The sequence below is a fragment of the Achroia grisella genome, unplaced genomic scaffold (assembly GCF_030625045.1).
Source record: "Achroia grisella isolate CSIRO2021 unplaced genomic scaffold, CSIRO_AGI_Agris_v1 utg779, whole genome shotgun sequence".
Classification (NCBI taxonomy): Eukaryota; Metazoa; Arthropoda; class Insecta; order Lepidoptera; family Pyralidae; genus Achroia; species Achroia grisella.
In genome coordinates this window covers 2,322,720-2,383,667 of record NW_026713019.1, presented here as the reverse complement: position 1 = coordinate 2,383,667, position 60,948 = coordinate 2,322,720, and the positions used below count along the sequence as shown (strand labels likewise).

At 31.0% G+C, this 60,948-nt stretch overlaps 6 protein-coding genes across 9 annotated transcripts; 4 read left to right on the top strand and 2 right to left on the bottom strand.

Annotated features, from left to right (window-relative positions):
• Positions 1 to 367: 367 nt before the first annotated feature.
• Positions 368 to 12,435, bottom strand: LOC131850654 (telomere-associated protein RIF1). 2 transcript variants are annotated; one of them, XM_059200954.1, is made up of 12 exons: positions 12,315 to 12,435; positions 11,745 to 11,995; positions 11,164 to 11,400; positions 10,268 to 10,509; positions 8,957 to 9,740; positions 8,523 to 8,719; positions 7,702 to 7,945; positions 7,321 to 7,504; positions 6,113 to 6,345; positions 1,898 to 4,894; positions 1,016 to 1,816; positions 368 to 839 (listed from the first exon to the last, which is right to left on the bottom strand). In XM_059200954.1, exons 2-12 carry the CDS (start codon positions 11,991 to 11,993, stop codon positions 546 to 548), a joined length of 6,462 nt encoding a protein of 2,153 aa, XP_059056937.1. In that variant the 5' UTR covers positions 11,994 to 11,995; positions 12,315 to 12,435; the 3' UTR covers positions 368 to 545. The 2 variants fall into 2 exon arrangements, with proteins under 2 accessions (XP_059056937.1, XP_059056938.1); XM_059200955.1 differs by having other exon boundaries at positions 6,113 to 6,342.
• Positions 12,436 to 14,178: 1,743 nt separating this feature from the next.
• On the top strand, positions 14,179 to 21,347 carry LOC131850769 (uncharacterized). Its single transcript, XM_059201125.1, has 3 exons — positions 14,179 to 14,815; positions 17,092 to 17,290; positions 21,053 to 21,347. The coding sequence occupies exons 1-3, from the start codon at positions 14,428 to 14,430 to the stop codon at positions 21,228 to 21,230; spliced, it is 765 nt and encodes a 254-aa protein (XP_059057108.1). The 5' UTR covers positions 14,179 to 14,427; the 3' UTR covers positions 21,231 to 21,347.
• A 2,088-nt stretch (positions 21,348 to 23,435) lies between these two features.
• On the bottom strand, positions 23,436 to 28,344 carry LOC131850785 (spindle assembly abnormal protein 7-like). Of its 2 annotated transcripts, none has more exons than XM_059201146.1 (6): positions 28,091 to 28,344; positions 27,748 to 27,987; positions 27,538 to 27,640; positions 26,221 to 26,360; positions 25,416 to 25,541; positions 23,436 to 24,131 (listed from the first exon to the last, which is right to left on the bottom strand). In XM_059201146.1, the coding sequence occupies exons 1-6, from the start codon at positions 28,169 to 28,171 to the stop codon at positions 23,763 to 23,765; spliced, it is 1,059 nt and encodes a 352-aa protein (XP_059057129.1). In that variant the 5' UTR covers positions 28,172 to 28,344; the 3' UTR covers positions 23,436 to 23,762. The 2 variants fall into 2 exon arrangements, with proteins under 2 accessions (XP_059057129.1, XP_059057130.1); XM_059201147.1 differs by having other exon boundaries at positions 23,441 to 24,131; positions 26,221 to 26,327.
• Positions 28,345 to 28,769: 425 nt separating this feature from the next.
• Positions 28,770 to 30,462, top strand: LOC131850664 (heat shock 70 kDa protein 14). Its single transcript, XM_059200965.1, has one exon. It carries the CDS (start codon positions 28,989 to 28,991, stop codon positions 30,408 to 30,410), a length of 1,422 nt encoding a protein of 473 aa, XP_059056948.1. The 5' UTR covers positions 28,770 to 28,988; the 3' UTR covers positions 30,411 to 30,462.
• A 1,059-nt stretch (positions 30,463 to 31,521) lies between these two features.
• Positions 31,522 to 36,522, top strand: LOC131850752 (multiple inositol polyphosphate phosphatase 1). Its single transcript, XM_059201105.1, has 9 exons — positions 31,522 to 31,727; positions 32,074 to 32,208; positions 32,343 to 32,518; positions 32,914 to 33,039; positions 33,133 to 33,283; positions 34,230 to 34,330; positions 34,454 to 34,563; positions 35,374 to 35,559; positions 36,110 to 36,522. The coding sequence occupies exons 1-9, from the start codon at positions 31,574 to 31,576 to the stop codon at positions 36,288 to 36,290; spliced, it is 1,320 nt and encodes a 439-aa protein (XP_059057088.1). The 5' UTR covers positions 31,522 to 31,573; the 3' UTR covers positions 36,291 to 36,522.
• Positions 36,523 to 40,509: 3,987 nt separating this feature from the next.
• On the top strand, positions 40,510 to 60,153 carry LOC131850764 (uncharacterized). Of its 2 annotated transcripts, none has more exons than XM_059201119.1 (3): positions 40,510 to 40,787; positions 49,381 to 49,563; positions 58,760 to 60,153. In XM_059201119.1, exons 1-3 carry the CDS (start codon positions 40,776 to 40,778, stop codon positions 59,168 to 59,170), a joined length of 606 nt encoding a protein of 201 aa, XP_059057102.1. In that variant the 5' UTR covers positions 40,510 to 40,775; the 3' UTR covers positions 59,171 to 60,153. The 2 variants fall into 2 exon arrangements, with proteins under 2 accessions (XP_059057102.1, XP_059057101.1); XM_059201118.1 differs by having other exon boundaries at positions 40,510 to 40,983.
• Positions 60,154 to 60,948: the final 795 nt, after the last annotated feature.

Sequence of the window (60,948 nt, the reverse complement as noted above, 5' to 3'; positions counted from 1 at the left end):
AATATAAATAAATATGACACAAAGTTTGTAAAGATTTTCCCTTAAGTGGGTAAAATAAAATATGGGATGAATGTATATAGGGCAATTCGTAATGTTTAAATCTAGAACGATGAGTCTTCTGTCTTTGGCTTTTTTGTGAGATCATCAAATATATTTTTTCTTTATTTATTTGTGTCATTGAATCCTGAATTTACTTGTATGAATTTGATAATTGGGACATTTAAATACTTCAAAGATTTAAAATGATTCCTAATTATCGAATTCATGCAAGTAAATCTTGTTGGAAGCGTTAATAGGAACATACTAATTAAAATAATACCCTGCATTTTGATTCATCAGTCAGGTAAAATTAAAGCCAAACTTTTAACATAAATACTGGTTTATTTACTAAGTATTCGTCATTTTTGCTACGAACCGATAAATACATTGTCAATAGAACTACTAAGTTAATCATTGAATTAATGTAAGAAAAAATTGTTGACATAATTTTTATAACAGTTAAAATTATACCTTATAATAAAACTATGCAGTTTTTGTACTATCTGTTATAAGGGCTTATTGTGTATGTTCTGTAATAATTTACTACAGAACAAAATAAGATCACTAGTTTGGAACTTGTCACATAAATATGACATTAAAAATGTTAACTCTCTGTTTTCAGTTGATCCGCTTGTCTCCGATACTCTTTCTAAAACCTTGCTAATAACTGTTTGAGCATTAAAATCAGTCACTTGATTCAAAAGAGAATCAGTAAGAGCTGTCAATGGTAAACTTTCAGCAATACATTTCTTAGAATCCTGTTTTAGTTGTACTTTAAGTTTTTGTATGAAATCCGGACGCTGAAATAAATATTAAAATATTACTACCCAATAAATATTAAATTAATAATCATTTTAAAAGTTAGATTAATATTTTTATTACATTAATTAATTCACGTTATAAGTAAATCATATCATCGATTAATTAAAAAAAATAACAAATGAGAAAATAAAAATATCAAAATTAAATTACTCACTTCTAACAAACATGATGCAATTACTTCATTAGTAGGTTGACGACCAGATTCGTTAGTTTGAACAGCAATATCAGATATTGCCTTTTCAGTCTGAGTATAGGCATATTTTAATGAAGTAGGTACAGTTTGCATCTCGACGTCTAATGTGACAGTGGCATCAGTCTGCACATCTACATCAGTACTCTTAACCTGAAGCACTGGCTCCAGAGTAACTGTCTCAAGGTCCTGTTTTCCTATTTGTTGTTCTTTGAGTGGAACAGCTTGCTTTAAAGCATATTCAGTCAACACTTTTCTAGCAATCTTGACTTTTGGAGCCTTTATACATAATCGATTTATTTCAAGTTCTGTCATCTTCGCTAAATCACCAATAGTGACAATTTTTTCTTCCAATTCTTTTAGGAACATTAATTTCATTGTTGATGATGATAAATCACCAGCAATAATATCTATTGGATCTGTGCAATCTATTAAATCTGGACAAATTGGGTCAACATTATTAAGATCACTGGTCTTTACAACTTCGACAGAAGGAGTTTCATCCAAAGAAGTTACTGGAGTGTCATCAGTGCTCATGTTTTGATCAATTTCGTTAAACCTTTCCACAGCTTTAGTTAGCACAGTCTCGAGTTTGAACACATTGTCAAGTCTTTTTGGTGATTTCATATTAGTTTGGGACCTCGTCTGTCTCTCTTGTCTTTTAAGCCCCGAGCTTTGTGGAGATCGAATTCCACTAGGTTCAATATATTTTTGTACTGATATAGTTGTGGAGACCGGTGGATCGTGAAAGCTAACTCGTTTTCTCTGTAATAAAATGTTATAATAAAAATCGAGCAGAGATACTTAACTACGCTAGTAAATAATTTATTAGTTGTTAATATTTACCTTGCTCACTGGAGATACTGTAGCGTCATCTGCAATTTCAGCCAATTTTCTCTTCAATATTGGGCCAGAGGGACTTTTGTCAGAAGTTGGTAAAGTTCGTTTTAACTTTAGAAAACATTTATTATCTTCATTTTCCTCTAAATGTTCATTATTATCACTGACAGAATTATATAAAATTCTTAAGTTCCTCCTAGCTTGAGTATTATTTATATTACATTTTTTAGAATCCTCAGGTTCGGATTTCTCTAAATTTGTAATTGTTTGCAATCTGTTTGTAACAGGCATACACAGTCCTAACATTTGAGCTGCACGGCCCCCAGTGCGTACTTGGGGTTTATTTTTCTTTAAAGATAATGATGAACTTGGGCTTGTATTATTATTTACATTAATTTCTTGACGAGGTGGTGACTGATCCCTTTTATCAGGCGAAATTTTATCATCTGTGAAAATTTCTGGTGATTCACATTTATCAAAAGGCTCACCATTGCTCTGTACAGGTGATGTTAGTTTTATAACCACAAAGTCACTACTAGTTTCAGGCGATGGTGATTTTTTGTCTCTCACAGGACTCATTGTTTTTATTGGAGATATCTCTAATGTGTTATCTAAAAAGTCTTTTTTCCTTTGTACCTCATTTTTCAAAGGTGAAGACGCTCCATTGTCGTCTATACTTACATTGATATCTTTATCTGGTTTAGATAATGAAATATCACCATAAGTAGTTATACATGAATGTTCCCCAATCATTAAATTATTTACAGTACTATCCAAAGTATTACTCCTACTTTCAACATATTCGGAAACTTGTGGAAAATCGTTATTATTTGTAGGCTGGGTATTAGCGTCTGCTAATTCTTGTGTTTCTGTTCCTATAAAACTGTTTTCCATATCAATGACTATTGGTTGCATTTCGTAACTAGTCATTATAACTTTACCAGATTTATCATTATGGATAGGTTCTGTATCCATATTTTCAGTTAAATCAGCTTCAAACCGAGAATCCAATGCAGTTTTGTTTTGTAAAAAATTTGTATCGTCGTTACATTCTTGATCAATTGGTAGTGTTTCCAATGATTGGCTATTTATATTAAGCAAATTTTGGGTTTCAGAAACAGACTTAGAATTATGATTGTGTTCCGTAACAGGATCTTTTGCAATAGATAATCTTCGATTGACCTGTCTTGTCGATTTTGTTGAGACCGTTGTAATAGAAGAATCCTGAGAACTTTCAATAACATCTTCTGAACAGGGTAGATCTTCTGGCGTATCAACATTCTTAATTTCGTTTTTACTCTGTGACCTACTTGTACTACTGGTACCTCGTGATGATTCGATTTCAGTATTTTCTTTCTCTTTAGTCTTTTTAGGAATTTTTGTGTTCAGTCTCAAATCTGTTTTAGATTTGTTTAATTTGTCTGTTAAATTTTTTCTCCTTCCACTATTTATGCAATTGTTTATATTTTTCCTAGTCAATCTCTTCTCAGACTGTACCTTCAAAAATGGATGTCCTTCAACCATGTCTATAGCCAGTTCTTTCTCAATTCTAGATTTTCTAACTCTCTTCTTTTGCGTCGACTGTTGTAGATCCATTGTTTTGTTCTCTTTTGGTGTAATAATATCTATAGCGTCATCATCATCTAATGAATCCAGAGACTTTTTTCCAACACTTATATTTTGTTTATCAGTTATATCGGGTTCCGACAATATAGATTTCTCAATTTGTGCTTGAAGGTTATTAACAGCTGAATTCTGTAATTGAATTTGACAGTCTTGGGCACTATCACAAGAACTATTTATAAGTCTGTCACTGGAAATACCCTTTTCTTCAAATATTGTAACTTTATTGACAGCATCTTTCATTTTCTCATGTGGTGAACTACATTCATTTGGGATTATTGCATTTTTTTGTATTAAGTTAACGTCTTTTGTTAATTTATCTTCAATAGTATTAGTTCCTTCAATATCCGTTAACTGTGAATCTATTTGAATAGAATGGCGCCTTCCTTTTTTCACATTTAAAAATAGCTCTGAATCGTCAAATTTTCTAGGTTTTCTTTTAACGCGTGATGGTCGTTCGGTATTTATTTTCGAAGGTGCAGAATGAATCAGATTGGTATTATTGCCGTCATTTAAGGTAGTTTTGGGTATACTTTCAATAGGATGTGAACATTCAGGCAGACTATCTTTGCCTTCATTTTGTAACGAAGATTTTTCTATGAGAATCTTAACATTTCTGAAAACTCTATCTTTAAGAGTAATTCGGGGTGTCTTTACATCTTTAACGAGTGGTGATATGGGTTTTAGTTTATTTGAGTTAGTATCTTCAATTTCCTTTTTTCTGTTATCTGACATTATATTTTCTATTATTGTAGGTACAACATCAGAGCTGGGTATGTCCATTAGTAATGATGAAACTTCTTCACGTATATTAGACGACTTGCTATTAGAAGTTGATGTATCCTGTGAATCAGTTTTCCAATTTGTTAATTTAAAGTCATCTTGCGATTGAGATAAATCTTGATATAACGCAGGAATATCTTCTCTTTTTCTTTGTAACTTTTCTTTTTGAACTTCTGTCAATTTTTTAGGATTGAACTTCCAATTTGACTTAACAACCACATATTCTTCACCATTTTCAACAACAGTGTTAAGAATTTTCGTATCCCTTTTTATGCTTTTATTCATTTTCTTTAATTTAGGAGAAGTAAAATCCTTTTTATCAATTTCTTTATCAACTTTTACCGTTGAAGTGTTTCCATTATATTCAATGGCGTTTAGGACTGTTTTTACTACTATACTGTCTTCTTTTGTCTCATATAACCATGATTTTAGTATGTCAACGACGACAGATTTCAGTGATGGGTTTTTCGAAATAGTACACAAACTCTTCATTAGCTTTTCTTTTTCAGGAATGTCTAGTTGTGGATACATTTTACTCTTAAGTATTTTTTTAACTGGATTAAGAAGTGTTTCAAGAAAAACTAAAATCTGAATAGGCTGAAATACAAAATGTAAATAATGTTTGAAAATAGTAAGAGAGAATATTTTAGAAAAAGATTAATAGAAAGTATATTTGTTTAGCATAAATTAATATTTATAATTAAATCTGTCCTAAATAGATCTTGAATTTGTTTATTACCCCTGTCCAAAGTTGGGATGCGTTTGCACTAATACACCAGATGACCGCGGGGTAAAAATTGTTTTTTTTTTTAGTTTTTATTAATGATCTCCTTTAACTATCCATTAAAATTACAACTGCCCATGATGAACGTTAATATATGTATATTGATTATGTTTAATTGTTCTATATTTGCTATAGAATAATATTCTATTCTGATAAAAAATGAGAGATTCTTTCGGAATATATTAGATAGAAAATACACTATTTCTTCCTAAAAACCACAGTCTTTCAATAAATATTTACCTGCATAATAATAATAATAATAATGTCCCTTCGATATCAAAAGGGGTTGCACTATTTTTTAAATAATTGTTCTGATTCAGAACATTATCTATTACTCACATAAATAAAACCCAGAAATAATATATATTTTTGTAATATTATTAATATTTATTACAGTATTTACCATATTTCCTCCAAAACTCTTCAAAATTACTCAGTTCTAATAGGACATATATTTAGAAAACTAGAGAGGAATCAGCCTAAACATTAAAATCAACCGTCCGATTCGCAGATGACATTGTCCTTTCATAATAAATAAACATATAATAAATAAAAAATAAATAACATCCCAAGAAACTAGAATATATGATAGAAGTCCTATCAGACAAAAATTGATATGTAGAATTAGAAATGAACCCAAAAAATCAAAGGTGATGACTAAATCCACAAAAGTTAACATAGAAGTCAAAGAAGTTAATCCTTACTACTATAATATTACAAATGCGACAGTAATTCTGTGTCCGTCAGTGTGTCTGTTTTGCTTTCACGCTAAAACTACTGAACTGATTTAAATGAAATTTGGTACACAGATACTACAAAGAACGGACATAGGCTACTTTTTAATGCGAAAATGGGTTGAAAGGAGTGACATAGAGTGCATAATGTACATGGCACCTTCAGTCATTTTATATTTTATTTTGTGTATTAAAGATTAAATTATTAAAAAACCTGAAGTAAATAAAAATGTTACTGAATTTACCCTAACTTTGGAAAAAGTCTTTAAGATGAAATAAAAATATTAAAATACTTACGCTATTTACTGAGTTTTCTGAAAAAGCAGCAAGTAGGTTAATAACTTCAATGATAACTGTCATAACACGTAACATTAATGATTCATTTTCAATTTGCCGCCGTTTGTCCATCAAGAGAACAAGGACGTCCACCAGTATTGGAAATTCTTCTTCAATACTTTCATAATTTTCCACTGTATTGACAATATCTATCAATATTTCAATTTCTTTTTGACATTCCATTTGTAAGCCTGCTATAAGAAAATATATGTCTTTAAATTGTTTCTTGTATCTTTTTTTATATAATTAGAATAACAATCTGACGGACTCATGAGAATAAGAAAAACAGTAAATAGAAAATTAAAGGCGGTCTTATAGCTATAAACAATTTCTTACAGACAAAAGAGACATCAATATATATGAACAGCACTATGAACATCTTGTTACCATTTAACCCGTGACTTCCGACATGTGGCAAGTGGCAAGAGCTCTACCGACAAGAGCGTAGTATGATGAGCGTAGTAGAGCGTAAATTATTTATTTATTTATTTATTTATTTTTTATGCTTGGCGACTGTAATAGGTGAGACAACTAACCACGCAATCCACTTTTTACAAAGTATACTCCATAATAACTCATTTACATGATTATAAACAGATTTGTGATGTCCCATAGTAACTCAAACTAGAAATCTAATATACGACATTGAATGTTTCGTTTTTTTTTATTGAATCAATTGTATAATTTATTTTCAAGTGAAAATAATGGCAGTTTGGCGGTTGACAATTATTCCAAATGAATATTACAAAATTTGTAGTTAGAATAGAGATAAACTATTTCTTTTAACATATTTTATTCAATTACATCTTATTTAATTGCCTAATACATTTATATTATTTTGTTTGATTCACTACCATCAGCATATGTGAGATCACAATTATTCAATTTTTAGTGAGAATCCTGACCACCACTACTGAAAGGGTTACGACTTTCACTAACGGTGATCAAATTCCAACCGTCATAGGTTCTACATCCATATTGCGACAAGTGTTTCGATGTGAGTATTATCTCAGTTTCGACTGATCTGCGAGCAGACTTCGGCTCGAACACTCAACACTAGGCATCCAAGCCTTATACGAACTACTGCTTGATCAAATCTCATTTAGAAGCGAAATACGTATTTCAATATGTGATTAAAAAGTCCTTTTATTACTTAGGATTTTACTTACTATTTGTATTTAGTAACTTATGCTTCACCAGCGCGAGAGTTACAGACAGAAGAAAATATTTATTTGTTTTAGTCATAATGACAGATGACAGTATTTTTGAAATTTCCTTAGTTGCATTTGTAGTCTTGATTTTGGAATATACAGTATCGTATAAACCGTACCATTTTAAACCGGAAAATCTTATCTAAAAAATAAAGTGTTGTTTGTTAATTTTTCTATCCTTGTTTGTGTGTCATTTGATAAATTTTAATGACATGGATTATTTTATTTTATCCAAAACTTTCTATTTTTATACTATCTATTAATCTACGTACAATAGTCACATATTTTATAATAGAAATTGAATATTTTTATTCTAAACAGAAAGTAAGTGAAACGTACCTCAGAGAATTTATTAACAGACTGCACTGGCCACATCAGTAGTTCGTGTAAATTCTTTTCAGACAGTGGCATGTTACTTTCATATACTGATTCAGATAGAGCTATCCATATAATAAAAGTATTATCATTTGGATGCATATTCTTTAAGATCCATTCCACTAAGTCATTAGGACAACATAATATTCCATTCATAACAAAATTTGTCACAGGTTTCAATCTGTCAATAGATCCTTGAATATTGTCACTGTAAAATTAAAATATATATGAAATTTAATTACATACTTACAGATACATCCATAAGGTATACCTTTGTTAAAAAGAGGTAATACGGATAAATTTTTCAGCAACTATAAATATTTATAATAACAAACAGAATAGTTTTATGCCTTGCATCTGACATTAGTAGTGTTGGCAAATCACATATTTCTTACATAAAATTTAATGTTACGCACCAGGCCAATCCTTTTCACATTTTTATGAAAGACTATGGGGACAAAATTTTAAATGTAAAAAATAGATACCCATTAGTATTTCGTCGACAATTTAAGTCTTATATGTTTTTTTATAAGTTAATAATAACTTAAAAGCAGAATGTAAGAAGTATACTTGCCATTTTAATTTATTAGTAAATGTTGCAAATAAACAAAAAGTTCAATTGTATACATAGACCAACATCATAACAAAACCTCATTAGTATTTGTTCAAAAGTGCCAAAAGGTTCAGTATTCATGGTACATATTACTACAGAACCCTTTGACATATGTTATCTCAATTCAAATCGACTTATCTTTTGAGTATGATGTAATAATTTACCAACAAACCTTTTGTAAATAAAATTTGATGCTGGACCTAATATAATTTGAATAATTTTATACATTGGCCCATCATTATCATCCTTAGGCAGCTTTGTTTTGAGAAGCATGTCAACGGTGTCATTGCCATGTTCAAATAATGAGTAAACCAAACTCAATACCATGTCTGACATTTTACCCAAAGCAAGATAATTTTTCTCACAATCCTGTAATTTCATAACAGATATTAAATTAAAAATTGAAATATTTCAAAATTAGGTAAAATCTTCAAATATAAATAATTTAATTGTATAATAAAATATTTTTATTAATTAATATTTATATATATACTTACAAGGAGATCTCAGCCCCAGCTTAAGAAAATATATAAATAAGATTAAAATACTAATGTTGAAATGTAACACTAAAGTAAAACAATTTGGTTAATGAAATAAATTATATACCTGTATGAGTTTTACTAAAACTGTCAGCAGTTCAGTAAAAATATCTTTCCTAATATTATTTTCAGGCAATTCACCAATGGTCAAAACAAATGAATTCCATAAGCATAAAACTTGAGCCGCTGTAATTCCAATTGATTCATTGACTGCTACTTGAATAGATTTTTGCAAGAAATATGCAAGATGATTCCAATAACTCACTAAATGCTTTGTGCTTATAATTCTTGTATTAAGTTTTGGCAACTTCCCGCAACCATGACACTTTAAATGACCTGCAATTTCTGTTAATGCTTCTATACCAAAATTTTTAGTTTTCTTAGACAATAGCCCAGGTACAAGGATAGTTTTATCAGATACAACGTTTTTCCCAAAACAGAAATTTAGAAATGATATTATTACTTTTTCTATAAATTTATCAATCTTATTTTGACTCTGCCTTATTAAATGCCACCATGTGTTAAATTTTGCAATCACAATATCTTCAGATTTGGCATTATTTGAATGTAAGGGTATTAATAACAATTTCAGTCTTTTAGTTAAGTAAACTTCATTTGGCTCTGGTAGAAAATTATCAATCAACACCTCCCAACATTGAAATGCACGACATCGATTTTCAGCATCCATCTTGAAAGCCTTTTCAACCACTGGTAGCAGTGAATTGATAGGACTGCCTACATTTGTATTGTTGCGTGTTATTTGATTTTTGAGAAGCTTTATAGCAGCAATCCATAATCTGTGCCAGGTAGGACATCCATTCTCCAATAACTTCTCCATACTTGCAGGCAATCTAAAACAATTACTTTTTGTAAACTATTGTATAATTATACAGGGTGAAGGGGACTGTTAGGTCAGGCCTGCCTGTAAATTTAAAATCACACATCCTTAAAGGAATAATTTATAATAAATTTCGCATCAGTGAACTTTGCATTAGTGAACTTTCGCATCAGTGAAATTCGCATCGGTCCACCACAAGTGGCTTGGTCTATGTCACTTAACATAATACCACCATCCTAGCATGTTTTGATTATTTATAATCAAAAGGTATTAAAATGTGTGCAATAAAACAAATACAACATTAAAGAAAGATATGTAAAAATTTATTAATATTTTTCTAATTTTTGCCTAACCTCCACATGGTCACCCTGGAAAACATCATATATCAAGAATAATTCTTTGAGTTAGTAATGATGAATTAATTCATATGACAGGATGATTTCAAAGCTTACACTATCATCCTCCACTACTGCACATTTACATTATTATTCAATACATATCTCTATAAAAATACAGAGATTCATAGATAAATGAACTTACTTTTTTGGATTATAAATTGATTCAAAAAGTATTTCCCATTCTGGATTATTGGTATAATCAATAGTCTTAAGTTCCTCTGTTAATACTTCCAAGGTTTCTATAATATTTGTTGAACCATCCAAATGAGCACACTCAAATATAGTGGGTATCAATTTGAAACAAACACTTAAGAAATTATGGATAAATATTGTTTTTTGTTCTTGCGGTAAAACCTTTGTCAATTTTAATACTACATCACATAGCTGAAATATTTAATATATTAGTATTCTTAATAGGTATATTGTATAATATTGTTGTATAACAAATTTGATTGCATTATTATATAACACACAAATAAAACTTGACAACTGAGCCCGCAACTTGATGATAATATAACTTTTTTACCAGAAAATTGTGAGAAAACTTACCACAATACATTAGTTAAAAAAGTACCTAAATTGATTAAACCACTTCTGAGAATAGCAAGCACAAATGTACCAGATAATGTTATAAAGTACCCCAATAATAGTTTCTCTCAAATATTTTTATGTACAGACAGATATTAGTGATATTTTGATCACATGTATGATGTTCGAGACAAAAGCAGCTAGCTAGCATTCCTGTGAAATTATCACAATATAAATGTGAAGATGACTTTAGTGTTTTGTCTGAAATACATAATGACATCCAAAGCAGACATAAACACAATAGACATAAAGTCAAATATATGATTTTTATCAACTACCTTGATTGTGTAGCATTTTAGCCACACCTATTTCTTGGTAATAGTCACAGGTTTGATACCTGCACAATACATACATATTATTATGCATTCATAAATGTATTTGTTTGTATTAGTCAGGATAAGTTAAAATAATATTTAAACTACATACTTTTAAATGTATAAATATACTTACCATTCTTCTAATTGCTATTGTATTTCTTGAATGGATATATAAATTAAAAATCTCAATCAATTCTGAAGTGTGTGAAGTGGCTATTGATATGAAAACACTATCAGGATACGCCAAAAATGTCTCCCAGCATATAATTTGCATTGACTCCACTTTATGTAGAAGCGCTGTTGTTTTCATAACATGTACAATTGCTAAGGCAGATGACAGTAGTTGCTGTGGTGGTGATAGTTCTCCTACCTGTTTAGTAAATTGAGTTATTATTAGTTTTTAAGTATATCCTCTGAAATGGCAACACACAAGAGGTACCTACAATATCATTGTTGAACTTTGAAAAAGGGTAAGCACAATAGATCTTGGCCTCTGACAACAGCTTAAACCCCCCATTAAAAAAATACATACCATTCTCACATCCAAAATAAAATAGAAAAAATGATTTTCTAGAAAAGTTAAAGCCAAATTAAGAACCTACAGAATTTTATTGAGAAACTAGGCATATTATTATTATATATGTTTTACATTAGGTTCTCATTTTAGGCCCTTGTGTAAGTAGGCTTTTATAGAATATTAATTGTTGACATTACCTCTACTTTTTTTAAGATGATATTGATGATCTTTAGTATATTGATACAGTGTTTCTTTTCATCCTTTAAATCCTTCTCACACACTGACAAGATCCTGTCCACTATGGAACCGCTCAGGACAACTCCATTTTCTAGTGCACTTACGAGCAATTTAAAATTGTGATTCCTTGTTATATATGTATTAAAATTATTGTCTTCTAGAATATCTAGAACGTTGTTCAGGTCAACGCTTAACATTTCTTCTGGCATGGCTGTAATAAAATAAATATTAGCTCACTGAAAACACTTAGTAACTAAATTGCAAATGTCATAATAATGAAACGGTCAGTTACAGAATTGAGATATAAATTACACATTGTAAAATATTATTCTGATCTAAATATGCATTATTAGCAGTTACCACTCGTTTTCAATGCAAATGAAACTAAATTAGTAGGAATTTAGAGGCTTATATTAACGAAAAATAGAGATAATTTCACTGTGGGCATAGCGGCCTATAATGATGTGGTGTTTAATAACATTTAGATTTTAGAAATGTTGAAGAAATATGTAAATAAGAAAGCACAATACTTGGTTATCCGTATTTCAATAGTAATTATTGATTAAAACGTTGTTATTTTATTCGATATGAATTGAATATCAACATTTTTGTACATTTATGGCGCGAAAACCATTGACAACTATTATTATATCGCCGTCGTCAAGATTTACAGAATAAGATATCGCTAGATGATTGTCTGTGGAATCAACAATAAAGTACCATAGAGTTAGTATTTAGGATATTGGTGTACTGTGGTTAGTATACCCTATGAAAAGTACCAAATTAAGATAATCAAAGTATTTATAATCTATGATCATGTAGTAAATGGAAGGTAAAGAGAAACTTAGAAAAATTACACTATAATATTAAAGCAATAGGATGCACTGTTATTGTATAGGCCGTTTAAAGAATTCACCGTTTGCCAATATAAAATTATAAACAAAAAGAAACTTCCTCTTTATAATATTCATTTTAGTCAGACTGTAATTTAATATATCTACATTATTCATACTACATATGGTACTGTGCTTGTACGCAAGGAATCTATCTACAAGTAATCGACACTTGATATATTCGCATATTCCTGTGCAAATTTAGATTCAACGTGGTTGAGAAGCGTGTCTTCAATCTCTCTTCGAATGAATTAATAAATCTGAAATTGTATTGTAGGTAGTTGATATATTCCTACAATGCTTTCGAGAGAAAGACTTTCAAAATCAAGGTATTTAGAATTTACAAGAGTAATAAATAACCTGCCACGAGATGATCATTAATAAATCGAGGATTTCCTAGTTTTATTTAAAACGGGGGTAGGTATCAATTTATTATGTAATATTTTATCTTGGACTAGCTATTCCCGCGACATCGTCTACGTGGAATTTAACTTTATTTTTCTAAAATAAAGAATTTTTTCTAAAATAAAAGTAGTCTAAGTTACTTCTTATTACATCAGATATCTACCAAAAAATCCAGTCAAAATCGGTCCAGCCATTTCCGAGATTACCCGGAACAAACAGACAGACAGACAAAAATTAAAAAAAAAATATTTTGGTGTATGTACCTTATCTTATACCTTATATTCATATGCATGTAGTAAAAATAAATTATTTCAATATTACAAACAGACACTCCAATTTTATTTATATGTATAGATTACATTCGCGTATTCTTAGCTGTGATAGGTGTTTAGTGAAATATGTAATATTTTGTTTAGCCATGAATAACTAACTGACCCAGCAGTATTTTTTTTGTCATACATTATTTCTAGTAAAGAAATATATCTGGATAAGCACATCTTTATCTAATAAGACGATAAAAAATGTCCTACGATTCAGTCTCATACCTACCAAATAGATATAGATACCTACATCAAAATTTCATGACGGTCCAGCCATTTCGGAGGAGTAGATGTTTCATCATCTACTCTTCCTGCACTAATGCTAAACAAGAATAGAATGATATTCTTTCGCTTGGACTGTCATAAGGAATTTATCAAAAATTATCCAAGATATTTTTAATGACGAATGACGGAACTCTGCTCTGATCAACATACAAAATTAAAAACTACTTATTTTATATCTATTGCTACCTATATATCCAATAGAGACTATTACTAAAACTCCCCTCTCCGCCCTCTGTAATATATTACGTACATACACTATGTTATGTCTAACAGTCGCTTTTTAAACTTTATATTAAACCGTATCGTTACCGTATGCCAAGTTCGCCAGATACATTTTAGCTATCCAAGGTACCTAAGAAAAATTTCCTTTCGAAGTTCGCGTGCAAACATTTCTTTGAATTTAAGTAATCTGTTGCATCTTCTCGAGCGGTCGCTAGTACCTAAGTACGTTACGCTACGCACACACTCCTTCGAATCACAGGTGCCACAGCGTGCACTCGCGCATGTTGGCTCATAACTCTTCCGTTGATTGCATCGTTCACTTGTCGATGTCCGCACGATCCGTGCGAAGCATAACAAGCAGCCTGTGCCAACCGAAACACATAATACAACTCCTTTTGTGGATGAGACGTGCAAACGAGTGGTAATGTTAGATATGTGGCCCATGGACAGTATTTCAATACGCGAAGTATCGTTCTACCGTGACAATACAGTTTAAAAAGTGTACAAACTATTCCTAAATGTTAGTGATGCCGGGTCAAGCAGGAAGCTCATACTGGGCCGCTGTGGATTTTGACAGTGAAGGAGACGATGGGCAAACACCACCTCCAAACCATCGAGTCTACCTTGATCCATGGGATAACGAAGCTTATGGGATCATGCAAGCAGAGACAACGGAAGAGGAGAATTTAAATTCGTTCGTTGGAGAACCTGTCAGTGCCAGCTTTTATTATGTTCCAACGAAAAACTATGACTCTGCCGAAGAAGCACCTACTCCAGCGAGAAGAAATATAATACCACCAGAAGAAATTATTGCCCCCGAATATCCATGTTATGGCAGGAAAATATCCAGGCCTGTACTACACGATGTTCACCCCGATTTCGCAATTTATGGAGAGAGACCAATCCGTAAGTTTTTTTTGTAATTAGTTAATATATGTATTATGTTTTACACACAGTAGATGCCCGTTTGTTACATTATCTTTTATTACAGAAAAATAATACGTTTAAGATCCCTATCCTAGCTATCAAAAAGAAGTGACGACTTTGAAACGTTTTAATACCCATGTCAATTACTTCAACTTTCAAATAAAATTGAACTTATCATAATTGGTATTTTCGTTGAAGATTAATAGCTCCGATATCATAGACAGACACACTAAGATGTCAAAGTTATAACATACCTTTTCTACGTGGGATATTAAAAATATCTGACAGTAATAAATATTTATACTTTTGCATAGCAAGAATGTTATATCTGGGTAGTGCTTTAACTAATAGTACCTGTCCTGCCTTTATATTTACTACCCAATGCCTTCGGTATCACAATTTTAATTAGGTACTAATGTGGAAAATACACTAACTTCACATCGAAACGTTTACGAGATGGACAGAGGCACCAACTACCATACTTTGTACCAATAAAGTATGTAGATACTCTACTCTTATTTCATTTTCTTTTATAACTCAATTATCATGATTCAGAGATTCTATATCTATTACATAGCACACAATTCATCAGATTATGATAGATTTGTCTATGTCTTTCATGGTATCTCGTATAAAAGTGAGAATATGCCACTTTTATATCTCTGTATACCTACATACCTCCATATATCCTCTATATCCACATCCCTTCTTTTCAATAATTCATTTAAATTCTATACATATTTCAGTGCATCATTGTTTGATATTGTATCTATATATAGAACATCGAAGCAAACAAGAGTAACTACAAACTATCTATATTATACTATAAATACGTATATTATTAATAAATATTGATCAAAAAGTAAATAAAATACTACTTCATTTAGTGCCAGGAAGGAACTGCCTCATGAATTTTGTAGTAGGTAGATAGATAAGGTACCATGTCACTGTGACCATTTTTATATGGTTATTTAACCATTTTATATTTTTATATGTTTGGAAATACAAAGCATAGATACGTATCTAGTATATACATAGATAGATACTAGATACTAGATACGTCTAAGTAGGTAGATATATGTTAGAGGTATTTAGCAACGATGTACCTACGATGTTCAAATCAATAACTGTTAACAAAATATATAAAAATGTGGATTTCATAAATTATTTATCTTATAAAAGTAGACCAAAAATACATTTCAATTCCATCTACCAGTATAGGAATAGGAAGTAAAAAATAATTATCTAATATATTATTAACCTAGAACGTTTTATATCATTTTCGAATGCCTAACTGGATATGATGAAAGTAATATTTTGCATATATCTAAATACGAATTTGTTACCAAAATTTGTTCAAACGTTATAGAACATGTTGATCTCAAATAATTTAACTTCCTAATTTCATATGTAAATGAGACAAATGAATTTCTTTAAAATCATATTAATGAATCGGTGAGTGAAACGACAGATACGTCATTTATGACTTCTTGTAATAAATTATAATTAATAACATTTTATAATCAATAATTACATAATAGTATAATTAGTTTTGTTTAGGCCAAATTACGCAGCATAATACATACTTAATCAAGATGTCATTTCGCTAAATTACATGATTTGATATCAAGAATAAATTTATTAAATTTTAAGAATTACATATATAATAATGGTTCTACTGAATGATACAAATTCAATCCCGAATACAAAATATACATATATGCCTATTGTTATTAATAGTTTGTTAATTTTGAATTCCTCCTAAATACTTCCTACGATGGTACCTAAACATCTTGTAAAGTGGTAGAATAGGGCCTTATTCTGTATTACTTAAATAATATACAAATTATCGCGTTAAATTTATCGTTATTACCAATGATCGTTTATGTATTTCCTTTGTATATTGCGCTTTATTTCTTTATAATAAAAATTATTGTAAGTACTGTGAGTACTTGACTACAATACATAATATGTCATAATGAAAAGCGACAATGAAATAAAGTCACTTCGGTCGTCTTCACTCATCCCCTAAGAAATACAAACGGTAATTTCCAATTGGAACCCCGCGATAATCTATCTCTTTTGATCGTTGTAGCTGTCATTATTCATTTAACTGGGAGATATATGATTATTATTAATAGGGACTAGAGACCCCATTACTGGTTGTTATACTATAAAGGTAGTGAATTCGCTACAGTGTGCTAACTGACCTGACTTTATCAATTCAATTCATCATGATCACCTTCTTGTTTCAGGTGATCGCCGAAGGTCTATGTATGTAGATGAGTCAATATATTCACCTCACCCCATTCTGTATGAGCCATTGTACGGTCCCATACCTGTACCACCACCTGTATACATACCTCCGCCACCAAGATCTCGGTTGTCTTTACCACACCACCCTGAATACATGATGGCGAACCTCGGATACAACAAACAAAGAAGACATTCCAGGTATTTGTATATTTATTGTGTACAGGTTTTATTATAGGCATATTAAGAGATAAAAACTGTTACATTGTGTAACTAAGTACATATACTATTTCGATTACTCATAACTTAATATATGCCCAGTTGAATCATAATATATGCGAATTTATTGTACCTATGCATACAGTAACTTCAATATAAATATTTAAGTAGGTACCTTTGAAACAACTTCAAAATTCATTACATTCTTCAGAATATATGTAATAGTGTCCGCATCCACAAGGAAGATATTTTGATTTCTATTTTAGACTTCTATCAACGCTAATACCATTGTCTACATAAATTACAATAAATATTTTCAACTGAAATAGAAGAACTAGATTTGAAGTAGGTATATCTAAGTATAGGCACGTACTAGTTATTTACATCGAATTGTGTTTTCCGTCATAATCATATTATGGTATTTTGTATAGATAGTAGACAGTTCTGTTTATGCTAAAATGTTTACAAACACTTGGTTGTATACTATTTTATTGTGAAAACTGCTCACAAGTTACGTATGTATGTCGTATAATGTAATGTGTACTTATCTATTACTAGAGTGACATAACTGTATCATTATACCTCACTCACAGGGTTAAGCACTAATAAAACACCAGTGAAATTTACATTTAGAGTAGATATTCGTACTTAAACAAAAGTGAAACAGCATATCCTTATTCTTACATATTTAAATATCTAGTTTCCGAAGCATATATACCAAAAAAATATAAGCAAACACCTAACTACTTAATTGGGTGATATTCATAGAAAAATGTGTCCACTCGGTCTCAAAATTCGTCTTGCTTAATAGAAATCAATTTCAAAAACCGGTGGATTTTAATTTGTATTGTGTGACTGGATTTTTATATTATATTCGTTTATGTTTTAACCAAATAAACGTTGAATAATCTTATTAATCTAATAAACTTAGAAGTATTTGAACTCTTATCAAATAAATATAATTGTTATGTTTGCTGTGTTTCCATACAATTGGTGGTAATAATATTGAAGTGGATACTTGAATTCTTAATATTTAGGTGCTTACGGCAAAAAATATTACTTTATTTTACTAAGTGCTTAGCTATTTATACGACTATAAGCATAAAAATATCATCGTCACGCATCTTGGGCACGGCGCCCAGGTAAGCCCAACAAAACAAACATTTTTCTAATAATGAGATGAACATCGTGCACAGAAAACACTTGTTGCGATTTCTACATTTGTCACAGCAGACTCACAGCAAAGCAGCATAATTACATAGAACCATTATGTGGTATAGACACGCTTAAACTTTCATTCAAGACAAACACCTGATCATTAACTGAGTATAACTTGAAAACCATGAAAAAGTCAATGCTGTAATTTCAATAATAGTCTATTGTTACTCTGTATTTGCCTTTTTTTTTTAATTTTAACAAAGAAATGCAATCAGTAAGTACTTAGATGACTTAGCATGTTGGATTATAGATGCATTTCTTAGTGTGTTTTGCGTCCGTACAAATTAGCATTTTTAGTTGTATGTCGTTTCTCATTCCCATCACAAAAGCGTATTATGTTAAAACCCACAAAAACTATGAACGCGTTGTCTGGATGTGCTTCAAGAGTTATTTGTATTATAATAACATCGTGCATCCACCGTGTGAATAACACCACTTTTTGTCTCTAAATAATGAAAGTTCCACCTGTGAGAATATAGCTCGCTTCTTGTGTTTAGAGAAACTTGTTCAAATGTTCATAACATTGACCCTTGCGGCTGTTGCATCTGCGTTTTCTCATAATAACTATGTAAGTACCTTTAATACTTTATGTAGGTAAGTAGGTGTGATTAGTTGTACCTATTTTATTAATTGAAACAATAAGAAAAAGCGTGAGATCACCGTGCTCTACTAGTTGAGTGACCAGAACTCATCTCACTGATATGGGAAATTCGATTTTGGTGATACAAAAATAAATGTTTTTCTTAAGTATGCTATATATTCTTATGGTACTTCAATATATACAGCAAAACCTTATTGATGTGACCACATCAGTTGTATATTTGTTGTCTTATTGTTAGCTCTAAACTTTTGGGAAGTAAGCTTATATGAAAAATATAGAGGATCTTACTAATATTATAAACTCGCAAGTTTGTGAGTATGGATGTTTATTACTCTTTCACGCAAGATCTACTGAATTAATTGTAATGCAACTTTACAATAATTAGCTTATACAATGTTGCAAGAAGATTAATTCAATCCTCCCAATATATGAAGTATAGATATAGCACATATCTACAGGATGTAGAAAACCCTGAAACCACCAACTATAGATGTTGAAAAAACAAACTGAACAACTTTTTGAGAATTTATCACAATTATTATAATAGTTCGTACCAATTGTATGAAAGTAAAGTTTAAACCTGGCTTCAGTTATTTATGTATTAATCACCTATTAATAGCACATATGTACATTATATTGTTCATATTTCGTCATGGGAACAGAGTAATTATACTAATGCTGTCACGACACTTTCTACATAGTTACAATGACGCGAACACGGATTTGTGAAGCTTTAGTGGATAATTAGAAAGCCAATGTTGCGTCCTAAATTCGCCCTGTTCGCTCAACTTTGGTAGTTTATCGTCGTATCATCCATTCGCAATATAGTGCGAGTTCACACAGCAGAAATTGTTATCTAATCCAAAGTATGTATGATTAATGAATTGACATGGATCGGAAATTACGTAACGATTACGCTTGATTTAATATATACTACATTACGTTTTATTCCATGAATATTAGTTAGTCCACCGATTGAGACAATATGAAACTGATAGAGTCAGATAAGCTGTATAACACGAAAAGACTGCCTACTGCTTCAATTCGAAAACAGATGTATTGAATGTTAAACACAAAACAGTTGCACAAACAATAAAATAAAATAAAGAGACGTAAATCGAGAGACATAATGTACCAAGGCTCTCTCTACCCACTATGGATAATAAGTACTTACTCACATACAACCCACTACAATCTCGTAATAAGTTCTAGAGAGAATCATCAATGTTTCTAAGTAGTACTGTGTACTTCTGTCGTGGGAGCTTCTAAAACATAATAACATAATACTTGGTAGATCTGCAGATATGCCCAGAATTATATTATTAAACTAATACATACATATATTGTTGTATCGTTAATAAACGAAATTTTTAAGTGTGTTTTATTTAAATAATTTACATACTTTACATTTACATAAATATAATTAAATTATCTTTAATTTTCCACTGAGGCTCTTTATAAAAAGTCATCTGCCAGCGTAGACAGAGGTGCCTCTGCCAAGCAATTTCTTTTACTGTGTTTCGGTTGAAGGCTGAGATAAGGCAAAATCATAAGATCAGATGCATGATATCTCTCCTCTCCTCCTCTGAAACCGAGCTATCTGAAATCACTTAGGTTCTAATGTATAGGAATGAATTCCATGCCGATGGCGAGCCGTACGATGGTAAAAGGTAGCCAATTCGTCAGACCACGGTCCTTTGTATATTCGGTAGAACACACAAAGCAAAGCGAAGTCTCGCCTCAGGCTAAGTGGTTCATACCGCCAGAGAGATCGGGATCATCGACAATTATCATAGCACGTCTCTAAACCAACTCAAAAGGATGGAGCTGATATCCAGGTACTCCTGCTCAAAGATGAGAGCAGACAGCTTGTTTAAAATGTTCTTAATCTATTATCTTAATAATATATTTCTTTTTATTTATAGGTTGACTGACGCGTACGAGCAATTTGCGTACGAGAGCTTGTCGCCGGATTATGAGGACTGGGCTAGGCCGTTCCCCAAGACTGCCCCCGACAACTTCCACCTGTCGAGATATGGACACCTGCAGATCGACTACTCCTGCAGCTGGAATTCTCTCGATAGACTTATCCGAAATCAGTAGGTGACTGGCAAGATTTAATGATATAATATATTTAATGTTGAGGTACGGTTATGTACAATAATAAAAAAATGTTTATTACGGTGATATTTTACAAAAATTCTATTTCATTATCGGTCATGTACATGAGACTGTACATTTGTATAGTTTAATTAGATATTAATTACAATAATTATTATTTTATATATCTATAAAGAACAAATGTAATTATTCATAATTTATATTTGTTAAGCAATGTATACCATTCCGTTAGTGCTAAAATTATTCTATTAGAAACTAAATAGCCAAAGATATTAAATGGACTTGTTGTAAGTTACACTTTCTTGTTTTTATTTGCGGAAATGGATTTAGGCTAAATTATTCCAATTTGGCTCGATCTCGATTAGCGATAAACTAACATCGTACATTATATAAAACGAAACGATAAATTCTAGATTATTAAATGCATAATTTGAGATTGTTACATCGGTTCGAATACTTTCACCAGTTCCAATCCGACTATTAATATTAATTTAATATACATCTACATAAATAATAAACATTATTTTTCATGATGTTATAATAAACAAAATCTTACAAACATTTTAAAGATGACGGCTACGCTGTTCCAGCGGTTTAGCGCACCACTTTATTTTCAATAGTCGCAGGTTCGCTTCTTCGCACACTACAAACATTTGTATTCATAAGTATATATATGATTATTCATGTGTTTGTTATTGGTGTATATTACACATGCATTTAGAACAAATATATATTTAAGTACCTATCTATAACACAAGCTCTGCTGTTTGGTCCTAGATGGCTCCGTGTGAGTGAATGATTCTGGCTTATTATTATTATTAATGAACAAAGACACAAAATGATCTTATACGTGGGCGACGGAATTAATGAATTGCATGCGGGATATTAATCAAACAATCCATAAAATATACTTATAAAATAGGCAGGAACGGTAACAATGCAAAATTGACAATAATAAATATGACAATTCTAAAAACGGTAAAGAAAATACATTCAAAATTGGTATAAAGATATATAAAAGTGTGCAAAGAAAAGAGTTTACAACGCTATATGTTATGTATTGTATATAGTAGTCTATACTTATCCGTGAATCATTTGTAGGTAGCTACTAGCTGGATAGATTACAAGTATTATTCTATATATTTATAAGTAGCATCTGCAGTTTCTCTTAACTTATGATGTTGTGGTTAGCTTTCGAAGCACGATAGACAAGAGATAATAATACACTTAATTTAAAGTAGGTATTCGTTTACCCATATTGAAACTTTCACTATTTATCTTTGTAGATATCGCTCTTGTTAGTAATGGCTTTTAATTAATTTAAAACATCATTAGGTGTATAGATATTATATAGATATATGAAAGTAAAATAGCGCTAATATAGCCTACTACTAACCAGTAACGATAATATATTACAATAATAATAAATATATCAGGGCAATTCACACAACGCAATCTAGTCCCAAGTTAAACTAGTTATAGCTTGTGTTAAACAACTAATACATAAATATATATTTTTTGTAAATACAGACTTACATACAAAACACCGAGACCTATACCCACTCTCATGAATAGATACAAATGTTTGTACCGTGGGAGGAATCGAACCCGCGACCACCGAAAGTGAGGCTATTAGCTAAACCGCTAGACCCACGATGCCTCAAATGTATATCCATGTTCAAAATCATTAAAAGAGTTTTTAATATCCTAACTGCCTATTTCTTATTATCTTCTTTTAATTTTGAAATATTGTTTACTTTAAAAAGTGTTCCTCTTGATACTTAATTTTAAAAATTATAAATTTCATTAAATAATGTTATTTTAGATTTGACGTTTTCAATTTGAAGAACATTTTTTAAGACATATTGAAAGTCAGTTATTTTTTTTTAATTGACAATGATAACGCGTTTATTTCGAGATTCGGCATTAATTAACTGCGATTATGAATAAATAATTCATGCTTCAGGTGAAGTATTACTTACATACAAACTTGCAGTTTGTAAACTATCAAATGTAGGGCATGATGTAACTTAGTTGGATGTAATAATTTTCATAACCGCATTCTTATTCATAGAAACGTGCGATATTAGATAAAGCAGCCAAATAATATATACCATCTAAAGATAAGGCTTAATTACTTCTTTCATCCGAACACAATGTTGTACTTACTAGTGGACGTAATAAATAAGCAAGCGCTTTTGTTGTAAACACTTTTGTTTAGAAATTGGTATCAAATTGAAAAGAATTTATTAGAATCAATTATAGGGATTGTGTAATATTAAATAAGTATTAGGAAGGTACGCAAGTTAATATATAATACATCGTAACGCATTACATAGTATTAGCTAAATATAATTATAAAGTATGAATAGAACAGTAGTGAAAGGAAAAAATACTATATAATTTCAATATGCAATATTTAAAACTAATGTAATGTTTCAATTAAGTTATTATTAACTAATATAAAAGATACGTGAGATAACAATTTCGTAATAACTAAATGAATAGTATAGATTAGAAATCTTGAAAATCTTTCTCGTTGTATAATTTTCTTTTCTTTGTAATATTGAAATGTCCCTTATTAGAGGAATTCTTGGTTGTCTTCGGCGTTTTGTTTCCATAGTACATAACTTGAAGTGTGTTTGTTGGCTTTGTTTGTTTATTTTGAGTAGAAACAGCAGCAAAATGAGGCTTTGTGAGACTCTGTGAATCTATCCTGGCATCTAGCTCAAGACATTGAGGATATGGGTCCCTATTAGCAGAGTATGGCCGTTCCACTTGGCTTTCATATTGCGATGCGACATATTGCGACGAGTAAGCATTCTGAGCTAAGTATTGTTTAAATTGATTCTGTTTTAGTTTCTCCTCCAATTCTTCTAGTTTCTATTAAATTAAATACAATAATTTATAAACAGCAATGTGAAAGTGGAATGTGTTGATAATTAATGGCAATTAAGTCTGCGCTGAGGTTAATATAATCGCTCTCATAGATTATTTTCATTTGAGCATTACTAGTGTGTAATTACTATTAAGATCAACAATTATAGATAATATCTAAGATTCTGATAGGCACTTAATGCGTTATATTTTAAAGCTATGTACGGGAATGTAATGTAAGTACATTACACTAATCTTTCGCGAAAATTATTTCTTATCTTCAGGTTGAATACGACAGTGGCTCGCCTCGTCACGTGGAAAACCCATATCACAGATATGTGTTTTCCACGCACAATACATATGGGGGAGGGAGTTTGTAATGGGTACTAATTGCCCTAGGTCCTAATGCTAGCAATGTACTATTTCTGGTTGCCTCACGTGGAAACGGCATGATAGGCAAATCAACGACCTAATTGAATTACTTAATAGATTTATATTATTATTATGCTTAATTCCGCTTATTATGGTAGATGAATGAAACAAAATAATATATAGACAGCCATAAGTAATGCAATAGACAGCCGCAAATTAACACCCAATTCGATAAAATAGATCCAACTTAATTCTCATCCCATTATCATTTACCGGTGTAGGTACATAGATACGCGTACACCTTTAGTGCAGACAGATGCATCATTCCATATTTGTCCATAAAAAAGAAATAGGTACCTACAATGTACCGATATTAAAAGTACAGTTATAATTGTTCAACATATTAAAACCAATTAGGAAAATTAAGTACAATAATTCAAGGTAATTCCGCATAACTGTAATAAATATGTATGTATATTTTCTTATTACGCCTATAGGTGTATTTAATAAAGTAAAATATATTTATATAGGTACACCTTCTATCCTTATCTGTACAAATAAATACAATCGAAATATCTGTTTGTTATTTCTAATTTTATACGGTACTTAAAAATCTATAAAAAAATTGTCTGTCTGTTTGTTTAGCTGTCTGAAGTTGAACTGATTTAAGTTAGATAATGTTATAAGGTGTAACTGACGGAACTTTTATTTTAGGTATTTTATTATAATTAGAATATTAATTATTATAATATATTTTATTGTTATTATAATAATTTAAAAAAAAAAGTTGAATGCAGACGCAGGTAACAGGTCTGATGCAGAAGCTATATTACTGTAAAGTATCATAAAAATCCGTTTGGCATGTATAATATTGGTTAAATAAAATACTAGATATTTAAAAATAATTTTGAATCGCACTTGACGGTATACTCCTAGGCTTGACTCTGTTCTCGTCGCTTCTCGTGCCAATTGCTCTTGGAGTTGAGCAATCTGCGCCGCTCCACGTTGAACCTTTTCTTCATATTCTAATACTATCACGCTGATCTACAGAAGCAGAAGAAACAATTTATTTGCTAAAACCTTATTTTTATAATTATTAAGAACTCTTTGGTTCATATAAGGAATATTATATTTGAAAAATATGCGTACCTTGTCAACTTTAAAATAATAGAAAATAAAGGACTATAGAAGACTTCAACGTCAGTTAATTTTAATGTAATCATACACTAAAATATATTATATTCTTCTTTTATTGATACTATCTTAGAACCTAAATATAATTACAAGTACCTACAAATAATTTTTGATACACATATATTAATTTTTGGGTTTGCCCAATATTAATAATTGTTGTCTTGGCTCTTAATAAACGCTATCTCGTCATGGAGGCATGCGTAAAGAATCGACAGGGATTTCATCTCCACACGCTAGAACCTAAGTGGTCTCGGACAGTGCGGTTTCAGAGGAGGTTCCTCCCGCGTACACCTAGATTGTGGAATTAACTAGCTGCCGAGGTTTTCTCACGAGACTACAGCATGGGGTTTTTCAAGGTTATATTCAGGTTTCTTATGGGACGGCAACACGCACGTAGCACCCCTGGTGTTTCAGACGTCCCTAGACTACGGTAACCATCAGATGGGCCGTATGCTTCTTTGCCACCATAGAAGTATAAAAAAATCAATAAGATGTACTGCCAACTCCATAATAAAACATTTTTAGCTACCTTATCCCTGTGATCTACTTCCATATCCTTCATTTTGGACCTTAACTCTTCAATAGCACACGTAAACTGAGCTACTTGTGTGTCAGACTCGTGCTGCACCTGTTGAACTTGTAATTTGTTTTTTTTTAAGATGAGAACACCTATGTATAGACTTATACATTTAGATAAGACAAATACTTACATATTACACTTAATAATATAATTTGAGTTATTATACAGTGAAGCTATGAAGGCCAGCTAAAACTAGCATTAGAATAGTTCGTAAAAAAAACTTCGGTACCAATATTGGATCAGTAGCAATAGATATACCAAGTCTGTTATAGTATTTATTTTTTCAATAAGTTGATATATGTGAAAAAGACAATAATTTTATACTAAAATTCGATCTCTTTACGGGGTACAGACTACGAATAAAACTTTACATCAAATGGGTCCCCTTCTCGATCTCCCGCACATTAATTCAGAGGTTCTCCTAGTTCCCTTAAACTAAAGTCGTATCCGTCAGGCGGGAGTTGGCCTACAGCCGCTCCATAAATCGTTCCGCAGGTTTGGAATGCCTTCTGCACTCGCCCCATATCGTCCGGTGAAGCTGTAAAGACCCGCTGTGGCTAATAGCACTAGAGTAGTCCATAAAAAAATCAGGTGGTTCGTTAGCTTCTTTTATGTTATGTTTATATGTGTAATTACAATGACACAAAACCTGACCACTCATCTAATAGTTAATGGCAATAGTTGCCTATATACATGAGCTCCGGAGACCTAAAATAGTCATGTGACACATGTGTGGCCCTCTTACGAGTTGATATTCTACTGAATTTCGATGTCATACGTCCATATCCTGTGATTTCCCTGCAGTCCTAATATCATATAGAACAAGCTACTGGGGGGCACAACAGATGAAGATATCTTTACAGACGACTCTGAACAAGTCTGCGCAAGTAAAACTTTTCTACATACACAGCTATCGTAACGACTCTTATGCTAGATGGGGTAGTTAAAAGCATTGTCTACTGTCGACGTTGTAGTGAACGCAACATAGGTAAGCTCGCCTCCTGCCAGGGATCCTGCCTATCTCTGATTATTTTTTGGTTCTAAATCGATGTTTCCTCCACCGCAAAGGTTTATAAGGTACATAAAAAAGTTTACAACGGCATAAGAATTTTGAGCGTTATAATATAAGATGTTTGTTGATAGATCAGTCAATTAGCGAGTCCGGTAAAAACTTTTTAGAGATAACAGAAAAGATATTATTATCTACCTCTCTATAGACAGATAAGATAAAATATTCATTAAGTAATCAATTGTAGAAATACTAACTTCTTTTCTCGTTATTTGATAGCATTTCTTGAATATCTTTTTGATGTGCTTCATGCATTGCAGCTAGTTTCTCTTTTTGTTTCAATAGCACATTTTCTATATCCTATTATAAAATACTACATCAAAAAAACATTACTATTGTTTTAATTATTGTCAATATGTCTACTTTTTAAGAACTTGTTTTATATAAATTAAACAGAAACCTCTTACCTTCTCTAATGAAGTGATTGTGGCGTCTTTTGAGATAATTTCGTCGTTTAATTTTTTAATGTCTCTTTTTAGATATACCAACTGTGAAACCGTTTCTTGTAAGCTTTCAATCATTTGTCGAGAGGCCATTAAATGATGCCTATGTGATTTTTCTAGTTCACGGCATTCCTTTAATTCTAATTCCATTTTTATATTGGTTTCACGTAACTTCTTACATTCTTCCTTGTCATTTAGATAATCCTAGTTATAATGAATTTTTATGTCATTACGATAAACGATTTTTTTTAATTACTAAAAGAAATATACTATTCAAACAAAATCATAAAAATCAAATTCAACATACAATTTTGCATTTAGTTAAAATTTCTACAAGGGTTTGTAATCGAGTATTTTGTACGTCATTTTTTTCTTTTTGCACTTCCATTTGCTCTTATATAATCCGAATAGTAAGGTTTATTTTGTGCGTTTAATGGTTTTTGAAATAAATATCTGCGCTCCCTGCTATTTTCAACTAACTTAAAAATGTGATTTTTGCATTCCCGCCTTTTCGCATAGCGTCAAAGAGTAAAGTAAATATACCAAAAGTAACATAGCGTTCTCGCGATCAGGCATTTAATTATTTTTTTTATTTAATTTTTTTTTTTTTTGATCAGGCATTGCGTTAGTTTAAAACTAACAAATATTTCTAGTCTATGACACCGTAGACGATTAAAAGTACTTAATATAGAGAGTGCAAGTAACTTAATAATAATTCTCATTTCTCTAAGTGTTATCTGGTCCTGATAAGTTTATCATGCATGCTCGTTCTCAAAATTACCGATTACCACAAAGATAAACAATGGTTAAATCGTAATTATTCTCGTCGTCTAAAAGTTTATAATACATTGACGCTATCTGTCGGGACAAGTTGTTAGTTTTTTCTATATCTAAATGATGTCAATGTCAATCATATAACGTCAAATTACATATCATTCTGAAACCATTCTGCTTTACAAGGAATTCACTCAGGCCGTATAAGTCAGTTTCAGTCAGTCAGTCAGTTCACAAGTTCACAATCTCACTCGCAATAATAGGTTTAGTCCACTAGAAATTAACCTTAATTTGAAAAGTTTTTGTACAGTGTTATAAAATATATAACTTTCGAATTATGAGCCATATTTAATGAATATTACAAAAGTAGTAAGAACTATTACATAGAAAGTTTTGTATAAAAGGAAATAAGTAAATTTACAGTATCCGGAATGGCTACTGCATATGGAATACATCTGGGTAACAATTCTGCATGTTTGGCATCATTCACAAATGGCACAGCTGCCGTTATAGCAAATGATGCTGGCGACAGAGTCACGCCAGCCATAGTAGCCCTTAACGGTTCCGAATGGGAGATTGGACTTACGGCAAAATCAGGTCAGGCATTATCAAAAGCCATTATAAAACACAATAAACGACTTATGAACTGTGACTGGAATGAAGAAGATTTGACATATGTAGAATCATCATCGTCCTGTCGTATTCAGAATGAAGAAAAATTGACTTATGAGTTTGAGTCTGGTGAAGCTACTCAATACTCAAACCCTGACAATATAACGACGAAGATTTATGCGAAACTATTTACGATAGCTAGCCATTCAGTGAAGGATGAGGGTGACTTGAAGTTAGTGTTAGCTGCACCTTTACATTGGTCTAATGAAAGTAGAGAGAGATTAGTGAAATGTGCAGAATTAGCAGGATTTGATGTTTTACAAGTAATAAGTGAGCCAGCTGCAGCACTATTAGCCTACAATGTAGAAGATACTGCAGAAGATATAAATGTCTTAGTTTATAGACTAGGAGGATCCTCATGTGATGTGTCAATAGTAAATGTAGCAGGAGGATTTATTACAGTTGAAAAAAATATCTTTCGTTCTGATCTAGGAGGCCAATGTTTGACAAAGGATTTAGCTAACTATATAGCCCAGGAAGTCAAACAGAAGTGGAAGTTGGACCCACAAGAAAGCCGTAGAGCTATGTCAAAGTTGTTGCATCATGCTGATAATTGCAAACATGTCCTTTCTACCTTGAATTCGGCACATGTTTTTATTGAATCCTTATTAGATGGTGTTGACTGGAGTCAAAATGTCTCTCGGGCAAGGTTTGAAAATATAATTTCATCAAAGTTGTCTGCTTATATTGAACCTGCCCAACAACTTATTGCAAGTTTTAATGGGAAAATTCACAAAATAGTGTTATCTGGTGGAAGTATGAAGATTCCAAAATTACAATCGGCCATTGCAAATTTAATACCAGAAGCTGAGGTTCTTTCAGGTATTAATCCCGATGAAGTGATAGCAATGGGCTGTGCTCGAGAAGCTGGATTGCTTTTAGATGTACCTGAATTTAATATGCATGACCTGAATGCAGAAGTTGAATTTCTAGGAAAAGACATTTACCTTAAATATTTAGATCAGACTACCCAAATTTTTAAAGAAGGTGCTCCACCATTTGCTCAACATGTTTCTAGCATAGATGCAGGTGTGGATGCTAAAAATATAAGTTTCAGCTTGCACAAGGATCCTGATGGTGAACAATTTGCTACTGAGACATTCAATGTGGAGTCTTTGAGTAAACCTTTTACTTTGAAAGCTACATTAGATCATTCAAAAGTAATTCTACAAATAGAATAGGTATATAAGATGTAACTCTAATTTGTATAATATAAATATTGTGTATTTTTGATTAAATGTATAAAACTATATAACTCTTTTATTATATACTTCATACATTTTCTGTATACAACACAAAGATTTATATGTAATTATATATTTATTATTTTATGTATATATTTTTTCATTATTCCACTAGTGTAAAATAACCACAAAATAATACCATATTTTCCCTGAAACATGCTTACTATGATTCAGGAACCACTTCAAGTAGCCCATAGATTATTACATGCATATATGCATATAACTGAGTAGGTAGGATATCATCTATGGTAACATTTTACTTAGCTCAAATGCTTTTTAACCGAAAAACGGTTACACTTGACCAAATTTCTAGGTTTTTCTTAAATGCCCATAATTTTCAAACTGCAGTGGATAGATTTTATTTTTCTCATGATGGTTACAATCAGTCCTATCCCCCCGATTCGGCTTCGCGTTGGGTTCTGGGGCACATGGTGTCCTAGCCTAGCCTTTCATTCGAGACCTATTCCCTTTGTAAATTTAATTCTTACTTAGAATATGTATAAGCCTTCTAATTATAAATATCCTTTATCTTTCAGCCTTTGAGGAAAGTGTTCTGCAGAAGGGAATTGTTACTAATGTGGACCGATGATCTTATTGCTAGCAACATACCACGTCAGATTGACCTCCACGTAGTTCCCCTTGGAAACTATCATGATAAATTATTGGTGAATTTATCATAATAGTTTCCAGGTCTAATTGACCCTGACATCATGCTCATCTTACCATCCTTGACTGGTGCCCCGCCACCGTAAATCAATTATCATCATAATAAATATCACCATGCAATTTTTATCCATAAAACAAGTGTTCTTAAATATTAGTGGTACTTCCATACTGCTAAAAATAATGTTAAGTTTTTTTATTTAAATTGGGAGCTTTGTATAAAATTTGAAGGCAAAATGGTCATCTGGCAACAATGATGACGGACCTGAAAAAAAATATGGATGAATAAATAAAATAAAACCGGTTTTGACAATTTTGACATTGAGTTTGACTTTTACCTTTCTGTATAGTTAATAATTGTTATTAATCTGTACCCTTCTTTTAAAAATGTAAACAAACAAAATTTTAGAAAGTTTAACTAAATTCTCAATTTTAAAATGAAATCTACTTTGATCAGTATTATATTTTTTGTGACATTAAATTATCATCACTTTGTAATAAGCAAAAAGCTTAATGTACTTGATCATTTGGGAACACGCACACCATACAGATTTAGGTTTAATAAAGATGATTCTAAGATAATGTATCCAAGTAAGTTTTAAATTTAAAAGTCTTATACAGACTCCCATTTGGTTATATTTTCGTGCAATATCAATACTATGTATTCTCAAAATTTTAACATTCCCATGATTATTTTTCATATTTATATTGTTTTGTTGTTTTCCTGTGTTTCCAAATGTTGCCCTTTGTTGTCAAACAAAATTTAAGTAATTGATATTTGATATGATATTTACGCAAACTACGAATCATTTAGGAAACATCACAAAAAAATTAACACGTATCTTCCCCGTGGCTTTGTTAAATAAATGTTTACATTTCTAAGATTTGTGTTAATTAAAAGTAAACAGAAATAAAATTGCATAATTTTCCTTTTCAGGTTGCAAAGACAGTAAGATTTGGATGATAGTGCGCCATGGTACAAGATTACCTGGAGCTAAAGAAATACGAGGCATGAATAGTACTCTTAAAGATATAAAATTAGAAATTTTACTTCAGCATAAACTTGGTAAAGGTACTATCATTCAGTTCATTCTTATATTAAATCTGCGGAGATTGATTTTTTTAATTTTATTTATATGTAACCGGTATGTATGTAGTTATTTATATAATGAAAATATGTTTTTATTGATCTCTTTGATACTGTAGGACACCTTACACAAGAACAATTAAATGACTTAGAAGAATGGACCAGCAAAGTAGATTTGGAAAGTGAGAAATATTTAACCCTTGAAGGAAGAGATGAAATGATATTACTTGCAGAAAGGATGAAAAATAGATTCCCAAATGCAATTAAAAATAAATATAGCAATAAAACATTTTTGGTGAGTAATATTTTTTTAAGTTAAATTTATATTATTCTGTAATATTGTATTAGAAATGTATTAGTCAATATCAAATTTCATTTATGACAATTAACATTTTTTATTATGTGGGTTTCACACAAATCATATGTATCATCACCACAACTCTTTGTAGTCTCTAAATACAATAATCTAAATAACTAATTTTAGAATTCATCAATGTTTTTTTTTTCAATACCTTATTAGACACATTCTAACCAAATGATGGGAATGTAGAATGTGTCTTAATTATAATGTCAGTATCAATAAAAACACAGTTTTATAAATAGAATGATACTGAGTATAATAGGAACTTATGGCTAGTCAACACAACTAAGTTATTATATATTAAAAATAGCTCTTAAATTACCTTACAGTTTCGTTATACAGCTACAGAAAGAGCGCAGCAAAGTGCCAGGTACTTCACACATGGTTTGTTTGATAGAAAACATGCCCAAGATGTAATATTTTTACCAGCCACTAAAGTTGATCCAGTATTACGAGTGAGTAAAAACACAGTTATGATTATACAATATTATTTACAAAATTTATCTCAAATCTATCAGCTTTTTCTACACTGAGTTGCAATTTTTCAGTTTTACAAACACTGTGATAGGTGGCAAAAACAAGTTAAGAAAAACCCAGATACATACAAGGAACAAAAAATATTTGGGAATAGTAGTGAAATGAATAAGACTTTAGAATCTGTATCAGAACGGCTGGGTCTCAATAGAGTGCTGAGTCTAGGTTCGTAGTATCAAAGATCATTGCAATTATTTTGCAGCTTGCTTTGTGCTATTTGCTCTGTACTTGTGCACTGTATCTATCAGTCTAACTCACATATTCATAAGTTAATTACCTAATAAATCTCTTATGGCTATTGGACTGTCTCTTTCTCTCAATATATGAATTGAAGGTGACTAAAACTGTAAATATTTAATGGTAGATTTATTGGTGTTTTTATATGTAATGTGAATAATAAGGGTTTGTACAATAATTTGTTTTCTTTTGTTTCTCACTATCAGTTGTTAATTTTGTGATCATTACTTTTTGATTAATTGCTAGATTGATCTTACTTTCTTTCTTAGTATAGATTATGTTTAGAAGACAGGGTGTTATAATATACTTTGAAAAAAAGTACTAAATACTATGTTAGACAAGGAAATATTACAGTTTACATGGAATAAGTATATATTCTGTTGCTTAATAGAAATTTTCACAAGTACCATATAAATGCTTATAGAGTTTGTAGTGTTTGTAGTTACATAAATAGATCTACATTACTTGTACATACATTACTTCTACAGTTGAGTAGAGTACAGTCAGTGTAGTATCTGTAAGAGTACAGACTAATATGTTTTTAATACTTTTTTTATACATATGTCTAAGTATGAAATTAAAATACATCAATAATTAACTTTTTACGTCACTAATACAACTAATATTGCATTTAATTATTGATACCACACCACATAGAAAACATACTCCTACCAGGTAGTAATGAAATAACTGTAAAAATAAAATTATATTTTCATTTCATTGCAAAATTGTAAATAATAATTATGTAGTTTGTGTGATATTCATGTCAGCTTCATTAGTATAGTATAGTTATATACCAGAATACTAGGTACTAAACATATTTTTTTGGTGTATTAAAATAATAATGTGTACTATTTTTAAATTAATATTACAGATGAAGTGAATTTAATATACAAAATATGTGGATATGAATCATCTTGGAATAAACATCAGGTTTCTCCATGGTGCTATGCCTTTGATATAGAGAGTGCTATGGTTAGTTTATATATAACCAAATAACATATTTTCTAAGTATATTTGTAATATTTATACTATTATTGTTTTCACTACATTTAAAACAATACAATGTAAATACATGTATGTTATATACATTTTCAGATACTAGAGTATTATCACGACCTCAAACATTACTGGATGGATGGATATGGACATAATTTAACGTATCGTCAAGCGTGTTTAGCACTTAAAACTATGTTCAAAATGTTTAGGTAAGTACTACCCAAGTTGGCTTATTTCTGATTAATCTATACATGTCCGTGTAAAATGACAAAAATAGGTTATATATAGGTCTTTGAATAGGTCTAGATAAGGTCGCACTATAATGACAAAAATTTAATGATATTCAAGTTATGTCACTTCTAATGACATGGATAGTAGTTCTGTTTTGGTTGATCTCCTGAAGACTAAAATCTTGTGTCTGAGATGACAACTGGCTATCATGTCGATTAGAATAAAATAGAACTAGCCAACAGATAATATGCTATACTGTCTACGTACTACATACTGACAAGCCCCATAAAGATGTTTCATAGAATCCATAATTAATAACTGGGAGTAAGGACAATTTATTTGTAAGCGATAATTTGCTGTTATTTTCTTTTGTATAGGTTTATATTTCACTCCAATCTATGATCACATCATAGATTGAAGTGAAATATAAACAAATACATACATGACTGCATTAGAATACGCTCATTATATGACTAGCAATTTCTCAACTTAATCTGTCTTTTAAATAAAAGTTTGTCCTCATGATACGATCAATGTTTAGATGTGAACTGGCAGAAGGACACACTTTCGGATTTATAATATTAGTATGGACATTGTAAAATCGTTTAATGACATTAAAAATGTAAAACTAGTATTATAAATAGACAGATAAATAGAGTAAGTGGAACATTGTGGTTGACTTTAAAAAATCTACGGAGCTCTTAAAATATGTGCGACACTTCACTACTGGTTTCTTTATGCTTCATGTTTGTATAATGTTACTAATCCTAACTTATAACTCTTTTCAGTGACAAACCGGATCCATTCGCAGTATTCATGTTCGCTCACTCCGGCACTTTGCTGAAGCTACTCACTCATATGCAACTTTATAAACCGGACAATCCCCTCACCGGTGATTCACTGGACAAGAACAGGCCGTGGAAAGTGTCACAGATTGATTGTTTTGCATCTAATTTAGCATTTGTATTGTTTAAGTAAGTATATATACATAACATATTAATTCAATAATAACATATTCTTAAGTTGTTCAGAAAATGCTTCAATATTTAAATCGACTTTTTTGGGATAAAGAAAAACATTCTTTACGTGATAATAATAAAGATGGATGGTAACATTTCAATTAAGTATTATAACCGAAAGAGCTATATTATCAGGTAAGCTTTAGAGTCCTATTCAGCTTAATTATAAATATAAATTAGGTGCATTTGTGCATTTAAAAATTTAAGTAATGTCCATGAATGCTCACACGAATGGTTATTCTTGCAATTTTACTTCATCATTAGGGAAACTAAAAATGTCGCATTGCTTGAGTCATAATAGACTTTGTTTTGTATGTATTTATGTAACTCACAGATTAAAATGTTCCAGTCAGTATATATTACGCCTTATGAAACATGGCAATTTATACGAAGGACATTCATTATCAGTCGTATATATCAGCATTTTAGACCCCCTAAATAGAAATACTATTGTCGCGCGTAAACTTGAAAGTTACTGTTGTAGTTATATATTTTTTTTCCACAGATGTAAAGATGGCGACCACGTTTTGACACTGCATCAAGAAAAAGTGGTCAAATTACCAATGTGTGAAACAGAGCTGTGCCCATTGGAACGACTTACAGAATATTTTCATGATTCCATAAATAACTGTGATTACAATGACATGTGTAGTCTAGACAATGATCGTAGCAAATTTGATGGATGAGATGATAAATTTGACTATCAGTAAATCAATGCTTAAACGCTTGTCAATTATATAATGTATTATGCATACAGCTTTAATTTTTTATGAACTTATATTTGAATACAAATGTTAGTTCACCAAATAGGTTTTTTTAATTTTCTATAATGTGGCTATGGGGGATCGGGAAAAATGAATTCAAATCAAATGAAAAGATATTAAGTCATGTAGGTCTATTACAGACTTATGAAATATCAAACCAGTACGAAATATTTTCAAGATTAGAAGAACTGACAAAAAACTCAGCTCGTATTCTTTTTAAATATGTTTGTATATGATTACAATAATACAGATTAATTTCTAAATTCAATATAGTGACGTCCAGCATATGCTATTGCAATTTTGTAAAAGCAAATAGTCTAATCAGTGTTCGTAACCTGAACAGACCAGTCCCCACAAGCAGCAAGGTTGATAGTATGTTAGACTCCATTCTCCGCAATTAGCCTCACATTCGGGCCGTTGTGCGTGTAAAGGTTGATAGTAATATACGCTCTTAGCTTGATCTCAACACGAACTGCGAATGGATTAAGTCACCTGATTTTACCTATCGTTACCCAGTCATCCTTCAATGGTGATTATCAGCATTAGGGGGCCAATTTTTCCATCATCATCCATAAAATAAAACCAGCTGCTATATCAATTATATCTTAAAATCCCAGAAAGGTGGTTAGTCATATTTATTTATTTGTTACTTTTTGTTTTTTTTTACCTTAGTGTTATAAGAGTTTAACACGTTGCTTCATATTTTGATCAGTATCAGTTCGATCTGCGTACAACACAAATATAACGTATTCGTTAGTATGACTGTTTATTATTTATTGTTCTGGACGTTTGTCTTCATTTTATCTGTATAATATCTTATTAAAGGTATTTGCTACAGTATCTAAGTTATTTAACAATAATAGTATAAGCTCTACTTAGTTTGTCACTTGTGCACTGCAGTGCTGTCTGCGTTAAGTGTTCAGTAATACATACTAGTATTTCACTACTAGAAATTTATTATATAAATAACTACATATTTTAGTATATATATATATTAGATGTCTGGTACTAATTATTTAATTTAATAAAAGTTTATACTTTTAGTAATGGAACAAAAATCTAATAATACACACTGGTATAAAAATATCATATATAAATTTCGAATGTTCTAAAGCAGCTTTCTCAGATAGGGTTTGAAATAATCTATAATAATAAAAAAATTAAAAATGATTAATTACGTACTTTTGTATTACCATCATCATTAAAAAAATATATATTAAGTATATTTATTTATTATTCATTAATTTCTGATTCATTAAAAGTCGTTTATAGTGTGATAACCGTATACGTGAGCAGCGATAAAGTACCAATATGTAACATGCGTATGTGCGACAGCAATAATGTTTGGGTTACGCATTTGGGTCAGGAGCATAAGTACCTATTTAAATCTCACGTGATTTCTCTTTGTATGCTTTCAAGATTTTAGCGTAGTTTTATGAGTCATTAAATTAACGAGGGATATTGAATTTATGGTTATATTTGTAATCTGGCCGACACCGATGAATTAGTATGTCACTTGTTATTTGTGAATCACTCTTTGATGATATACCGAGAATAAACCAAATTCATCCGCCCTACGGCGGTAGGCTCCGCCTTGGTGCGACGACTTAGCGTTAACGTATGTTGGATAATACCTCTACTGCATCTGAGATAACAGTCGTAAAGGCATGATAATTAAAATTACAATTTATGACGTCACTTTAAATGTTACATTAATATATATATATACATAGCAAATAATATATATGTATTATAAATATAATATATTATTTAAGCGACGTCATATATGTATGTTTACTGTTTTCTTTTCCAGGACTCATATTGAAAGATACCTATTTGGATATGAAAAGATACACACACATACACACAGTCAGACAGACTGATAGATATACTTTTGCTTTTATAGTACTAGTTTGGATATCCGAACAAGATGACGTGGTTAGTGAATGAAGAGCGTTAATACAATTAGATCCTACGTACATGCGTGGGTGTGTGAAAACACTACATAAATTAATTGTTTTAATTTATAACATCAGTCTGAGCCAGTGTCTGTGCTCTATCTTCTATGCGTAACAAGGTGTGACGGAAAGGGTACAATCCAAAGTCCGGCCGCCAATAACCATTAAACCGAATAGTTTTCTCTAATGCTGAGTCACAAGATGTAGATACACTACTAAGTAGATAGCTGGGTAGATCTATTAAGCAATTTACTACATACTCATCTGCGTGGATACCATCTTGTTTTGTCGTCACCAGATTTTAGCCACCACCACCAACAGTAATTATCGCAAATGAAATACAATAAAAACAAGAACTATTGTTTTGTACTGCCAGACTATCTTATCCTGCCATACTGAATAAAGAAACTGTTGTGATACTAAATCGTTTTGCTGAAGGAGTCTTAATGTGTAATTAATGTCTTGGTGTTGCCAGTAGGTATATATCAATATATAGGCTTCGGTATGTCAGATTACTATGATGCTATTGAGATGCTTGATTACTACATTTGGTATAAAAAGGACACTGTATTTAGTGGGTCAAGTTTTAAATAAATTCTTTTGAAAGTTTAATCAAAAGGGTCACAATAGTGTAATTGCCGTGCATTTGTTGGCACAAGTTGGCAACATATTGTCCGAGTAATTGTGCCATAGTATTGGCACCGACCTACGGGCATCCTGCCATTAAAATGTAACATACTACAAATATCCTATATTCTAATATAGAAACTGTATTTATCGAGAAATAATTAAATTCGAACCAGTGATTTACTTAGACTTTTATTAGTTTTAAGAAATCTTACAAGATCTTGGGTCTATATAACAAAAGTAGAGTAGTGCGGATATAAAGTCTTTGGTACCTACACGTTGTTTATCTCAGTGCCTTAAAACACATAATCAAAATTTATCTATATCTTACTACTTATTATATAATTTATAATAATATTGCTGCCAATTTCTTTACTAGATATATAGAAAGAACCTTACGATCTATTTTACTGATCTTTATTATTTAATGTAGTTTTTAAAAGCCAAGCTATATTTCGTGGCTTTCCTGCGTATATTAAGACTATTTTACTTTGTACTTGATCTCCAATTAGGTACCTATATCAATTTATTATTAAGTGGCAAGATTGACAGACGTTATTTAATATTAATAAAATATACAACCACCCGCGTAAGAAATTAAATAACAGCACTATAGAAATGGAGCTATAATTAATTATTATGATTTTCACTAACGTAAATACTTCATCATACCGAGTCTTCAGTGGTCCAATGAAATGCGAGAGCCACTTGATCTGATAGCTTCAAGTTACAGAGACAATGGCTAAATAATGGAAAACTTTCAAATAGCTTTTGTGTTTAACTGCCTGTTTCTATTCACGCCATTGAATTTAATGATGGTTGAGAATTTCATTAGAGAACAGCGCGTAATGTTAATTCTGCTACACGGAGATATTAATTGCAATAAATGAAACAAAATTTCACGTTTTATACCTCACAGCTGTTATTCTGTAGCAGTTTTTAGGTACTGAATTAATGAGTTCAAACTGATTGCGTGTGATTAGTCTTTGGGTGAACCATAGAGTTGGTGTTTTTACAGTTAATAAGTTTCAATGTGAGTATGGTTATTAGTAGGTATTGCGAAATGAATATTTTAACGAGGTATTTTAAGCGTAGTCAAATGAAAAAGTTCCTATATCTATTTGTATTATTTTTGTTAGGGGATTAGTTGAATTTTTGAAAATGGGTTTGTGAATAGGTAGGAAATGAATTATAATGTGTTTTTTTAAAGTGTTATATTGTTTATAGACTTCATATATTGTCTTCCATTATTTACCTAGCAATTATTACTACTTACCTAACCTATTTTAAAACCTTCATTTTAAAATGTAGGTACAATTATGAAAGAAAACACGGATTTACTTAATGCAAGATTTATAACTACTACACTATACTCATACGATTTTTATTTAGGTACATATATAGTAGATAAATTTTATATACACATATGTACGTATAAAATAAACAATTTTCGGAATTTGCGAATTCCAAAACTTCCAAATAATCGCCTCACCGCCGGGTGTACTGTTTAGCGTTGTGCAGTCGTAAAATGCTGTCTGGTAAATTTCTGCTGTCGATATTTATTTAATCACAGAAAGATTAATTGCATCATTGTTCCGCTGAGACGATGGTTTCGGCGGGCTAAAGTTATATGAACAGAGGTTTACGCGTTTTTAACGACCGGAGTAAACAAGGCGTAAATTCATTATGCAGTCGTGTTGATTCCATCCATCTGCAGTGTACTCGTGCTACCGTGTTGAAGAATACGTGCACACGCAAACCTCACTCAGAGACACCATGAAGTGAAGCATAAGTGTGTTCTTTTTTGGTATAAGAGTGACAGATGTTTAGTTTAGTAGGTATATTTGGAATTTGCTTCTTTATTAAATTCGGAAAAAAAAATTGAAAATGCAATCGTAATATTAGGAGAGGTTTTAATTAAAAGAAATATCTTCAAAAAGTACAGCATAATGAATTTAAAATTAAATAACGACTTAAGAGGTTCAGTGAATATGTTGAAGAAATCCAAAGCACCTGCATCTTCTGTAAAGGTAGTTGATTAAGGCATGTGCATGTCTTTGAAAGTTTTGTTTGAGCGATTTAAAAAATTATAATAACCACGACATATGAAGAAGGTTACTATGATTAATTTTATTTATCTAGCTATCTATGCTTTGCTAGAAGTAAATAGAGTTTATAGTTATTATTTTTTGCTTAATCCAACTATAAAAAATAACAATTTATTATTAAAACCTTAATGAAAATATAGTTAATATTATTTAATGACTAGGTGGGCTATTATTAATACTACGAACGTTGTTTTACATTTTAATAAGTCTATCTACTTGGATAAATCCTTACCTACCTTATATTGGTGAAATTTCAATAGTCCTATTTTTTTTTATATTTTAGGAGAGTCTTTTTAATATTTTTTTTAATAAAAAATCTATATTATTTATTAAACATTTTTAAGATTAATGATAATAATTTAAAACCTGGCCGGATACATAAACAAGTGCCAGAAAAATAATATAACATCTAATAAAAATAATCGTACATAATTAACCTATCGTAGATACATGTCTTTATTTTTACTGAAAAGTACATAGGTACCTTGTTTCCTTTATTATTAGTTTCGTTATATACAATAACCAAATTACATTGTGTTTTAAGCATAATTTTACTTCATCAAAGTAATAATGTATTGCTAATTACTACTATCCAGTGGCTTCGCTCGCGTGATCATGTAGCTTTCAATAGATTAATTATATATAACTTTATGAAATTAATTATTAAATTTATCGTGAAAGAGTGTTTTAAATCGGTCCAGTATATTTCAAATTTAGCAATTACGAACGAATCAATAAATATACAAAAATTATAACTCTTTCTTATATATAAAAAGATTCCAGTATCTTATGGCTTTGTGAACAAGTAGAACTGAATGATGTCCTACAACAAATATTGGACTCTATAAAACCTGACATCAATCTAACTATATATTCTGTAGAAGAGTGTCTCACTATGTAACTAAGCACGGGTTTTCTTCATAAAGGAAGGACTTACTTATGAAATGAATAGCTATATTATGCAGATTGCATTAATATTAAAAAATGAAAATTAATATTCAAAGGTACTTATATTTAGTTCTTATCTACTGCAGTTTTTTTTATTGCGATTTATTACGAGATCGACTTTAACAACTCATCCGTAGGCGTATTTGAAATAAAATTCAAAATTACTAATTAATTTTAATTTTAATTAATTAATTTTAATTAATCTAAACAAAAACTTATGCTCGTTCTAGTTAATTTCGTTGCAATTTAAATAGTGTATCATACGTTCATTTTATATTATATTGTATTGTTTCATACACATGTCAATCAAATCAGTTATCAACCACTTAGTTTTGTTCTTTGCTATGATCTCATTTATGATATTTTAAATTAAATAAATACACATACCTTATTTTACTACAGTTCTATTTCATTTTTAGAGTTCGATATTTCTTTTATTGTTATGGACGATAATGGAATGGAGCGCCCGCCTGCCGCAATGGTTTGCGCTAGCATAGGATAAGATGAGCATGAAGCCAGGGGAGTTAGCCCATCGTGGTAAATTCATCATGAATTTATCACGATGGTTTCCAGGGAGAACCACGAATCCACAGTATTAATCCAGCACATGAGTTTTACAATAGAGTCAGAGCTCGTTATACTTATATTTAGAAGAGATATCAAATATGAAGTTTCAAAATTATCTTTAAAATATAATAATATAAAATTATCTTTAAAATATTATCGATAAAATATAATCTTCAACTTTATAAACATGAACATATATGGAAGTAAAACACAAACTCGTATCACAACCTTAAGGTTTGAGTCACTATTTATGTTTAAAAAAGGAGTAACTGACTATCGAAATGTATGTATCCATTGAATCTAGATATTTGAAATTTTGTACAGTGGTTCCTAAAGTAAGATTATTCTCCAATATTACATAAAAAATTCCGAGCTAATTGCAACTTTCCATCTGATATAACAAATAAGTAGTACTGTACTACTGTATTGTTTGAGCTACCGCTAGCTAGATAGGTACTCGTGAAGTGTAAGTACTTCTTAATTTTATAGGAAAGGTTTTTTGGCAAGAGAACTGTAGGCACTTACTCGTTATCTTCCATATACGAGCATTACAATTATGTATCTGAACAAAGCTAAAAAGAGACAATTTACCATCAAAACCACGGGGAGTCGATTTCATTTTTTTAATTTGCTCCTATAAATACAAATCTATGGCGCTCCTATATATATAAATCAATAAATTTAATTGTAGTCGATCCAAATTAAAAGTACCATTGATATTATAAAATATATTGTAACACCTGTATTACTAATCATGTGTTACATTCGTGAGGACTAAAATATTATACCTTTCCAGGCCATGGCAGTGTTATGGCAGTGACATTTCTGGGTACCAAGCCAGAAATGTTCTAAGCATATGTCACCATTTAAAACGAACGTAATCATATACAATCACAGTTGTTTAGTGATAGACTTGTCACCATTTAGTAGACGTCTTTAATTAGACTTTCAGTTGTAATAGTTTTGGAAATTGTTATAAAATTTGTTATTACACGAAACTTTGGAAGCCATAGTGTGAAGAAACTCTTGGCAAACAACGTCGTGACGTGAGATTGAACGCGAATCATGTCGGTATTGCGGTTACTTTTCAATTTCTCAAATAGAATCAGATTTTTTCACAAACAGTACTGTTTCAAGAATGTGCAGGCATGGAAATGTCAGAATATTTAACTTTTTCAGTGAAGTCGTACATGTATCGGTGTTTTTCAAATTGCATATCGACTGGACACAGTGTTTTTGAGTGTTAGACGCTGTATTTCTGTTTGTTGAATTACTTCAAAATATGTTAACGTATGTAAGTACTGATTCACTGTATGTATGTTCTTAGTATTTATTTATTATATATTAGGTATTTGGTTAGCAAATTATTATAATATGGTGTGTAATGGAGTTTATAGTAGAGATCTATGTTCAATATTGAGTAATAAATGACCGAATATATGCCTATAATATGATATCATATTACGGATTCCAAATATAATTTTAATCTTACTATTATTTATGATTACATATACTAAGATACATAAGTGGTTAAGTCCATAAATTTGATTATATATACTAGAATATGTATGCTGTAATAAAACATATTTAAATTTTGAATTGAAAATATATATAAAAGTTAATTCGTAACAGCATAGAATAGCCTATGATAGCTTATTTCATAATACAATTTTATCTTCAAGTCAAATTTCATTAAGAACCGTTTTTATTATTTAGTCGTGAAAAGGCAAACAAACAAACTTCGCATTAATTTTTTTCGATATATTTAATGGGTTTGCCGCTATAACAAAATGTATGTGGTCTCAGAAAATGTTTTTGTTATGTTACTTGTCACTTGTGTCTACGAATAGATATTGAAACGTATGATACAAAACATCTAAGTATCCATACACAACGGAAATTATGCAGTGTATAGGTAGAAATAAGCCAAACATTGCTGCTTATCTGATTATTTTTGTAAGTCAGTTGTTTACATTTTCTCTTCTTCACATCTTGAGTCTAGATGTAGTTAACTAGCGTGTAAAACATAAATTATGACATTTTAATAAACATGCATACCAGCTACATACTTTATAATCGGCTTTCGTCTGGTAAGTTCTACTCAATCTTCTATTTATGGAGAAAGTATAGTTATATTTATAGGTAATTAATTGTAATTACCTATAAATATAACTATACTTGTATTTATTGAAATACATACAAAAATATGACTAAAATATTAAATTTTATTAACATCCATCATTTCCTTATAGAATTCATAGTATATACGTGTAAGACAAATTGAATTAACAATAAAGTACCTACTTATTTAATATTCTTCATTGTGCCTGACTTTTAAATCTATAAAGATTTATTTACAAATTGATACATATAGATACGCATAGATAGGCGAGAGACAATAACGCCAGACCCGAAGGCACATATTATCCGTAAAGTATTAGAATCCAGCTGCCGTAGCTGTATTTGATCCTGAGCGCCCAATTTCGTCAGTGAGAGTAATCCAGCAATATCGTGTTTGAAGGATATCAAATTGAATTCGTCTGGTAGTGTAACTACAAAACTAGTCCGATTTTTCCATATCATATCATATTGTGTAATATGCATTGTATAAGTCTACCATTTTTTAATGTTAGTGATTTTGTATAAACTAGATAAGTATACACCAAGATAATTTAAGAGTTTCCGATATATCAACGCTGGTGATTTTTGAATTTTGTATATACAGGATGTTTAGCATGATAATTTAAAGAGTTCTCGATATATAGACGCTGTTACAAAAGGCTCACGGCTCGTCTGGAGATGGCGGTGGATGTAAACAATTATGACGAGCAGACATATTCGTCTACCCGCTTTCTAAGACTTTTTTACGTACAGTGGTGACGCACTACTACTGGTAAACACTTGATAGTTACGACAACACACACCCACTGTATTACTTTGACTTTTGAAGAATATCTAGCTTTTAAATATAACCTAAGACTAAGTTTCGTTTTTTCTATTGAATTTTTGATATTTGTAAATTGAATTTACACATGCTTCCACAATTCTAAAGACGTAACGGGTTTTTGTAGATAATCGTTTGCCTTATGAAATTCCATCCAATGAACGGGATCCGAGTCTATTAAGTATTTAGCTATGCCAGTTTTGTATTTGTTATTATCCTTTACTGCTTTGATCTATGCAGATCGCTTAGTTTGATCTGTGCAGAAGTTGCTGCGCTGCAGTTGTATTTAAAGTTGTTTAATTTCATTTCAGTTAGTATTAGAGTTTGTAGCTCGCCTGTATCTATAGTCTGTGTTATTTCTGTCGTGAAGCTCATAATATTTGTATTGTTCTGTTTTGGTCTGTAGTAGTAGTACAAAGATAGTCGGAGAAAACTTTGAAATAAAAAGAATAGATAGGTACACGTCTGGAATAACTCAAAAGGGTAAGAGGTGTACTATTTATAACTAGGTATGTTCATATATATTCTGTGTTGTTTATGTTATTCTTCATGACCAAAGATTCAATAGATCATGCTTGTTGCAATTTGATGTACAATGTGTATTTAGCCGTGTTAGCTCTGAAATTTCAATTCAAAGTTCCTTGATGTTTACATATAAATTTTGGATTGAACCATTCTTTCTTAGATTAAACATGTACTTTTCTAAATTTACAGGAGTCTTGAGTCGTTTGTCTGTTCAGATTTATGCCCCAGATGTTCGTTGTCTGATTCCACATTAGTAGGTACGAGATTGACAGGCACGCTAACTTTACTAATTGTACATTTACACAATTCTTCGTGTGATGTCATCCACTAAGACAGTGCGTGGGCTTAATCATTTCTGGTTTACCGTGTAAAAAACAAGTGTATACCTACACACTAATTGCTTTAATATCGTTGTTTCATAAATCCATTAATTTGTAAACTAAAAATGCTCTCTGTTTATAACTGCGTAGCTACGAGTATCTACTATTACAGTTGCGAATCCGCTTAGGTTGGTTTAATACCGCATTTACGTAAACTGGACACTATGTAGATGGATTAGCCACAAGCTCACCTAAATTACTGCGGGACAGGAAATTAAATTTGCATGAACAGATTGCGGGTTAAAGTTAGGAAATAAATAAATTATACAAAAGATGATCATGTTGTTACAAATCAGTATTAGACGGAATAATAAACCACTATGTTTCAATACCGGCTTGATTGAATCAAGCCTACTGATTGACTAATTTCGCTGTCACACAAGAGGCATTCACTTGGGAACGTTACTAAACCAATAATGTGCCAATATTATTATTACAAATATACCGTATTATTGGATTTCAGTGGAGGATCAGTAACTAAACAAACAATATTGTACCTAACATATTACGATTATGTAGGATTTATACTTCTGAAGAACTGTGAATGTAAAACTATCATAGAAGAGATAGAACTATGAGAGTTCATAACTATAGGTGATAGTTATTTACTTATTACTGATCAGATGGTGTATGTGATTCAAATATACTATGATATTGCAAATGTTGGCATAATACTAAAAAAAAAAAATATTTTTTAGGTCTAATAGAAATAACCATGGGGCTCTTTACACTATGGTTTAGAGGAATTGGCACCGTCCTTTTGAGAGTAGAATAAAAATTGAATCAATGTATCAAACTTTCGTAATGCTTAAAAAAAGAAAATATGCACAAGTCCACATTAAAATGATTCGTATTAATTGAGGTGGGCTTTCTTATACAGCTTCTTGAATATGAAAACGAATGCAAACGAATGCTGGTAAATACGCCATGATGAAAAAAATTGTTACACAGATTCATATAAAAATATTTTATTCCTAGTCACGAAAGCCTGGTAATAATATAAAAAAGAAAAGATTTTAAATCTAACGAATCAGAATAACTTACACTTTAACTAAAACAGATGATATTTTGGGATTTTATTTGAATTGTGAAAAAAACATGTAACAATTACAAAGAATTAATTCGACGGCCTCGGTGGTCTAGCGGTATAGGTCACTCACTGATTTAATTCATAAACATTTGTATTCCTAAATGTAATTGTTTATACTTATCTGGGCGTTTTTCGTATATATTATGTCGTATTTACAAAAAAAGTAAAGCAAGCTCTGCTTAGCTTGGGACTAGATGGCACTATGTGAAATTTCCAGGTGTTATATTATATTATTGTACATATATATATTATTATATACGGTATTATTAAAAATATATTCTTGTACTTGATTAAATACAAAATAATTTGGATGTAATGTATACTTACCTAAATAAATAAAAAAGTATCAATTATCTTTTTTTTACAGAAGAACAAGTCGTGTTCTTTTATTACAATAATATCCATAATCAACGCAAGTAATTTTGTGAGAAAAATAAAAAATATTTCATTGACGTCACTGCCCGTCTGTTCGTAAATCGTATGTTGTAAAGATAGGTATGTTAATGGTTCTAACAAACTGAGCAATGAACATCAAAAGCTATTATACATTAAGAATGGTATTTAGATTCTTTGCTATGTAATGTTGTCTTAAACCTAGGAAACCATGTTTATTAATAGAAACCTTATAAAGTATTTATGCAGTGTTTTTTTATGGATTTATATTAATGGTGCATCCACCTCAACTCAACTCACCAAACAACCGAACTCTATCAGGGTAGAGTAGAAAATGTCAGGATGAATTTGAAAGTCAGTTCAGACATCCCATCATGGTTAATACGCTGGAAATTGGGAACTGTGTGGTAGATGACTTGAAGTTTAGAGCCCCAGCAGCAGCGTACGTTGCTGACAGTGTAGCCACGAACCTCAATTGCTATTAACCCCATGTAGTAATTCTATACTAGTATATTCATAAGCAGGGTATATACTTACTAAGTGATATAGTGTCTGAAGTATATCTGACTTGATTAACATTTGAGGCATAGGCTAGAGATACAATATGTATTAATAGTACTTTTTAACTTCCTTGAAGTTTTATTTTTTTAAGTAATGTTATTGGCGACAAATTACGAATCAGAATTTCTGTTTTAAATCCGAATCTGCTAACCTTACTCTAAGTAAGGAAGCATGTAACCAAATATCTCCTGAAGATTTATTGTCAAAAGATATTAAGTTATTTATTCACGTTGTTACCTCCTAGATCAGATGATTTGAAATAGACTAACGTAGATCAATGTATGTATATTGTGCTCTACAAGTCACAAAGCTTCGATAGCAATTGGGGTATGGTGGTAAAGGTCTTTGCGATGTCTGAGTAGATAATTTTGTACAAATATTTGAGCTTTATACCACAAGATAATAATTTATTCACAATATTTTTAGCGACAGACTACAACAAAATAGACCCAATCTAAGATAGGCCTGAATGTATATTATATACCAATACATATATAATAAGTAAAAGCTTATGTTTCGGGATTTCATTCTGGTGTCGCCTCGCTGCTCGTAGTCGTACCTATATTCTGTAAATACAATTTTCATAAATCAGAATTTCTTAAAACTCTAGAATAAACTATTGGAACTGTAAAAGTATATTTCTTACTGTAGGAATAGTATTTACTTACAATCCCTGATAATACCTTTCAGGATCTCAATGCTAAAAAGTAGCAAAACCTTAAATACAGAGATACCTACTCAAAGATCTAAATTAATCTGTGATATCCATATCTACAGGTTAGAGTTACCTTAACATGTGCGCTATAAGCTTGTTTGCCATTTTAACATTTTGGTATATTCTGGTCCTTATATTTGATAGTAGACTTAGAAACAATGAATATAACGATAAAATTTCTTTTTGTACATTGCAGGAAGAGCGGCGCCGTACCGGTCGGTACATAGCTATCTTAGTGGGCATAAGTTTATTCCTATTGGCTATGTACCATGCATGGGTTCGTAGGATACCCATCGTAGCCAGCCTGGTGGTGCCCGCGTTGATTATGTTCGTATATGTCGCCTGGGTACTATACACCGCATCGAGGGATAAACATAAGGTATACCATTGCCTTTTTTTTAATAAAAAAAAATAAAGAAGACAATATAAGGCCTTTAAGCATAAAAGGCGTGACTAATAAATTTCACGATTGATAAGCGTATGCTAAATTTTTAACTATTTTCTATACCACTACTTTGTGAACAGCAGATAATTTTTTTTGAGAGTTTAATTCGCATATTAATGTAATTTGTAAACCCATATTAAATAAATAATTGGTATTCCAAATTTTCCTATCATATATATTATGGAAATCATGTATACAAAATTCAAATGCGATAATATGATATTATGTTAAGAACATTAAACCAATTTCTATAAGGACCATCTAACATTGTGAATAGAGTTTTGCTCCCTGCTGTAATCTCAGATACGTGAAATTTTATATACGATTTGAATTTACGAGGTGACAACCCCGCTTGATGGAAAGTGGTGAGTGTCGCATAGCGCCATAATCTGCACCAAGGTAGATTAAATTGAAATAATCTACATTAACTGAAAGCCACTTAGCTTGTTGTTATGATTCATACAAAACTCTTCATCAGCTACTTCTTCCTTACCTCATTCATGTGAAAAGTCGGCGTAATATCACTCCCTTTGACATAGTCCATCCATCTCTTTTTCGGCCTTCCTTGGCTCTTATAACCTTATCTGAATCATTCAAAACTACCACCTAATAAAAGTAGGTAATCAATTCATTAAACGTTTTCGAGTATATTTTATAAAAACTTAAAAATATATACAGTATCTTGTAGCGCCTGACTTTCTGACGCAGGACTGTCTGCATAGAAAAGATAATAACATCCAAAATAAACATTTATCTTACGCAAATGCTTTGAAATTAAACAGGGGTCCGGAAGGTATTTGAGAGCAGATAAAGTGTCGAACATAGATATTATATGTGTATTGTTAAGAACTGACGTTTGTAAAAATACAGGTGCTTATGAAAATATTTTAAGTGTAAATATTTTAAACAATCGAAGTTTTTATGACGTGGTGGATTAGAACTAAATTTATTATACTTTATTGCATTGTTAATTAAGAATAGGGTAATTTAATCTTACTTATTATATGTAGTACATAGTTCAAAGTAGTGTACGTAGCATTGGTGCACATAAATCATACAAATAACCTCTTTCTACAAAGATACTTTTTTAAGATTTAGAATGAATTGTCAGAGTATTAAGGTAATACTCAAGAACTTGATAGGTATGATACACCAAAAGAAATTCTCGAACTGGATTCAAGTTAAGCTGACTTAAATCTCAAGTTCAATCGATTTTCAGACGACTTAGTTGAATGAAAAGCGAGATTAAAAATACTACGGTGGAGCGATTCAATTGCGGATATTATAAGATATTTAAAGAGTAATATACAACGATAATGACAGCTATAGAAAACTTATAGCCACAGTTTATAATGAATGGGTCCTATAAAACTGCTTGATGAGTAGGTCCCGCCTACTTAGACCATAGTACTTATGGTATTATATTGTGGGGAAGAGCGGCTGATGTAGAATCAATTTTTATATTACAAAAAAGAGCAATTCGTTCAATATATTTACCGTGTCGCGAATCTCTTAGAGAACGCTTTAAAGAAACAGGTATCCTAACTGTTCCCTCTCAATATATATATGAAAATATTATGTACGTACGCAAAAACTTAAATTTATTTCCAAAAAATAGTCACTTACACGCTTTTAATACAAGGAATAAAAATAAATTAAATATGCCTAGTTATTGTCTCAAAAAAGTAAGTACCTCTTTCATGGGACATTGTATACGTTTTTGTAATAAATTGCCAGATAGGGTTTTAAATTTAAGTGAAGGCAAATTTAAGATACATGTAAAAAAAACACTTTGCTCTAAAGCTTATTATAAAATAAACGACTACTTAAATGACTACAATGTGTGGACTTAATTACAACTTTAACTTTTGTTATGAGGTATATAATTTTTCCCATTGACATGGATAATGTAATAACATTAAAGAAACTTATTATAAATTTTGTAATGACATATTGTAAATTAAATAATGTAAATTTAATATTGTAATGGGTGAAAACTGTGATCGGTACAGCCTATGCTGTAAATAATATAATTGACTCGATTGCTCGATGACTTGATTGCTCGCTATAAAGTTCAAACTTGTGGCGGCATGGTGGGCCGGGTCGATGTGCTCCCTCAAATATGGTTGAGTACAATGATGGCTGGCTCATACGTCATACTCGTGAACGGGTGCTGCTTGTGGGGACTAGTCTGTTCAGGTTGTGAACACTGATTAAATTTTTTGTTCTTTGCGATAGCATATGCTGGTGGTCACTCTATTCTCCCAAATTTGAATTTTAATGACTGTATATTATTATAAACATGTTCCACTATTATTTGAAAAAAATACGAGCTGAGTTTCTTGTCAGTTCTTTTCATCTCGATATCATTCCGAACTGACGGTAGATTTGACATATCATAAGAGTCTGTAATAGACCTACATGAATAAAGATATTTTGAATTTGAATTTGAATTTGAGTACCTATACTATGATCAGATTCAAACTACAATCCGTTCTGGTTACTTCTTAAGGCCAGCTCTATAGTAGGTTTTGGTAAGTATTACCACAGATAACCTAATATTACATAGTATTACCACAGATAACATAATATTACATAGTATTACTTTACTTATTATTAAAAAAATCAATTTAATTAAACATCAAAGTCAGTATTTTATAAATATCGAGGCAGTTGAAAATAAATAAAAAGCTTGTAATAATATATTATCTCAACTCCGAAATCTGCTTTAACAACTTGTAAAATTCCATTCATCCGCACCACTGGAAGTGAGTTTAGATAATAAATTTATTAAATAAAAATCAATGTAAAAGTGATTCGCGAAATTGGCTTTGCTTAATCAAAGCGGGATTATTCAAGGCTCAACATCAAAGTTGTACTACGGGCCGGTTAGAAACGTTCGCCAGTAAACAGTGGCTGATTCACCAAGCTACTCATTTATACGTACGTAAACATCTGCGTCCAATGTTAGAGCTGGAATCGATTGATGCTGCTGTGACAGTGTGTTTACGCAATTAATACACACGGGGCCGGGTTTCACTTCAATTTCACTTTTGATTCACAGTTCATTTTAAATATCATATATTTTAAACATCGGACATTTTAAAATAATTATATTATTAATATTAGCTAAAATGATACACGGTTTATGAAAACGTAAAGTATTCAGCATATTAATATTCAGTATTTTGCGTGAAAGAGTAACTAACAAACATCCATCCATAACCACTTTTATATTATATATTATATTATAAACTTCCGCGTTTATAATATCAGTAAAATGAAATAAATAAATAACCAAACATGTTTACCTCCTTTTAAGGAAAATATAATATATTAGGTAACAACAGGCCCAAAAGATGGGTGGTAGAAATTTTTTCATCATACATTTCTGTGTTAACATAATTATAGTAAATGTAAATTATATTATTTACCCAAAAAGTACATAATGTATTGTGTTAGTTTATACGAGACACTGTAGTTATTGTATCCTTTAATCTTCACCCGGATAAAATATATAAGTAAAGAAGTTAATTTTGCACTATTATTTTAAGACACTGTTCTTACTTGTCTTCTCCGTAACCTTTCCACAACTTCTTTCCATACAAAAGATATAAATGTCATTTGTATCTGTGTTTTAAATAAATATTGTTCTGGGGTCATTTCGAATTCGAAATTGAGAACATTTCGAAGGCAATACAAAAGCAGTAACAATCTCGACCTCATACATTATGTTTGGACCTTCCTTACTCAGATCTGACTGTATACTGGCTTCAATGGCGTAATTCCGAAACTTTGTTCGATATATGTTTTGTAACTCACGTCCTTTAATGAATACTTGAAGACGATTCCCTCTGTGTGCGGTCTTACAATAGATCAGTTGGACGGCCTCGGTAGTCTAGTAGTAGTAGTAAATCGCCTTAAATTCCGATCGAAGAGGGTTCAATTCCTCGTACGATACATACATTTGTATTAATACTAATGGTTGTATATATATGTCCAGCAGTGGATTGCAGTGGACTGATGATGATACATGTGTCTATTTATATATGTCAGTTGTCTAGTATACATAACATAAGCTCTGTTTAACTTGAGACTAGATAGCGTTGTATGAATTGGCCTGAGATATGATTATTATTATTATCAGTCGCTTTGAAGAATATGGGCTATCAGAAATCCAAAATTATGTTCTTAACTGAGACCTTCTAAGTCTTTCATGTCTTCGATTAATAGTCATTCTTCGCTTTTTGCAATCTCCAATGTTTGGCCTACTGGGTACTACAGATAATGGTGGAGAATTTTTATCGGTGACAGATTGTGGCCAGTGGCAAATAAAATTTAATAGATTTTATTTAATTTCAATATTTTCCCTATAGATTACTAATTAATACTATAAAGTAACGTATATTTATCGGACATGTTACATGGAATCTATGTACATCTTGGAATTCCTACCAGGTCTATCGTTATATATTACGTTTTCACGTTTAAATTACATGTCGGTGTGAGTGAAAATAACCTGAGTATTTCGTGTTCGAAACTACTCTTACAGTATCATATAAGGTGTATGACGTAATTATTTCCTCGTGGATAAAGTTATGGGTCTTAACTAGCTGGAATTGGTGGCATCAATGGCAATGTTTCAATTGGTCAGACACTTCTTAGATTTAGTTATTTATTTTATTTAAAGAAAATACGGCCCTTCATTACTACCTGCTACTGGGTTACTGCTTTATTCTGGTTTTCCCCTTTCCTACACATTATGTTATTGAAATGTAGTCAAAATGATCAATATTTTTACTCCTTTCTCTTGCTAGAATAATCTTTCATGTGATAAAAAAAAATAAGTACATACATATAGCTTAGTATGTGATATAAAATAAAATATTAAGGTTAGTCGCAATATATCAGATTGGTTAAAACATGTGCAAGAAAATTAAAATCTAAGTTAAATCTTATTTAATTCTTGTTACTTCTGATTATATTTACACGATAGAAATATCATTAACTCGTTTGAGTTTTTCTGAGAAGTAGAAGAGTATACTCAAAATTAGTTTGGTTTATAATATGACTTTCAAATGAAACCAATATCCGGCAGGTGCAATGATGGTGCGAACAGATCGCTGTACGTACGCGTGACGCGGGTGCTTTTCCCATTGTTTACTTTTTCTGTCGAAATGTTTATAAAACATACATTATTAAAGGCCTATTTACTGCCGCTAACCAGTTATAATTATGCCATATTTAAACAAAGATATATTATATAAATGGAATTTATATAATGTTACACCATTATACAGGTTTTACAAATTTTAACGAGGAGATCAAAAAGCTCCAAAAAGACACGCAGGATTCTGTATCTGACCAGTTATACTAAATATTAGCCCAAACCCTAAGGTAATATATGCATGGATGACAATATATTACGCCAACCCTAAATGATTATACAATATGAATAGATTTTGATAATGTAAATTTTTATAGTGAACACATTGCAATAGTAACAAATCGTGTCGTTCCTATTTGACTACTAATATTCAGGATATTATTGAAGAAAATACATGTGTTTAAGACTCAGAAGACAATCCCAAATTAACATTTATATGAACACGGTCAATTATCTGCACAGTCATATTGCTTATTGCTTAACTAAGTAAAACTATGTAATATTATGTCATCTGTGGTAAAACTAAGATAACTTTATTACCTTATATTTATTCATTTATTTATCCGAAAATTTATAAATTGTGTTGGATAATATAATAGTAACTTATACAGTAAATTTTGTTATGACAGCAAGCATAATGCAATAGGTCAACTGAAGTCTTTATGGTCATCATTATATTATTACAATATATATGTATGTACAGTGTAGTAACACATCTATACATATAAATAAAATTGGAGTGTCTGTTTGTAATATTGAAATAACCGTTTCATACTACATGCATATAAATATAAATACGGTACATACACCAAAATAACATTTTATACCATTTATGTCTGTCTGTCTGTTTGTTCCGGCTAATTTCTGAAATGGCTGGACCGATTTTGACATGACTTTTTTTAGCAGGTAGCTGATGTAATAAGGAGTAACTAAGCTATTTTTATTTTAGAAAAAATATTTTATTTAAGTAAAATAAAGCTAAGTTCCACGCAGACAAAGTCGCGGGTACAGCTAATATTAAAAAAAATTATTCTAAATCTTTTTTAATCCAATGGTATTATGAAATAATTTTACAGCTTGATATCTCGTATATTAGTAAATTAGTAAAAAATATACACTGATATTGATTATATTATAGATTAAATACTAAACATTGGCAATTAACGACTCAATGGTCCAAAATATTTTGGATTCAATCGAGATAGCAGAAGGTAGAGGAAATATAGTATCGGACTATTATTGTTAAAGTGCCAATGTTATTGTGTAATATTTTGTCGCAGTTTTCCTTGTTGTCAAAGCTATCTTAAAGGTCTGCTCTCCCCTGAGACGTGAAATCCCTTGAGAAGTTGTGCAACTCCTTTTGCGCTTCAATATCCAATACAAAGAAAGTCGATTTATTCTCATTTAATCAACGTCAATTCAATTGTTTTAATATCTCTGATCTATGATTGTTATACCCAATCTGTTATTGTGAATATTATAATTTGTCCGACCTCAATATTAAGAATGTTTGTTTAATTTTTTTGCTGTTCGACGAAAATTATACAATATATAAAGTAAAACTACCCACTATACCTACGTAGTTGAAATATAGTACAATCAACATTGAGTATTAATTGTTTCCTAAAAATATAGTAAAAAGTTTTCCACGCTGTTTCACGTATCGCGGCGTAGGTACATCTCTTACCTACTACGCACTATATTTTGTACAGAAAAACGTTGCAAAATATTTTTGCTATCGCGTGTAGGGCGGGCGACAATAGTTTCGACGTACGGGTATTATATTTTTGGTTAGTTGTTAAAACTTATAAATATGTCTAATAGTTTTTGATAGTATTGAAAAGTTGAATTTGCAAAGCTACTTGTATGAACTATTTAGATAAGGAACGAAACCTCCGCTGAATAAATGAATAATCAAGTATTTTTATATATTGTAGCTACCCGGCTTCACATGGGTGTACATATATTATACATATTAATCTTCCTCTTAAATTACTATCTGTTGCTAAAAACTGTCTTAAAATCCTTTGCGTAGTTTACCTGAGGTCTAAGCGAACAGACAGGGAAGCGGCTTCACTTTTGTACTATGCAACGATGTCAATCGAACCGCTTTTATATACCTATATCTAGCTTATGTTTAAAATCTTTTTTTTATATAAATATTTATATACAAAAAAGGTTTCAATTCTAATATGTGAACAGTCTTTGATTTTTAATACATAATAAAGTAAAATATAAAAAAGAACTGGCAAGGACACACATTTAGTGAATATTTATTTTCGCATGGTATACAAAGCTGTACTGGATTTAAAATATGTTCGACAAAATGTTCGAAAAAATAACGATTTCGTCTTACCACACTGAACGAAGCGAATCCTTCATCAGGGATTACATCCGCGTATATATTCTATTTCTTTGCTTCTTGTATCGAAAACGTTTTTTTAATCAATAAATATATGTACTCCTCTCAGCACGAAATCCTTATATATCTGTTATCAACTTGAATTGATCAGTCGGTAAGCAATCCATCGGTATCTGGCGGTGGTCCAGATGGCCAGTGAACAAGGACTAATTGGTTTCACGGTTGCCACAAGCCGTGCCACCGGTCAAGGCTGTTCCTATCATTAAAACTTTGAAATTGTTGGATATGGTACCTTTTAGGTATGATAGGATATTTTTAATTGGTGGCTAAGGTTTAAAAAAAAATTAACTTGTTACCTAAAATACTACTTTTATATTGTTACTAGTTATATTCCTGGTGATTTGGATACGGTAGGCTAACTAATTTCATTCTCCACGGTGATTCACCATCGTATGGTGTTAGCGTAGTCGGAGGCACTTTTCTACCCAAAATAATTTTTTTTTGGTACCAATATTGATAAGGTATAATTAGTTTTTTCAATTAGTATTTATTCAGAAAGTTTTACATATGATTTTCTCTCCTAACAATAGATAACTTTCCAATCACCATCACTCTGATTAGTTTTAGTTAGTTTAGTTTAGTTTGTTATCGGTGTTTCCTTCACTGGAGAGTAAGTCAGACTTAATTTGGGTTTGACTTACTCTGCCTTTTAAACAGAAACAAAGTTCTTTTAGTGGGGGCAAGATTAGATCTAACGGACGTAAATCGGGGTAGTAAACCACTAAGCCACGCTGCTCGAATAAAAATTCGTTGGGATTATTCTGTAGCGACTGTAGCATTGTTTCATAGATCTTCGAACGACACTAATCGCAGCTCCAACAGTCGGGAATTTGTTCCGTACAAGTTTTACGACTCGCTTGAGCTTTCGTACAGTCACGTGTGTCAACGGGTACCTACTATTATTACTCTCGAACTGAGGTGTTCCACAATGATTGGATACGGATTTTATAGGAAATTCTTTTAACAATTTTCTTTTACCACCATGTAGAGATTTTCTAGAGGCACATTTGAAGACAGATTTTGTAACGTTATATATACAGAGAATTAGATAAAAATATATATATTTTTCTTACATAGTTTTACATTAATTATTTATTACATAGGAACTTGATTTCTATAAACACTAGTATTTATGTTACAATTAACATATAAATCAGCCAGACCGAAAGAAACAATCATACTCATGAATACAAAGGTTGTAATCGTGCTAGGAATCGAACCCGCGACCAATGGATCTAAAACGGAATGCTAAACCTTTAGACGAGGCACTCATATAAGTTTTTACCTGTAACATATTTCCTATGTGGTCCACAGGCTTTTTTCATATTTATTACGCATTTGCGCTAGAATGTATTCAGATTTAATCGCGTAGCGAAAAATCTTTTGTACACTAGATCAAAAGATTCGCTTATTGTTTCGTGTAAAACATGCTTTGTTTTTTTTTCATTCAGAAGATTGACAATTTGGAACATAATAATAAAAACGGGTTTCCAGTCATTATTAACAACCATTATGCCTAATTTACTGTTATTCTTTTTCAGTTGCTGGTGTTAGATGCTGAGGCGGCATTAGGCATACCCTCGCCAGAAGGTACAGAAACCGATATCCAAATATCCGAGTTGAATATCAGTAATGAAACATCTCCTGCATCCACTAAAGATATCGCGAAACTGAATGCTTTGGATATTTCAGTTCCAAAAGATTGGACTGAACAGTCTGTTCCTGTTTACAAAGAAGATAACATCATCAGAAAAGAAGAACCGCGATTTAAAATGCCCTTAATATTAGTTAACGGTCAACCGCCAGAGGACTTAGATCAGAAATGGGTCAAAGTGGTAGAAAATGTGACAAATACTGATAAATTCAGAGGTCTTCCTCCTAAAAGAAGGCATAAGCGCAAATTTTGTAGGAAAAAGCATCATGTATTTAAAAGATCTTATTCTATTGCATGAATGCATTCAGTATTTTCTTTTGCATATTAAAGACATAATTGTATAAGACATTGCCTTATAGGATTAATGTTTATACACAACTTCGTCTGCTTGGATAAAAACATGTGTCTTCTAATTCCGAGTAGTATGTGTACATATGCATTTGGCTGAGCGGTTGGTACTAAAATAAAATAATAGACAAGCATATACATACGCACGCTACCTTTTATGTATTTATGATGAATTTAATATTGTACTACTATTGTTTATTTCAAAAGAAAAGAATTTCAATCATGTACCTATATGACTTGTAATCAATCATTTTGTTTGGTTTGTTCACTTCACTTAGAATTTCATGACATGGCGAAGTTGTTTATATTTAGATATAAGTAGGAAAACTGTTGAAAATGTTTAGTGTATTTACGCCTAAACCTTTTTAAATATACATATTCTTTATTACAAGTTTTTTAGAATATTATAATATGTAAAAACAGTTATAGTAAGTTTAATTAAAATAAGGTTACCTATATTATAAGTACTTTGAGGGTGTTTATTGTAACATATTGTATACATTTTTTGTAATGCTTACTGAATGACTGAATTAATTATTATTTAGTTTACTTTACCTTCTAGCAGAACTCTAATCTGTATTTTAATGTTTTAAACATGTTCAGCCAAGATTCATAAATCGGTTGGTTCGGTCGGTAATAGAAATCTTCCTTCAATTTTGCTATGCCCGAATGATTAAGACTAGACCTACTTAGTAGTAGGTAAGAACAAATGATTTAATAAAACGCCAATTAACATGACAATACATAAATAAAGTAGGTAATTCGTAATAGCAATTGGAAATGTAAGTACTCAGCCTGCGGCTGAATGATATGTATTCGGGTCCTGTTTGAAGGTAAAATTTCTCTTTCAATATTTTCTCGTTTTCTATTATTGTTCTAATTATGTTATAATTTACAAATACAGTTAATACAAGAATATTCTGTATATTATATACCAAGTAAATATATTTTTTCTATGGAACAGGCACTTTAATTTGTTTTTCATTTTAAAATATAACAATCGTCCTTTATTTCTATAAAGTATTAAATTGCTCTTGCTTATAGATCGTAAAAACTGAGGTTAGTAATTGAAATCTTACTAAGATTGCAAAGTAGCTAAAACAGGGTCATATCTTTGGAATTGATACAACATAGCATAGCATATAGCTATGCTATGTTGCTATGTTGTATATATAACTGCCTTAGCATACAACAAACATACTATGCCTATACATAACATTTCTCATTCTTATTGAGGTTTCATTGTCTGGAAAAATCTTACTCTACATATAAGAAAGAAAAAAGCAAAGCAAAGCAGAAAAAAGCAAAATTTTTTGCTTTTTTCTTTCTTATATGTAGAGTAAGATTTTTGATCCTTCTTTAGTATACCACCAGCGCGAGTCATGATTTTATTTATCACGCGTAAAAAATATAAATTAATTAAGTACGAGTCGATATATAGCAGTTTTTGATGAACCGACTTTGTTAAAGACTTAAATGAAGCAGTCTTGAAGCTCATTATTTAAATCTGAACTCTAATACTACAGGGAAATAATATGTGTATATTTTGTAAATTTATTATATGTTTGAGTACTTTAGAGTATGTATACATGTATACTTTAGAGTTACTCATAAGGGGAGCCTTTACTGTAGCTACACCGAGCATGTACCTATATTAATTAAAATGATTGTTACCATAAATTGTAGAAACGTACATTGTTATTAAATGGAACTGTGAATAACATTTAA

What these genes read in the sequence shown, in the direction of transcription:
- LOC131850654 (XM_059200954.1), bottom strand. Translation starts at nt 11,993, where the DNA reads ATGCCAGAAGAAATGTTAAGCGTTGACCTGAACAACGTTCTAGATATT. An exon ending in TCAATTTATAATCCAAAAAA is followed by an intron (nt 9,741 to 10,267) that starts GTAAGTTCATTT and finishes TAATTGTTTTAG; the next exon opens with ATTGCCTGCAAGTATGGAGA. An exon ending in TCAAATTTTATTTACAAAAG is followed by an intron (nt 7,946 to 8,522) that starts GTTTGTTGGTAA and finishes TTAATTTTACAG; the next exon opens with TGACAATATTCAAGGATCTA.
- LOC131850769 (XM_059201125.1), top strand. Translation starts at nt 14,428, where the DNA reads ATGTTAGTGATGCCGGGTCAAGCAGGAAGCTCATACTGGGCCGCTGTG. An exon ending in TTATGGAGAGAGACCAATCC is followed by an intron (nt 14,816 to 17,091) that starts GTAAGTTTTTTT and finishes TTCTTGTTTCAG; the next exon opens with GTGATCGCCGAAGGTCTATG. An exon ending in AAACAAAGAAGACATTCCAG is followed by an intron (nt 17,291 to 21,052) that starts GTATTTGTATAT and finishes TTTTATTTATAG; the next exon opens with GTTGACTGACGCGTACGAGC.
- LOC131850785 (XM_059201146.1), bottom strand. Translation starts at nt 28,171, where the DNA reads ATGGAAGTGCAAAAAGAAAAAAATGACGTACAAAATACTCGATTACAA. An exon ending in TTTTAACTAAATGCAAAATT is followed by an intron (nt 27,988 to 28,090) that starts GTATGTTGAATT and finishes CATTATAACTAG; the next exon opens with GATTATCTAAATGACAAGGA. An exon ending in ATCAAATAACGAGAAAAGAA is followed by an intron (nt 26,361 to 27,537) that starts GTTAGTATTTCT and finishes GTCTATACATAG; the next exon opens with GTGTTCTCATCTTAAAAAAA.
- LOC131850664 (XM_059200965.1), top strand. Translation starts at nt 28,989, where the DNA reads ATGGCTACTGCATATGGAATACATCTGGGTAACAATTCTGCATGTTTG.
- LOC131850752 (XM_059201105.1), top strand. Translation starts at nt 31,574, where the DNA reads ATGAAATCTACTTTGATCAGTATTATATTTTTTGTGACATTAAATTAT. An exon ending in TTCTAAGATAATGTATCCAA is followed by an intron (nt 31,728 to 32,073) that starts GTAAGTTTTAAA and finishes TTTCCTTTTCAG; the next exon opens with GTTGCAAAGACAGTAAGATT. An exon ending in TTAGCATTTGTATTGTTTAA is followed by an intron (nt 35,560 to 36,109) that starts GTAAGTATATAT and finishes TTTTTTCCACAG; the next exon opens with ATGTAAAGATGGCGACCACG.
- LOC131850764 (XM_059201118.1), top strand. Translation starts at nt 40,903, where the DNA reads ATGAATTTAAAATTAAATAACGACTTAAGAGGTTCAGTGAATATGTTG. An exon ending in CACCTGCATCTTCTGTAAAG is followed by an intron (nt 40,984 to 49,380) that starts GTAGTTGATTAA and finishes TGTACATTGCAG; the next exon opens with GAAGAGCGGCGCCGTACCGG. An exon ending in CATCGAGGGATAAACATAAG is followed by an intron (nt 49,564 to 58,759) that starts GTATACCATTGC and finishes ATTCTTTTTCAG; the next exon opens with TTGCTGGTGTTAGATGCTGA.